Genomic DNA, 72,089 nt, shown 5'->3' on the forward strand with positions numbered 1-72,089 from the left:
AGAGATGTGAAGGTTGCAGTAGCTTAACAAGATGGTTTTAACGCCCCCTGGAAGAGACGTGGAGGTTGCAGTAGCTTAACAAGACGGTTTTAATGCCCCTTGGAAGAGACGTGGAGGTTGCAGTATCTTAACAAGATGGTTTTAATAGCCCTTGGAAGAGACGTGGAGGTTGCAGTAGCTTAACAAGACAGTTTTAATGCCCCTTGGAAGAGACATGGAGTTTGCAGTAGCTTAACAAGACGGATTTAATGCCCCTTGGAAGAGACGTGGAGGTCGCAGTGAAATAAAAAGACAATATCAATGCCCCTAGGAAAAGTGGTCGATGTCGCAGTAGCTTAACAAGACTGTTTTAATGCCCCTTGGAAGAATGGTGGATGTCGCATTGGAATAAAAAGACAATATCAATGCCCTGTGAAAACTGGTAGAGGCCGCAGTAGCTTAACAAGACAGTTTTAATGCCCCTTGGAAGAGACGTGGAGGTTGCAGTAGCTTAACAATACAGCTTTAATGCCCCTTGGAAGAGACGTTGACGTCGCTGTGGAATAAAAAGACAATATCAATGCCCCTGGGAAAAGTGGTGGAGGTCGCAGTAGCTTAACAAGACGGTTTTAGTGCCCCTTGGAAGAGACGTGGAGGTTGCAGTAGCTTAACAAGACGGTTTTAATGCCCTTTGGAAGAATGGTGTAGGTCACAGTGGAATAAAACGACAATATCAATGCTCCTGGGAAAAGTGTTGGAGGTCTCAGTAGCTTAACAAGACGGTTATAATGCCCCTTGGAAGAGACGTGGAGATTGCAGTAGCTTAACAAGACAGTTTTAATGCCCCTTGGAAGAGACGTGGAGTTTGCAGTAAATAGTTAAATAGTTTATAAGGCCGAAAAAAGACAAGCGTCCATCCAGTTCAGCCTATTTCTTGTGCACTGCAGCTATTCCGCAGCATTGATCCAGGGGAAGGCAAAAAAAAACCATGCGGTATAGGCCAATTTACATCACTGAGGAAAAATTCACTTCCCGACACCAATCTGGCAGTCAGATTAAATCCCTGGATTAATTAACTATCACTAAGTATAAGATATAATTTTATTGTTCTCAAGAAAGGCGTCCAGGCCTCTCTTGAACTCATTAAGTGAGTTGGACATCACCACTTCCTCTCCCAGAGGGTTCCAGAGTCTCACGGCTCTGACCGTAAAGAATCCCCTTCTATGCTGGTGCAGGAACCTCCTTTCCTCCAGACGCATAGTGTGCCCCCTCGTCTTTGTCACCATCCTTGGTATAAACAGGTCATGGGAGAGATCTCTGGACTGCCCCCTGATGTATTTATACATGTTTATGAGGTCTCCCCTAAGCCTTCTCTTTTCCAACGTAAATAGGCCTAATTTTGACAACCTCTCTGGGTATTCTAGTCCCTCCATTCCCTTTATTACCTTAGTCGCCCTCCTTTGTACCCTCTCTAGCTCCAATATGTCTTTCCTGAGCACCGGAGCCCAGAACTGTGCACAATATTCTAAGTGCGGCCTTACCAGCGCTTTATACAGAGGAAGAACAATGTTCTCATCATATGCCCCTATTCCTCTTCTGATGCATGCCATGACTCTATTTGCCTTCGCAGCCGCTGCCTGACACTGGGCACTCCAATTTAATTTGCTGTTAACCAAGATGCCCAGGTCCTTCTCCATGTCAGATTTCCCCAACAGTTTCCCATTTAATATGTATGGGTGACTGCTGTTTTTCTTTCCCATGTGCATGACCTTACATTTATCGGCATTGAACCTCATTTGCCATTTTTTGGCCCAACTCCCCAATTTATCTAAATCTTCCTGTAGCTGTGCCCTATCCTCATCTGTATTAACTACTTTACAAAGTTTAGTAACATCTGCAAATATTGCTATTTTACTATGCAACGCTTCCACTAGATCATTAATAAATATATTAAATAATATAGGGCCCAAGACAGACCCTTGAGGCACCCTGCTAGTAACCCTGACACACCCTGAGCTTACTCCATTGATAACCATCCTCTGCTTTCTATCACTCAGCCAGCTATTTACCCACTTGCACACATTATCCCCCAGACCAAGCATTCTCATTTTATATACCAACCTTTTGTGTGGCACGGTATCAAACGCTTTGGAGAAGTCAAGGTATACAACATCCACTGACTCTCCCCGGTCCAGCTGTGAGCTCACCTCCTCGTAGAAGGCGATCAGGTTTGTTTGGCAGGAGCGATCCCTCATGAATCCATGTTGATATGGAGTTAGACAGTTATTATCATTAAGATATTCTACAGTAGCATCTCTAAGAAATCCTTCAAACAATTTACCCACAACAGACGTTAAGCTTACTGGTCTATAGTTCCCAGGGTCACTTTTAGACCCCTTTTTGAATATTGGTACCACATTTGCTTGGCGCCAGTCTAGTGGGACAGTCCCTGTCCATAAAGAGTGCTTGAATATAAGATACAGCGGTCTGTCTATCGCATTACTTAATTCTTTTAGTACCCGGGGGTGTATGCCATCTGGGCCTGGTGACTTGTCTATTTTGATATTATTTAGGCGTTTATGAACTTCCTCCTGGGTTAGGTGGGTGATATTTAGCGGGTTTACTTTATCACTCTGCATTTCCTCCGATAAATTGTTTTCTTTTGTGAAAACAGTGGAGAAGAAGCTATTGAGTAGGTTTGCTTTACCCTCATCGCCCTCTATGATTTTACCCAGGTTATTTTTCAATAGGCCAACTCCATCAGTTTTAATCCTTTTACTGTTTATATAGTTAAAGAACAGTTTGGGATTCGTTTTACTTTCCTTGGCAATTAGTCTTTCTGTCTCCTCTTTTGCTATTCTTATTTGTTTCTTACAGATTTTGTTTTTTTCCCTATAAGATATTAGCGCTTCCTCGCTGCCTTCTTGTTTAAGTTTACCGAAAGACCTTTTTTTGTTTTTCATTGCCCTCTTGACTTCCTTATTTAGCCACATTGGCTTCCTCCTATTCCTAGCCCTTTTATTCCCATAAGGTATGTACCTTCTACAGTGACTATGTAGGACTGTTTTGAAAATTTTCCATTTTCTATCCGTGCTCCTATTACTAAAGATACTATCCCAGTCTATAAGGTGAAGGGCATCTCTTAGCTGATCAAACTTTGCCCTCCTGAAGTTCAGTGTTTTTGTGACTCCCTTGCTGGGCATCATATTGAAGTACATGTGGAATTGTATAATGTTGTGGTCACTATTTCCCAGGTGCCTCCCGACCTGCACCTCAGTTATTCTGTCTGGCCTGTTAATTAATATTAAGTGTAAAAGGGCCGTCCCTCTAGTTGGCTCCTGCACAAGTTGTGACAAATAATTGTCTTTGATAATTGACAGAAACCTGTTTCCTTTCTGAGATCTACAGCTTTCGGTTTCCCAGTCTATATCGGGGTAGTTGAAGTCCCCCATAATAATCACCTAGTTATTTTTTGCTACTTCGTCTATTTGTCTCCTTAATAGACTTTCCGTGGCTTCTGCTATATTTGGTGGTTTATAACAGACTCCTATGATAATTTTATTATTGGTTTTTGCCCCATGTATCTCCACCCATAAGGACTCGACCTCCTCATTTCCCTCCCATACATCCTCCCGTATTGTAGGCTTTAGACAAGTCTTTACATATAGACTCCACCCCCTTTCCGATTTCTTTCGATCCCTTCTAAACAGACTGTAACCCTGTAAGTTAACTGCCCAGTCATAGCTTTCATCTAACCATGTCTCGGTTATTCCCACTATGTCATAGTTACCTGTAGATATTTCTGCTTCCAGTTCATCCATCTTGTTTGTCAGGTTTCTGGCATTTGCTAGCACGCAGTTTACACGATTTTGTTTTGTTCCAGTCTTCTCCCTGTGGATTATATTAGAAATTTTCTTACCTCCCTTCCAAGTATCTTGTCTTGGACCTTCTTTGTCACACTTCATATCTTTCATTAGTATGTTCTCTGGTTGCATGTTCGTGTCCGACGTTTTTCTTCCCATCCCCTCTTCTTCTAGTTTAACGCCCTCCTGATGAGTGTTGCGAGTCTCCTGGGAAATGTGTGTTTCCCGGGTTTGTTGAGGTGTAGTCCGTCTCTGGCAAGGAGTCCGTCATAGAGGTAATTCACACTGTGGTCCAGGAATCCAAATCCTTGTTGTCTGCACCATCGTCTCAGCCAGTTGTTCACATCAAGGATCCTGTTCCATCTCCTGATGCCATGCCCGTCTACTGGAAGGATAGAAGAAAAAACTACCTGCGCATCCAGTTCTTTTACTTTCTTCCCCAATGCTTCAAAGTCCTTGCAGATTGTAGGTAGGTCCTTCATTGCCGTGTCATTGGTGCCAACATGTATCAGAAGAAATGGGTGGACATCCTTGGAACTGATGAGCTTCGGTATCCTATCGGTAACATCCTTGATCTTCGCCCCTGGGAGGCAGCATACTTCTCTTGCAGTTATGTCCGGTCTGCAGATAGCTGCTTCTGTTCCTCTCAGTAGTGAGTCTCCCACCACCACCACTCTTCTTCCCTTCTTGGCTGTCCTTTTTCTTGTCACTTCTTTGTGTTTCTGGGTGCTCTTTTCTTTTTTGCTTGCTGGTAATGCCTCATCCTTAGGTGTGCCATCTTCGTCCTCCACAAGTCTTTGGAATCTGTTTCTCAGTTGTGTGGTTGGTGGTGTCTCCATGGTCTTCTTGCTTCTTTTGGTCACTTGCCTCCACTTGTCTGCCTCTGGAGGTTCTCTGACGCTTCCTTCACTTTCCGTGACCAGTAGTGACGCTTCTGTTCTGTCCAGGAAGTCTTCATTTTCCTTGATGAGTTTTAATGTCGCAATTCTTTCTTCCAGTCCCCGCACCTTTTCTTCTAAAAGAGCCAGTAGTCTACACTTCTGGCAGGTGAAGTTGGTTTCAGCTTCGGGTCGATCTGTGAACATGTAGCACATGTTGCAGCTCACCATGTAGGTTGTCACATCTGCCATGCTGCTCCTTGTCCCTGCTGACTTGATGTCTGTTTTCTTTCTTGTGATACCTTAGGATAAACAAATTAAACAAATTTTGGTGATGCTTTCCAATCAGCTGGTCCCGGCTGTACCCAACGATCTTCTAGCTGAAGGAGACTCTTCGCTTTTCTCAGAAGGCACCTGGAATATGCAAATTGTCCTCTTCAAGCTTCAATCCCTGGTTTGGCAATGCTTTCCAAGCAGCTGGTCCCGGCTGTACCCAACGATCTTCTAGCTGAAGGAGACTCTTCGCTTTTCTCAGAAGGCACCTGGAATATGCAAATTGTCCTCTTCAAGCTTCAATCCCTGGTTTAGTAGCTTAACAAGACGGTTTTAATGCCCCTTAGAAGAATGGTGGAGGTCGCAGTAGCTTAACAAGATGGTTTTTATGCCCCTGGGGAAAGTGGTGGAGGTCGCAGTAGCTTAACAAGAAGGTTTCAATGCCCCTTGGAAGAGACGTGGAGGTTGCAGTAGCTTAACAAGATGATTTAAATGCCCCTTGGAAGAGCCATGCAGTACAGCATCTTAAAAACATTATTCCCATTATCTGGGAGTGTGTCTTCCATCCTCTTTGCCTATGCCTTCCAAGCAAAAGCTGCCAAAAATTAGGACGGAGGAACTTGCAATGCTGGCAAACAAGAGCCATGCAGTACAACATCTTAAAAACATTATTCCCATTATTGGGGAGTGGGTCTCTCATATTCTTTGCCTATGCCTTCCAAGCAAAAGCTGCCAAAAATTAGGACGGAGGAACATGCAATGCTGGCAAACAAGAGCCATGCAGTACAGCATCTTAAAACATTATTCCCAATATTGGGGAGTGGGTCTCCCAAAGTCTTTGCCTATGCCTTCCAAGCAAAAGCTGCCAAAAATTAGGACCGAGCAACTTGCAATGCTGGCAACATGGACCAAGGTCACCCTGGTGGTATAGTGGTGGTGGAGGCTGAGGATAAGGAAAAGAGCAAAATACAGCCGAAATGAGGAAGCGTATACCCATGTGTGGGTGTGAAGCGATGCATGGGAATACACCTCCCGAAATAACACAGTGGATTTGACTTTATGTTACTATGCTGTCATTTGGTGGTGATGAGAAGTCTGGTCCAATCCAGCCCTTGTTCATTTTGATAAGGGTCAGCTTGTCAGCATTGTCAGTTGACAGGCGAGTGTGCTTATCTGTTATAATTCCCACAGTGGCACTAAAAACATGCTCCGATAACACGCTAGCGGCAGGGCAGGCCAGGACCTCCAAGGCATACAGAGCGAGTACATTCCAAGCGTCCAGCTTGGATACCCAATAATTAAAAGGGACAGAGGAATCACGGAGGACGCTGGTACGGTCGGCAAGGTTCTCCCTCACCATCTTTTGAAACTTTCCACTCCTTGTGAGAGTACCCCGCGCCTCAGGGCCTGTAAGCTGGGCGGGTCTCAGAAATCTGTCCCAGAACGTTGACAGTGTTCCCCTGCCTCTGCTGGATTGTAGTTGCGTCTCTCTCGCCTGTACGCCTTGGTTGGGCAGCGAACTGTGACCTCTGCCGCTAGCGTGTTCAGATGGGAATTTTTTTAACAGTTCTGCAGCAAGAGCCTTCTGGTACTGCCCCATTTTTGTAGACCTCTCCACCTCAGGAATAAGAGAGTGGAAGTTCTCCTTGTAGCGGGGGTCTAAAAGTGTCACCAACCAGTAATGACTGTCACCCAACATTTTGACAACGCGAGGGTCACAGTTAAGGCAGCGTAACATAAAGTCAGCCATGCGTGCCAGACTGGTAACGGGCAAGACTTCCGTGTCCTCACCAAGTTGATGACTGACCATGCTCTCCTCCTCCTCCTCCTCCTCCCCCCTGTCCTCAGGCCACCCACGCTGAACCGACGGTATGACAGTTGTACAGGTACTACCGTCTACAGCGCATGATACCAGCTCCTGTTCTTCCTCCTCCTCCTCCTCTCCCTCATTGTCCCCCAATGCACGTTGGGATGAGATGAGGCTGGGCTGTGTGTAATCGCCCGCTATGGCTTCTTGATCCATCTCATCATACTCTGGCTGCAATGCCTCCTCTTTAATTCTCTGCAGAGAGCGTTGCAAAAGACAGACAAGTGGGATGCTGACGCTAATGATGGCGTCATCGCCACTCACCATCTTGGTGGAATCCTCAAAGTTTGTCAGGATGGTACATATGTCAGACATCCAGGTCCACTCCTGAGGTCTTATGTGTGGAGTCTGACCGGAATATCGACTGCCTTGTTGCAGCTGCTACTCCACAACTGCTCTCTTCTGCTCACAAATCCTTTGCAACATGTGGAGGGTAGAGTTCCCATGTGTGGGGACATCACACACCAGTTGGTGTGCTGGAAGCTGCAAACACTGCTGCAACACAGCAAGGGCGGCGGAAGCTGTAGCCGACTTGCGAAAATGAGCTGACAGGCGGCGTACTTTGACGAGCAGATCTGGTAACTCGGGGTACGATTTAAGAAACCGCTGAACCACGAGGTTAAGCACATGAGCCAGGCATAGTACATGTGTGATCTCACCTCGCCTCAGAGCCGCCACCAGCTTACAGCCATTGTCACACACGACCATGCCTGGATGTAGGATCAGCGGTCTCAGCCACAGATCTGCCTTCTCTTTCACAGCTGTCCACAACTCACAAGCAGTGTGAGGTTTATCACCTAAGCTTATGAGTTTCAGCACAGCCTGTTGCCGCTTGGCTGAGGCAGTAATGCAGTGCTTCCAGCTTGAAACTGATGTGGTGATATCTGAGATGGAGGCTGAACATGAGGAGGAGGATGATGCGCAGGAGCTGTACACTCTGGGGGCAACTCTGACTGACATAGCGCCCGCAATCCTCGGTGTGGGGAGAATGTGTTCCGTCCAAAGGTCCGACTGCGTCCCGGCTTCCACTATGTTTACTCAGTGTGCCCTCAGGGAGATGTACCGTCCCTGGCCACAAGCACTTGTCCACGTGTCAGTTGTCAGGTGGACTCTCTCAGTAACTGCGTTGTTGAGGGCACGGCAGATGTTTTGGGACACGTGCTTGTGTAGGATGGCACACCGGGCAAAATAGCGTCGGCTGGGGACCGAGAACCGAGGGACGGCCACCGCCATAAGGTTGTGGAAGGATTCCGTCTCCACCAGCCTAAAAGGCAGCATTTCCAACTCTAGCAGTCGTGAAATGTACGCATTTAGGACTGTGGTCTGTAGGGCGTTGGCTGCGAATTTGCGCTTTCGTTCAAAGCTCTGGGATATGGACAATTGAACGCTGCGGTGGGACGTGGGCATGGACGTTGATGCTGTTTCTTGAGAAACTGCCATAACAAGAGAAGACTGAGAGGAGGATTTATCTTTGCATGCAGTATGGACAGGGTATTGCCTTGCACGCACAACAGGGGTTCTATCACACGCACAACAGTGGAACAAGCAGTGGTGACACCCACTGACACTGGTCGTGGACCCTGGGGTTTGCCCCAAAGAGTAGGGTGCTTTGCTGCCATGTGCCTGATCATGCTGGTGGTGGTCAGGCTGGTAGTTTTATCAACCCTGCTGATGCTGGCATGGCAGGTGGCACAAATGGCCTTTTTGGGGTTATCAGCAGAGTCTTTAAAAAAATTCCAGACTCTGGAAGACCTACCGGTTGTACTGGCAGCATCCCTCGTGTTGGTGTTACGGGGAACTGTTGCCCGCCTTCTGTGTGCGGCCACTACACTGCTTCTTCCTGCCTGTTGGGGTACTCTGCCTCCCTCCCCCTGTGTGCTGCTGGCCTCGCTCTGCATGTCCTCCTGCCACGTTGGGTCAGTTACTAGATCATCCACCACCTCCTCCTCTTCCACTTGCGCACCACGATCCTCCTCCTCACTTTGCGGCAATTGTGTCTCGTCATCGTCTACCTCTTGTGACAAATTGCCAGCAATGACTTCCTGTGGCCGTGGCTGTTCAAATATTTGGGCATATCTACATGGGATCTCCACTTCCACCACTTCAAGTGAAACAGGCGAGGGGCACAAATATGGAAATGGACCAGTGAACAGCTCTTCAGAGTGTCCAAGTGTGGGATCAGTTGCTGTCTGACGACACTCAGCATGGAGGTAGGAAGGAGCATCAGTATGCGGTCGAGACTCATGGCTACTAAATCTTGACCGTGTGAAAGACAGACCGGAGGTGGTGGTGCCCAGGTAAGTGGAAGTATTATCTGCTATCCAATTAATAACCTGTTCACACTGATCAGTTCGCAATACTGGTGTTGTAGTGTGCTTCCCTAGTAATTCGGTCAAGAAGTGGGAGCGATAAGATGTGGCAGTTGGTTGTGGCACATTTTCACCATGGCCACGGCCCCGTCCTCTACACGCACCATCACCAGAACGTCCAATTCCACTTCCCTTGCCATGCGCCTTGCCCTTTGTAAATGAAGTAAAATAGCTTACACTCGCACTATCAATGGAAAAAGGGTAATAAAAAGGAGATTAGAACCAGGGAAGAGGACAACCACAGTTATATTTGTCTGGCCTACACCAGAATCTTTTAAACAGATATATTTGTGACTGAACAGACAGGGAGACACTATTACTGTTTTTTTTTTTGCGTAAAACAGGCCAAAAGCTGGATAATACTGAGATTTGAACCGTGGAACTGCAAAACCACAGTTCTAATTTACTGGCATATACCAGACTTTTTGAAATAGATATATTTGGGGCTGAACAGTCAGCGACACACTCAAACTGTTTTTTTTATGTAAAAAAGACACAAAAGTGGATAATACAGAGATTTGACCTGTGGAACTGCAAAACCACAGTTATAGTTATGTGGCGTACACCAGACTCTTTTAAACAGATATAATGGTGTCTGACCAGTCAGGGAGACACTATTACAGTTATTTTTGCGGCAAAAAATGCCAAAAGCAGGATAATACAGAGATTTGACCCGTGGAACTGCAAAACCACAGTTCTATTTTTCTGGCCTACACCAGACTCTTTTAAACAGATATATTGGTATCTGAACAGTCAGGGAGACAATATTACTGTCTTTTTTTACAGCAAAAAAAGCCAAAAGCAGGATAATACAGAGATTTGACCCGTGGAACTACAAAACCACAGTTATAGTTATGTGGCATACACCAGACTCTTTTAAACAGATATATTGGTATCTGACCAGTCAGGGAGACACTATTATAGTTTTTTTTTTACTGCAAAAAATGCCAAAAGCAGGATAATACAGAGATTTGACCCGTGGAACTGCAAAACCACAATTATAGTTATGTGGCATACACCAGAATCTTTTAAACAGATATATTGGTGTCTGACCAGTCAGGGAGACACTATTACAGTTTTTTTTATGGCAAAAAATGCCAAAAACAGGATAATGCAGAGATTTGACCCGTGGAACTGCAAAACCACAGTTCTATTTTTTGGCCTACACCAGACTCTTTTAAACAGATATATTGGTGTCTGAACAGTCACAGACACACTCAATTTTGTTTTTTTTTGGGGGGGGGGGGAAATACCAAAAGGTTAATAAGACGTGTATTTGGACAGTCTGACTGATAAAAAAAAAAATACAGGATTTAAATGAAAAAAATAATAATTTTTCCTGGCCCCTGAGACCGGGGTGATAAGTCTAGCAATTTGACCAACAGGAACACACAGGACTGTAATGAGCATTTGCTGGTATAACTACTGCGTCACCTATACAGCCTGCCTGCCTGCCTGATATCTGGGATGGATATTAGTCCTGAGAAGGACTGTTTGTTTGATCTGGCAGCCTTTACAGACCCTACACTAACTATTTTGCAGGATATATCTCTCCCTAAATCAGCAGCGCTGTCCCTACACTGTCTGATCCGGAGGGACTGTGTCCAAGATGGCGGCGCCCGGTTTTAAATACTCGAGGTGACGGTGTGCGGCCAGCCAATCACTGTAATGCCCACAAACAGCATGGCTGTGGCATTACAGTGACTGGCTGGCAATCCCTGCATGATAATTGGCTCTGTAAAGAGCACCAAACATGCAGGGCGGAGACCCGAGCTCCCGCCCGAGTAACCCGGAAATGCTCGGTGCTCGCCGAACATCCCGAGTAGTGAGATGCTCGGGCGAGTAACGAGCAGTGTCGAGCATGCTCGCTCAACACTAACTGTCACCTTATACGTTTAGTTTCGGTAAAATGTAAGTTTTTACATTTATGGCAGGATTTATCTGTCGCTGGACATACACAAATTCAGAGTAATAATTTTAATTGTGTTTGCAGTATAGAGTTTTTACTTGTTGGTTATTTTAGTCTGTAAATTAAAACCATTCCTGTTTCTTTGTGATAAAAGAAATGAAAAAAAAATGCTTCTTCGTTTTTAAACTACCGCTGCTTCTTGTCTAATGACCCTTCTTGTCCGTAATGTACGATAAATATCATAATGAGCCAATGTTCATTACAAAGTGACTGGGGGGATGCATTGGAGATAGCTGAGCCTTCTTCAATTTAGATAAATTAATTATATACGTAAAATGTGTGCTAATTGATAATATTCTTAATGTAAGATAATAAAGCTGCATCCTAGTAGGACACAAACGTTGTAAGGAGATTTAATATTTCTTTTAAATGACATAATTGCCGGAATAACCAGGTTCTTTTCAGTGAAATGCAGTCTTCTTGGAAATTACTAACCACCTATATAATAATTGCATGCTGAACATACATTAATTGGATTGCTATTTTTACATTTTCTGATCATAAATCTCCTACGGTTGAAAATATTCAGCACTTTCTTACAGGAAAGAAGATACAATCCTAATTATATGACTACAAAGGACCCACATTTGCAATATATGTGCTACATTTTATTCCCAAAAAGTGTCTTATTTCCTTTGAGACATTTATTAACCATTCGTGCCAAGTTCTTCACTTTGTGAGATAAGTGGATTTGACTTACCGCCTGGCCTAGAAGACTTTTTGTAGAACAACTGATTGATTTTAAGAAGTGATAGCTGCAGTCCACAAGATTGCATTAAACTTAAAGGGTTATTCCTATCTCAGTAAATGATGCTGACACTCAATGATGTTTGGAGGTATGACCTCCAAAGAAAGAAGTGGCTACAACCCTGCAAGAGAGCAATGGCATTCTTGACCACCCAGCTGTGAAAAACTGTGATGAGGATGCTAAAGCTTCATTATTCTCAGGATTAGTGGGGGTTCTTGACGTAGGATCACGGCTATCATTAAAGATGGCCAAACACATTAGATGTCTGTCTGCCGAATAATGCTTCAGCCGATTGTTCATCCAACAGTCATCTCAACCGACTCTCCCATACTCAAGAGCACTAAATTGACCAGCGATTTCTTATTTTTCCAACAAAATGTACAAAACCATCTTTTCAGGGACCACATCACATTTGAAGTGACTTTCAGGGGACTTTATGACAGAAAATACCCAAAAGTGACACCATTCTAAAAACTGCACCCCTCGAGGTGCTCAAAACCACATTCAGGAAGTTTATTAACCCTTCAGGTGCTTCACAGGAATTTTTGGAATGTGGAAGAAAAAAATGAACATTTAACTTTTTTCACAAAAATGTTACTTTAGACCCCAATTTTTTTTTTTTTTTCGCAAGGGTATCAGGAAAAAAAATTTGTTGTGCAGTTCCTCCTGAGCATGCCGATATCCCATATGGAAGGCACGCCATTTGACTTTTTGAATGTAAAATTTGCTTGAATAATTAGCAGACGCCATGTTGTGTTTGGGGAGCCCCTAATGTGCCTAAACAGTGGAAATCCCCCACAAGTGACACCATTTTGGAAACTAGACCCCTCAGGGAACTTATCTAGATGTGTGGTGAGCACCTTGAACCCCCAGGTGCTTCACAGAAGTTTATAACATTGAGTCGTAAAAATAAAATTTTCACATTTTTCCCACAAAAATGTTTATCAACCTCCAATTTTGCATTTTCGTAAGGGTAACAGGAGAAATGGCACCATGAAATTTGTTGTGCAATTTCCTCTGAGTAAGCTGATACCCCATATGTGGGGAAAAAACACTGTTTGGGTGCACAGCAGGGTTCTCAAGGGAAGGAGTGCCATTTGACTTTTTGAATGTAAAATTTGCTTGAATAATTGCACCAAGTATCGCGAGTGCTCAAGTGACAAGCTCGAGTCCCCGCCCCGCATCTTTCACAGTAATTAGACACTCCAAAAAAAACATGCAGGGATCGCTCGTGCATGGCAGGCAATCTCCGTGAGTTTTTTTGGCTGTATAACAGCTGCAAAACATATATGGCGGAGACTCGAGCATGTCACTCGAGAACCAGTGATACTCAGTACATACCCGAGCACCTGATGCAAACTCAAGTAGCGAGCACTTGCGCTCAACACTAGTCGCCATATCATCATCATTTTTTTCTTTACTTTTGAAAAAATCCCAACCCCAACACAACCCTAACCTCAACCCTAATACAACCCCAACCCTACCACTACCCTAACTCTAGCCTAACCCTAACCCTAGCCCAAGCCTAACCCTAACCCAACCCTAACCTTAACACCTGAAACACACTGCTTCTTTGTGTAGCATCATAGGGAAGTCTAAAGAAATCAGCCAAGATATCAGGAAGAGAATTGTGGATTTGCACAAGTCTGGCTCATCCTTGGGTACAATTTCAAGATACCTGAAGGTGCCTCTTTCATCTGTACAAACAATTATATACAAGTACAAACAAGATGGGAATGTCCAGCCATCATACTGCTCAGTAAAGATACGGGTTCTGTGTCCCAGAGATGAATGTGCTTTGGTCCGACAAGTGCATATCAACCAAAGGACAAAAGCAAAAGACCTTCTGAAGATGATGGCGGAAGCTGGTAAGATTGTGTCAATATCCATAGTGAAATGAGTACTGTATCAACATGGGATGAAAGGCCACTCTGCCAGGAAGAAGCCATTACTCCAAAAGAAACATAAAAAAGCCAGATTAATGTTTACAAATGCACACAGGAACAAAGACCTTAATTTTTGGAGACATGTCCTGTGGTCCGATGAAACTAAAATTGAACTTTTTGGGTATAATGACCATCGTTTCGCTTGGAGACAAAAGGGAGAAGCTTGGAAGCCTAAAAACACCAACTGTGAAACATGGGGGGTTGCAGCATCACGTTGTGGGGTTGTTTTGCTGCAGGAGGGACTGGTGCACTTCACAAAATAGATGGCATCATGAGAAAAGAAGATTATCTGGCAATACTGAAGCAACATCTCACGACATCAGCCAGGAAGTTAAAGCTTGAGCGGAAATGGGTCTTCCAAATAGACAATGACTCGAAGCATACTGCCAAGATGGTAACAAAGTGGCTTAAGGATAACAAAATCAATGTTTTGGAGTGGCCATCACAAAGCCCTAATCTCAGCCTTATTGAAAATTTAAAGGCAGGTGAGAGCAAGACGAACTACAAACCTGGATCAGTTACACCAGTTTTGTCAGGAGGAATGGGCCCAAATTCCGACCAACTATTGTGAGAAGCTTGTGGAAGGATATTCCAAATGTTTGAATCAAGTCATTCAGTTTAAGGGCAATGGTACCAAATACTAATGAAATGTATGTAAACTTTTGACTTTGCAGTAACTAATAAAAATGCCTTAAAACATTCTCTCTCTCTAATTATTCTGCCATTTGGCAAATATTAAAAATGATGGTAATCGTAACTGACCTAAAACTGGAAAGGTTTATTCTGATTTCATGTCAGATATTGAAAAAACATGCATATGTGTCTTTTTATATAGAGTATGTAAACTTCTGGTTTTAACTGTATACACCTACATAGCACTTCATGTTTTTGTCCTTTTAGAGAGATGTGTTGATTTTGTTAAAGCAATGTAAAATTGAAAAAAAAACTCTAGACATTTAACTGAATCAATCACTGTTTTTTCACACTTGGTTTATTAGTCCAATTTGACACACATACATATCACACCAACATTGTCACAATGTTCATGATGTGTGCAGTGACCTTGCGTGTGCTTGCATGGAACCATATCATTAGAGCCTAGCCCCTAGTCCTTGCATAGTATGAAGAGGCCTGGGATTTCAGTACTCGTGGATGTAACGAGAAGAGGGGGTATTTTTTACATATTACGTTTATTATGGTCCTTGACCTTAAGATACTCCAAGACAATAATACGGGACATTCAATTCAGAGAGAATAGCTTCTAAGTTGAATCAAATTTTCTGAAAAAAATTGGACTAATCTGGTGGAACAAATTTAGCCAGATCCACTTATACCTATCAGAGAGGGTCTTTAGTGCAGCAGGTGGCTTTGTCAAATCAAAGCAGACCAGATGATCATCGCCAAGTGAGAAAAATATTACATTTGTCAAAATTAATCAAGTATAGGTCAATGCTGATTTTCATTCACATACTGGTTATTCCAATGAGTATATTAACTGTAGCATTTGCCTATCTGTCTTTTGTGTTCTACAAATACTGACCCTACACTGCCGGACATCTCCTTGTCTGTCCCATCATATCATATACTGTGTGTTCGTTGCCACTGTCAATGCCACTGCTGATAGACCACCACACATGTTCTCAATGTCCATTCTGTTCCATAACTATATTGTTCTGAGGTTGGGAAAAACTGTACATGGTAAATGAACCAGAAACAGTTGCCAAAAAAAGGATAATTTCTGCATAACTTTTTTAAGAAGCCATTGCTTCTTCACTTTTCAAACAACAAGCATCCCAAAATAGGGATCATTTTTGATTGGCTTATTAAAAAGTTTTTACTTCTTTTCTTTTCAAACAGTTGCTGCTTCTAAAAAAAAGTATGATTTTGAAAGAGGCTATAGGTTCATCATTTAAAAAACAACAAACTAGTTGCTACTTTTCAAACGGGGATTATGTTTGGACCATGGCCATGGCTTCTTCCTTGTACGCAGTCTGGGAATAAACACCAGCAGGGTAGTCATCTCCCCCAAAAAAGATTTCTACAATTTCAAAAGCATTAAAAATTCTATCAGTACAATGTTTTATTAAACAAACTATTGGTTACCACTACATATTGCCTGTTTAACCATTGCCAGATATTTTGAGGTCATTTAGGCATTAGTAAGATTGTGATTTGCATCAAATCAATTTTTTGATAAAACTTTCATGGAAGCTGGCGAATACAAATTTCAAAAAATTCATTCATCTTTATTATTTACCTTTTGTAGATTACAAATGAAAGAAACACCAACGATGTTTTGGAGTGCTTGTGCAAAATTCATCAGTTATCCTACAAAAAGTTTCCACATAACACGGACCTTTGTCACTTAATGAAATGTAACTTGTTGAAAAAGTTGGAAAACTTGGCCATAAGAAAAGAGTTTTACAAAGACAATTGTAATAAAATGTTGCTTATTACTACCAGATTTTGATTGTGGCGTACATCACATGACTCCACTATCTTGTTGTGGGCAGTCTGGCACTTTTTGTTTAGTAAATCTCAATACACTGTATCCAGTAATTCAAGGTTTTATTATGTATACTTCACTTTATCCATTCTCACGAGAAATAAGCCAAGATCCTAAGCTCCAACGTTCAACACAAATTCCCATCTATTCAGATGTGTTACTGGCTATTGATTCTCTCATTGCCCTTCTTTAGGCTGCTTAAATTCAGACAAATGTAGCTAATAAGTTAAGGCTCATTAATATAAAGTGATTTGTACAATGGACTGATGAGCAACTGAAGATTTAGCAGAATTGCTACTTTTCCTAATACATGAAGAGGTATCTTAAAACTGTTTTGTAATTCTCTGATGGCAGTATATTAATATTAATAATAATGATTAGAATTCTCATTAGTAATAAAATGCGTCCTTCATCAGTGACGTGAAGTTTCAACAAAACTAGGGAACTTCTCACCTTGTGGGAATTACTGCTTTCCAAGTCAACATCTGATGCCTACCAAGGTTCTTTAGTACTTATTATAAAACTTTTTATTGAAATGCAACCTTATGCCATTAGAGTGTCAACCCAGACTTGGAATCTCAATAAGGACTTACTTTTCTTATTATACAAAAACTATACATTTCCCATTGCAACATTGTATCTAATTATTGTATGAAAATGCATCGCAATCCTTAACCAACACTGGCGGCAACATGTCTGTTGGCTTTTTGATTGCAAGTCTCAAGTCATGCGCAACATAGACCCCATGAACTTTAATGCAGGTCTCAAGAAACTTGTCATGTAACCAGTGTAGCTCTAGCTTTTTTTTTTTAATAATCCTGAACAACAGTCCCAAAATATAAACAAACATACTGTTATAATATATACATAAACCCACATACAGTTATAATACATGGATATTTCTTTTAATTCTAATATATACACAGTGCTCAGCATAAATGAGTATATCGCCTTTGAAAAGTTAGATTTTACTCAATATCTCACTGAAGACAAGAACAAATTATGAAATTTTGATAAGACTGGGTGTCATAGAATATGTTTTAAGCCATAACATGAAGGTAAGGTTAATATTATAACTTTCATTACACAATCTGCAGTTTTACTAAAATTAGTTGATGCAAAAATGTATACAGCCCACATCAAAAACTACTACATCTAGTATTTTGTATGACCTCTATGATTTTTAAAGACAGCACCAAGTCTTCTAGGCAAGGAATAAACAAGTTGGTGACATATTGCAACATTTATCTTTTTCCATTCTTCAAGAACGACCTCTTTTAGAGCCTGGATGCTGGATGGAGAGTGATGCTCAACTTGACTCTTCAGAATTCAGCATAGGTGTTTGGTTGGGTTCAGGTCAGGAGACACTTGGTCACTGAATCACTTTCTCCCTGACCTTCTTCATAAATGCAACAGATATTTGTTTTGGATCATTGTCATGTTGGAACAGTGCACGTCTACCAAGGGCACGGAGTGATGGTAGCAACTTCTCTTTCAATATTGAGCAGTACTTCTGTGACTTCATGATATCATCAATGAAATATAGCTCCCCAACACCAGCAGCGCTCTTGCACCCCCACATGAGGACACTGCCACCACCATGTTTCACTGTAGGGCACCATGCATTTTTCTAAATTCATTTTTCTAAATTCATGGCGGTGGCAGTGTCCTTATATGCGGCTGCATGAGTGCTGCTCATTTCTATTCTAAAATTACTTACTGTTCACATGTATAGTCTTTTAAGAATTTTTCCTATTTTGGTTTGGTAGAAAAAAAAAAGAATTGACATTTAACTTCTTTGAAGCATCTCCTTATGGAATCTGCTCCAAGCTAGATACTGTCCAATCACAGGAATGCAAAAAAAAAATCTTAGCAAAATAAGCACTTTAAAAATTCTTTAAAACTGCTTCAGGAAGCATTTTAGAAAAGAAAAACTCCTCTAAAAAACTCCCCAAAAATGAGTTTCTCCTCGATTAGTTTTTCTCTAAAACCATCTGTTTTTGACCATCTTAAAAAATTCTTTCCCATACGGTATGTGCACACAGAATCATTTAGACTCTGGGGCATCCATCAAGATTTCCCAGGCATAGCCACTTCAGAGAAACACCAGTAACCATTTTCCTTAGGCAGCTTCCCTGGCAGCTTTACTACCCTGTTTACGAAGGCTCCATCTCCAGTGGCATTCACTCTAAACCTTCAAATTGTCTCTTCAGAGAGGAAGAGGACTAGAACTCTAGTGCTACCTATAGGAAGTAACGATAGTAAAAGTCAATATTAACTCTCTAACGAGCCTTGTCACATGACTTATGATAAAATCCAGAACACAGAATCTCAATTTACAGCCACTGTGTTTTGGGGTACTGCCCCTCACCAGTGCAAAGTGTGAGATCTTGTTTGGCTGAGTGAGAGGCATCTGACTGGGATCCAAAGGGTAACGTTTCTCCTTGCGGAAAGGGACATGTTAAGCATGTCATGGTGAGGAGACTTTAAAATCACAATGCTCCTCAGGGAAATATGCGAATAGTCTCTTCAGAGATATAGCACCTGAGGAATGAGAGTATCACTTCTTTTTACCGCTTCATGGTTTCCGAACTCTGGAGTGGTTAAAACAAGTGACATAAGATCAGACATGTGGACAGTAATGTTGTTTTGACATTTCTGTGCTCTTTGTTCATTTTCTGGAGCCCTTTTGCAGCACTTTTTCAGGTGGATTCTGAATGTAATCCTCCACAAAAGATGTCTTGTGCACAGACCCTTACTGCTCATTTCTCCTGTAGTAGTCAAACATCTACGGTGATGACCTATCTACCTGAGAACAAGAACAATGGATTAGGCACATGGAAGTCCAACATGCCTAATTCTTGTTTTACCTGACATTTGATACTGTAGTAGTCAGAACACCCTACATACACATTATATGGTTGGTTGATGGCATCAAAATCAATGGGTTCAGCAGACTTTCATCTACAGTTTGGTCACTTTTATTATAAATTGATTGTATAATTTAACCCTTTTCACTTGAGGATAATTTACAGGAGTTTATAGTGTTCTTTAGTTAAACTACAGTGGCAGCGGAGGTTTTCCTGAGTGCCAAATTCAATGGTGGTGCGAAATTTTGGGCTCCACCGCCAAATGATATAGAAGGACTTTCAATGCAGAGTGGCACCATGGCACATGGAGCGCCTGCCAGGCAGCCAGCAAGCACAATGAGTAAATCAGCAAGCAGCAGCTTGATCATCCAGATATCTGCCGACAGTTCCTATGCAGAATGGAGCAATAGACATGAATTTGTTGTTTGCTGGTGCAATCTGCATAGGTGACAAAGGACGAGCGTCCAATGAATTATGTGCACTGCACTGTGCACGCAGCTCTCTCTCTCCTCTCACTTGTAATTTTGTGAAACGAGAGAGCTGTCTCAAATTTGGAAAGAAAAAAGGAAATCTGATAATAAATTTTACATTTTAAGTGGTAGAATGCCGTGCACCACTCCTTAGAGCTCGTGCACATGACCGCAAATCATCTGAAAAAATCGCAGCACGCCCAACTTTGATACGATATTTGGATTGCACTTGACCACTTGCTTAAGTCAATGAGCGCATGGGAAACATCAGTCTGCACTTGGATGACATCTGAGTGCAGTCCAATTTCCACAAATTCACATAATATAGAAGACGGAGAAATTTCTTTTCCATCTTCTACTCATCTGAGAGAATCGGATCACACTAAGAGTGTGATTAGCATAATCAGCCCGATTCCCTTGGATGAGAGAATTTATGCTGGTGTGACCCTAGCCTTCCTGCATGCGCTCTCTTGGTGCAACACTCCATCATATTGCCAGTAACACAGGGTAATGGATGTCCAAGGCAAACAGCCTCAGGGAGTGGTAATGGTCCATGGGTTGGAGGGCATAAAATACTTACTTTGCCACCGGCGATGGCAACTATACTGCTATGAGGCACTAAATCTAGAAACTCAGAAATTTCTGCTTTTTAACAGAAAAAAAAAGACTACACTAATTAAATTTTATTGTATTCACCTTCATTGCAACTATTACCTTTTGCAACCCAGTGGACAAAAATACCACTCTTGGTCTAAATCTAATTGTTCTGTTGTGATGATTTCTGACATTTCTGGATAGCCAGATGGATATTTCTAGATTCAGCATACCAAACAGATTATTGTAAGTATTTCAGCCTTCCCCCTAGAGAGGCTGGCTTAGCTATTGAAATTAGCGGGTTAGCCAGCCCCATTCGCGCAGAGCTCTGATGCCAGACTAGCAACACAGGAAACGCTCTCCTGTGTTTTTTTTTTCTTAACATGCACAACCCCTTTACACATATGCTAGGTTCACAGGAGCATATATTTCCTCATCTGAGAGAATCGGGCTGATTATGCAAAGCACACTGTGATCAAACTCTGATCAGAGTATGATCAGGGTGTGATCATAGATTGATCTGATAGTCTCGGATGAGAAGATGGAGAAAAAAAAATTCTCCATTGTGTCAGTCTGTGTAAGTCAGACAGCACTCAGATGTCATTCGAGTGCAGTCCAATGGATTCCACGGACTCATTGACTTGCAGGTAGTGTGCAGTCTGAAAATCAGATCAAACTCAAACATGGAGTGATTTTTTTCCACGGACAATGGAAAATATTAGATATTGTACATGGCACCAAAGATTAACATTGGTCCAAATGCGATCTGATGTTTGTTGGATCGCACTCGGGCCGAAAATACGGTCATATGCATTACTGTAATTCCTAAAAATGTCCAAACTTTTTACAGATTCTGTGTACAAACAAATGTATTTTAGCAAATGAATGTCACAGTGACAGAACTCTCCATGCTCCCTCATCTACTAAATACATCAGATATTTTCTTACCTCCAATTATTTTGCAATAATCCAGACGTGCGGGCATAATTTTATCTCCACTGCTGAACATGATTGACTCACCTAAAGAACCGCTTCGCTAAGAATACATTATATTATGCAGATTTATCTACATTATTTTATTTTTTTCCAATAATTTTCTATTTTTCTATGTGTCCTGTGCCGTGCTGGTAAAGTCACAACAAATGAATACATAAAGAGCTCCCTTCATGTAAACTTATTGGTTTAATGTCTTGTGCTCTTTTTGATAGTTAGGTCACTGTGGGTGTGTCACAGGAAAGGTTTCTCTGAAAGATATAATTTTGATGCTTTTATTTTTTGATGTTCATGTAAGTGCACTCGGAAAGGTCAAAGCTTTTCTAAAACTACAAATTTAGGTGTTCGGTTGATAAAATGAAATGTGCAGATAAATAAATTCCCCTCGGGAAGTTTTTCCGTTAACTCTAAGTTAGTGATTGGAGTGCAGATGTTTAGTCTTGGACACCACTGATTTTCTTTTAGGCTGAGTACACACTTGGATCATGGCGATTTGTTGGGAAGGCTTTGGCACTGGTATGGCACACACACGTTGGCACACACACGTTCTGTACTAATAGATAGCCAGTCCCAGGATTGGGATTGAAATAGGAAATGCATCCACTTAAGGGCAGCGTTCATAACCCAGGACATCTGTCTGTGCAGCCCAATTGAATTTGCTCACAGAAAAGCAGGTAGAGGCCCAACCCGCTCTTGGAGGCAGGGATGATAGAGGGATTGTCAAATACTCTGACAACCACTTCTCAATTACAGTGTTTCCCCACATAGAGAAAAAACACCTTATACTGTACTTACCCTGTGGTGCTGGGGCTGTTCCAGCAACATCAGTACTGGGTCTCCCGGGGCTTGTATGTCATTGTGTTACCTGAGCCTACAGCCAATCAGCGGCCATGAATGGGCAGCTTCACTTTGGCTTGCTTCGGACAAATCTGACACCCAGAGAAAATGCGAACTGCAGAACTGCTACTCTCTGACTATCTCCAGATGTCAGATACATCCGAAGGAAGTGAGAGTAAATCGGACCATTTGTGGCTGCTTATTGGCTGCAGGGCTCCAGTGACAATGTCACGCAATCTCCGGGAGACCCAGCACCGATGTTCTTGGACTAGCACCTGCACCACAGGTGAGTATAAAGTGTTTTTGCTCTTTACAAGGAAATATTGTAGTTGAGAAGGGGATGTCAGAGCAGTGGACAGCCGCTTTAAAGCAGATAAATAATTTCACTCATCTAGTCTGCCTCATCCCTGCTTTCATCTTGGTCTTCCTCCATGACCTGCTCGTTACAAGAGCTCATTCAAAAGGAGTCTCAGGCCCTTATATTATACAGTTATAATGCTGATCTGTTGCCAGTTCTGCCTCCACATTGCAATACAGCCATTGTAGCAGAACCTCTCACATTATGTTGAACATTCCCATGCAATGCTTCGATGAGTGCAACAGCACAGTTCGGTGTAGCAGGAACCGCTCTTTGGTACACCGCTGAGTGCAGGGCATAGAGTAGTGAGATTGGATAATGCAGCCTTCTTCTCCACCCTCTCTCCCCAAGTGCTTCAATTTATCAGCTGAATGCAGCAGGATCCGCTGGGCAGAGGAGCTACTGATCCTAGAGGCGAGTGTCCACCACTACCCTGACCCCTTGTAATTAGGCAGCAAAAACTGCTTGGCACTGTACTCACTAAGCATTGACACTTTTGCACCTGCTGGCGCCCACATCATGCTGTACATTACTGTACAGCGCTTCAATGTGGACACTGAATGCAGCAGGAATGGTGAGCGCTGCCCACCAACTTCGTATCACCCATATCACACTTTACATGCCTGAACAGCGCTTTGATGTGTGCAGTGAATGCAGCAGGAGCGGCCACAGGTTGGTGAATCAGAAGCATCTGAGCCAAATGCACAGGTTAGTGTAGTGGGAGATGCTATATTGTTGAGTACAGGGCAAAGGGCACAGTGGAGTAAGTTTGGATGAGACGGCAGCCTTCTCCTCCCCACGCTTGGTACTGCCTACATCATGCTCTATATTCCTGTACTATGCATTGATGTGGGCACTGACTGTGAGTGTCGCAGTAGCTGCTCTCCGCTACACTGGTGAGTGGGTGGTGCGGTATACAGTTAGGTCCATATATATTTGGACAGAGGCAACATTTTTCTAATTTTGGTTGTAGATATTACCACAATGAATTTTAAACAAAACAATTCAGATGCAGTTGAAGTTCAGACTTTCAGCTTTCATTTGAGGGTATCCACATTAAAATTGGATGAAGGGTTTAGGAGTTTCAGCTCCTTAACATGTGCCACTTTGTTTTTAAAGGGACCAAAAGTAATTGGACAGATTAAATAAATATAAATAAAATGTTCATTTCTAGTACTTGGTTGAAAACCCTTTGTTGGCAATGACTGCCTGAAGTCTTGAACTCATGGACATCACCAGACGCTGTGTTTCCTCCTTTTTGATGCTCTGCCAGGCCTTCACTGGTGGTTTTCAGTTGCTGTTTGTTTGTGGGCCTTTCTGTCTGAAGTTTAGTCTTTAACAAGTGAAATGCATGCTCAATTGGGTTGGGATCATGTGACTGACTTGGCCATTCAAGAATATTCCACTTCTTTGCTTTAATAAACTCCTGGGTTGCTTTGGCTTTATATTTTGGGTCATTGTGAATCTGTAGTATGAAACGACGACCAATCAGTTTGGCTGCATTTTACTGGATCTGAGCACACAGTATGGCTCTGAATACATCAGAATTCATTCGGCTGCTTCTGTCCTGTGTCATATCAGCAATAAACACTAGTGACCCAGTGCCACTGGCAGCCATGCATGCCCAAGCCATCACACTGCCTCCACCGTGTTTTACAGATGATGTGATATGCTTTGGATCATGAGCTGTACCACGCCTTCGCCATACTTTTCTCTTTCCATCATTCTGGTAGAGGTTGATCTTGGTTTCATCTGTCCAAAGAATGTTCTTCCAGAACTGTGCTGGCCTTTTTAGATGTTTTTTAGCAAAGTCCAGTCTAGCCTTTTTATTCTTGATGCTTATGAGTGGCTTACACCGTGCAGTGAACCCTCTGTATTTACTTTCATGCAGTCTTCTCTTTATGGTAGATTTGGATATTGATACGCCTACCTCCTGGACAGTATTGTTCACTTGGTTGGCTGTTGTGAAGGGGTTTCTCTTCACCATGGAGATTATTCTGCGATCATCCACCACTGTTGTCTTCAGTGGGCGCCCAGGTCTTTTTGCATTGATGAGTTCACCAGTGCTTTCTTTCTTTCTTTCTCAGGATGTACCAAATTGTAGATTTTGCCACTCCTAATTTTGTAGCAATTTCTCGGATGGGTTTTTTCTGTTTTTGCAGCTTAAGGATGGCTTGTTTCACTTGCATGGAGAGCTCTTTTGACCGCATGTTTACTTCACAGCAAAACCTTCCAAATGCAAGCACCACACCGGAAATCAAATCAAGGCCTTTTATCTGCTTAATTGAGAATGACATAACGAAGGGATTGCCCACACCTGTCCATGAAATAGCCTTGGAGTCAATTGTCCCATTACTTTCGGTCCCTTTAAAAACAGGGTGGCACATGTTAAGGAGCGGAAACTCCTAAACCCTTCATCCAATTTTGATGTGGATACCCTCAAATGAAAGCTGAAAGTCTGAACTTCAACTGCATCTGAATTGTTTTGTTTAAAATTCATTGTGGTAATGTCTAGAACCAAAACTAGAAAAATGTTGTCTCTGTCCAAATATATATGGACCTAACTGTAGTTCTCCCTCAACCCCCACATTCCCGGTTGATGAGTACGGAATAAACGATTAGATGTCATGTCCCCCTCTATTAGCCACTATATGTACAGGTTAATCTCACTAAATTAGAATATCATCAAAAAGTTAATTTATTTCAGTTCTTCAATACAAAAAGTGAAACTCATATATTATATAGAGTCATTACAAACAGAGTGATCTATTTCAAGTGTTTATTTCTGTTAATGTTGATGATTATGGCTTACAGCCAATGAAAACACAAAAGTCATTATCTCAGTAAATTAGAATACTTTATAACAACAGCTTGAAAAATGTTTTTAAAATTCAAAATGTTGGCCTACTGAAATGTATGTTCAGTAAATGCACTCAATACTTGGTCGGGGCTCCTTTTGGATCAATTACTGCATCAATGCGGCGTGGCATGGAGGCGATCAGCTGTGGCACTGCTGAGGTGTTATGGAAGCCCATGTTGCTTTGATAGCAGCCTTCAGCTCATCTGCATTGTTGGGTCTGGTGTCTCTCATCTTCCTCTTGACAATGCTCCATAGATTCTCTATGGGGTTAAGGTCAGGCGAGTTTGCTGGCCAATCAAGCACACTGATACTGTTGTTTGTAAACCAGGTATTGGTACTTTTGATGGTGTGGAAAAGTGCCAAGTCCTGCTTGGGAATGACATTTCCATCTCCAAAAAGCTTGCCGGCAGAGGGAAGCATGAAGTGCTCTAAAATTTCCTGGTAGATGGCTGCGCTGACTTTGGTCTTGATAAAACACAGTGGACCTACACCAGCAGATGACATGGCTCCCCAAACCATCACTGATTGTGGAAACTTCACACAAGACCTCAAGCATCTTGGATTGTGGCCTCTCCACTCTTCCTCCAGACTCTGGGACCTTGATTTCCAAATGAAAATTGGACCTCTGGGACCTTATGGAGTGTGTAAATGACTGCCTTCTGGACATGTTTCAAGTCAGCAGTCTTCCCCATGATTGTGGAGCCTACTGAAACAGACTAAGGAACCTTTTTAAATGCTTAGGAAGCCTTTGCAGGTGTTTTTTTGTTAATTATTTTAATTACTAAATACATTTTTTGATGATATTCTAATTTAGTGAGATGCACCTGTAAATACTTTAACTTGTCATGTGGTCATCCAATCACATGGTGCCAGTATTTTGGTTATAAACCAACACAGGACTGGCATTTTTATGATAAATCAGACCATATTCCATTGATTGTAATTAGGTAGTTATTTTGGACCTTCTGTGGCTTGACGAAACTGGACTTATATCAATATTAAAGCTGAAACTCATCTTACCGTGGGTAGTGTCAGTAGGTCCCCATACACATTAGATGGTTGGCCAGTCCCATGAAACCTGGAGGGATTTGCCAACATGGCAGCCTTTAGTCCAGATAAGTGTAAAAATTGGGGATCCAGTTGTTGCACACTAAAATATAATCCTATTATGGCCACCTAAAGCAGCTATGTTGGCAGTCTATTTTGGTCTTTAATAGAGATGAGCGAATTTCCCAAAATTTGATTCAGATTTGATTCCCCTTAGTTACCAGGTTTTTCCCATATAAAGTAGGGTCAGCATCTTTACCCCCTCACATAAGGCATTCTAGAATGCTGTCCAAATATCCCCAATGCACTCTACATAAAACAAAAAATAGCTTTTATTATACTCACCGACAGGGTAATCTGGTCTGATGGACATCGTTGGTCTTCATCCTGCACCTCCTCTCTCCTTGCAACGTGTGGATGATGTGTACTACATCATCCACACAGTTTTTTCGTCATCATGCTCCTCTGCAAGTGCACTTCCCTGCCATGCCGATGGCAGAGTAAAATATCATAGTGGTCATGTGCCGGCGCTTTTTGTCCTTTCCCAGTGCATGCACATTACAATACTTTGCTCTGCCCTTGGCATACCAGTGCAGGAGCTCGATGACAATGACACTTTATGGATGATGAATGGATGACAAATGCATCATCCACACGTAGCAAAAAGAGAGGAGGCACCAGATCTAAGAACAGTAACGCCCAATGGACTGGACAGCCCTATAGGTGAGTATAATAAAAGCTATTTTTTGTTTTATGGAGAGCACATTGGAGACATGTAGATAGCATTCTAGAATGATGTATATGAGGGCGTACAGATGCTTGCCCTACTATAGGAAAAAACAGTTGACAGGTTCCCTTTAATGTGATGCAAATTGATTTAAAGTAAATCAATTTACCAAGAATCAAAAGTACTCCAAAAAGTTGTTTGTAACACTCTGGGGTTTCCTAGGATTATATCCAACCTCTCTCATGCTTTCTAATGTAAAGACAGCCTTACTAAAGTGCAGCAAACTCACACATAGGACAGACTAAGGGGTTTGAATATGCTCGACGAACTGTTCGGCGAACATCGGGAAGTTTGCCAATCCGAACCGAACCGAACCTTGAAAGGTTCGCTCATCTCTAGTGTCATCTTTAACTTCAGGCCTTTTAGAAATCATTTCCTCTTCAACTTACTTAACTGTTCACAATAACAGTAATTTTGACATGGGGTGCCCAAACTTTTGCATGCCTTTGTACTTTATATTATATTGCTTGTCTGATTTTTAACATGAAAAAGAAAGAGATATAAAAGTCGTAAAAAAAAAATTAACACTACAAATATCTACTATTCTCCATTGATCCAACTCCAGTATTTATTGATAAGCTGCAAGCAAATGACCACAGCAGCCGATCACTGGCCCCAGCAGTCATTTGCCGTGATTACTGGAATCATGGGTCAGCACTGATTATGAGTAAAATCCCAAAACACCAATGATGAAATCACATACACCTAATTCTGAAAAAAAAGAATTAGGAAGTTATTATAAAGTCATAATTGTACGATCCAAAATGTTATGATACAAATAAAAAAATGAGATAATAAATTTTGTTCCTTTGTTTTCTTTTTTAAATAGGAGTGGTAACGTTATATTGTCTTTTACGTGAATGTACTTTTTACGTTGTTCCTATACCTCTCTAGGGATGAGATCTCGATCTGCATTCTTCTCTTTACTCTATTCCATTACGCCCTCATTATTGCTTTGGAATATCGTCCTTGCGTCTATAGTTATATTTATGTCTGGCATTTACTCCTTCTGTAAATATAAGAAAGTTACCGGTAGAATGTAAACAGTTGCCCCCTTATCATCACAGCAGATCTGCGCCCTGACATTTACTTTCACATGAAGCCGATACTATGCATTCATATGAGTAAACCACAGAGTCCTACACATTTAAAGGTTTTGTTCATAAACATCCAAACAGATGAAATTTTAATCCTATACAGCAATTCCAGTGAGAGAAACGTCAGGTAGTGTCTATCGGAATAAATGAACCTTACTTGTTATACTATATTACTAATGAAAGCTCATATACACACACATATATATGCAAAGCAGTCATCAAAGCAAAAGGTGGCTACTTTGAAGAACCTAGAATATAAGACATATTTTCAGTTGTTTCACACTTTTTTGTTAAGTATATAATTCCACATGTGTTAATTCATAGTTTTGATGCCTTCAGTGTGAATGTACAATTTTCATAGTCATGAAAATACAGAAAAATCTTTAAACGAGAAGGTGTGTCCAAACTTTTGGTCTGTACTGTATATATATATATATATATTTACACACATATACACAGTGGGTACGAAAAGTATTCCGACCCTTTTAAATTTTTAACTCTTTGTTTCATTGCGGCCATTTGGTAAATTCTAATAAGTTCATTTTTTTCTCATTAAAGTACACTCTGCATCCCTTTTTGACTGAAAAAAAAACAGAAATGTAGAAATTTTTGAAAATTTATTAAAAAAAGAAAAACTGAAATATCACATGGTCATAAGTATTCAGACCCTTTGCTCAGACACTCATATTTAAGTGTTACGCTCGCGCCCGGACTGACTGGAGTGAGCGTGATTAGTGATCACACTGTACCATGAACCGAGGAGTGCCTGGAGGGGCGTAACTAAGTATCAACCCGATCCGACCAAGGTCGCACGGCGGCTCAATCAACTCCGTGAACCAGGGAGGAACCGAGCAGAGGGACCAGGTGCTACTCCAGGTCAGACCCTGGTCACAGCTGTTGACCCACACTGGGGAATGAAGGAACAGGCAGGTTAGACTGGCATGTAGACAGGTGGGTACTGGCAAACACGGCTGGTATGCAGACAGGTGGATATTGACAGGCACAGCTGGTATGCAGAGAGGTGGGCACTGGCAGGCACAGCTGACGTGCAGACAGGTGGGCACAGGCAGGCATGGCTGACATGCAGAGAGGCGGGTACTGGCAGGCAGAAATTCAGGCAGGATAGGGACCAGTACAGACTGGGATACAGGAACGGAGCCGCAGGTCCGGTAGACAAGCAGAGCGGAGCAAAACCCGCAGATGCGGTGAACAAGCAAAGCAGAGCAAAACCCACAGATGCGGTGAACAAGCAAAGAAGAGCAAAACCCGCAGATGCGGTGAACAAGCAAAGCAGAGCAAAACCGCAGATGCGGCGAACAAGCAAAGCAGAGCAAAACCCGCAGATGCGGTGAACAATCAAAGCAGAGCAAAACCACAGGTGCGGTAGACAAGTAAAGCAGAGCAAAACCCGCAGATGTGGTGACCAAGCAAAGCAGAGCAAACCGGCAGATGCGGTGAACAAGCAAAGCAGAGCAAAACCCACAGATGCGGTAGACAGGACAGGGCTCTGTTCACATGGAACAGACTGGAGAACACAAGAAGATAGCTGGAACACAGCAGTTAGATACAGAGGCAGAGGAACAGAATGAGCAGAACCAGGTACACACAAAGTACTTGCAATGAAGTAGCGAGTGGACACAAAACTCACAAACAGAAGTACAGAGACAACGAGTTGGAGTTAGGTGCAGGTTCAAATACTGCAGGAAAAGGGAAAGGTACAGACATACAGACAAACAGGTAACGGACTAGGACACTGTTCAGACAGGATCTGAACCAGGAACAAGATACAGGAACGAGCCTAGGTATACAGCCCCCAGGGTGGCAGAAATAGACTAGATACAGGACAGGACCTGCCAACTCAGTTGCAAAGACAAACTGAGTGAAGGTGTTGCTCAGGCACCATCTACTGGGTGGAGGGGGTTTAAGTATCCAGTGACTCAAAGCAATAGTCTGGGGATGCATTAGGACTGTGCACACAGTAGCTATAAGAAACAAGCAGAAAGCCGCGCCGACGCCCTAAGCAATCAGACAAGAGACATGGACAGAGCAGGTACTGGAGCAAAGAGTGCAGCATGGACTGACAGGTAAGTTTGCTGTCTTGCATGGCGGGAGGTGGTGCACCATGCAAGCACGCCGCCAGGGATGTTACATTAAGTTACATGCTGTCCATTTCCTTGTGATCCTCCTTGAGATGGTTCTACTTCTTCATTGGAGTCCATATGTGTTTAATTAAACTGATAGGACTTGATTTGGAAGGGCACACACCTGTCTATATAAGACCTCACAGCTCACAGTGCATGTCAGACCAAATGAGAATCATGAGCTCAAAGGAACTGTCCAAAGAGCTCATACAGAATTGTGGCCAAGGTTACAAAAGAATTTCTGCATTACTCAAGGTTCCTAAGAGCACAGTGGCCTCCATAATCCTTAAATGTAAGAAGTTTGGGACCACCAGAAATCTTCTTAGACCTGGCCGTCCAGCCAAACTGAGCAATCATGGAAGAAGAGCCTTGGTGAGAGAGGTAAAGAAGAACCCCAAGATCACTGTGGCTGACCTACAGAGATGCAGTAGGGAAATGGGAGAAAGTTCCACAAAGTCAACTATCACTGCAACCCTCCACCAGTCAGGCCTTTATGGCAGAGTGGCCCGACAGAAGCCTCTCCACAGTGCAAGACATATGAAAGCTTGCATAGAGTTTGCTCAAAAACACTTGAAGGACTATTCTCTGGTCTGATGAGACGAAGAAATAACTTTTTGGTGATAATTCTAAGTGGTATGTGTGGAGAAAACCAGGTACTGCTCATCACCTGCCCAATACAATCCCAACAGTGAGACGTGGTAGTAAAAGGGTCTGAATACTTTCTGCACCCACTGTATATATATACAAATACATATATATATATATATACATATATATATATATATATATATATATGTATATATTGTAGGGTGGCTGCTGGACAGGTCGCGGATGGGAGGTACAGTACAGACCAAAAGTTTGGACACACCTTCTCATTTAAAGATTTTTCTGTATTTTCATGTCTATGAAAATTGTACATTCACACTGACGGCATCAAAACTATGAATTAACACATGTGGAATTATATACTTAACAAAAAAGTGTGAAACAACTGGAAATATGTCTTATATTCTAGGTTCTTCAAAGTAGCCACCTTTTGCTTTGATGACTGCTTTGCACACTCTTGGCATTCTCTTGATGAGCTTCAAGAGGTAGTCACCGGAAATGGTTTTCACTTCACAGGTGTGCCCTGTCAGGTTTAATATGTGGGATTTCTTGCCTTATAAATGGGGTTGGGACCATCAGTTGTGTTGTGCAGAAGTCTGGTGGATACACAGCTGATAGTCCTATTGAATAGACTGTTAGAATTTGTATTATGAGGCCGTGCTGCATGGACTTGTTATTTGGAGCTTTGTTCTGTTATTCCTTTTTTTGTGCCAGGAAAAGGCTGTTACTTTTGTTTCCTCACTGGTGTATGGACACTAAATAAACCACCAGTTTGTTTGAGCCCGCGGACTGCATCACTGTGTGAACCTGTGCCTACCTCCAATGTGGCTCAGTGAGTACAAACCCCTACAATATACAGTATATATATACAATATATATATATATATATATATATATATATATATATATATATATATATATAATATATATATATATACAGAAATATTTTTTATTTTTTTGTTTGTTTTTTTAACATATCGTTGGCCTTTTACAATGCACGTTATCCCTGCAGAGCCCACCATATGGAAAATTCTCCATTTCAAATCTGCTTCTCAGGTGAGTGATTGAGCTTTTAAGATATGGACAGTAGAGATGAGAAAAAAAAAGTTATGCTTCACTTTTGTATCCCGTATCCTTGATCATGCATCCAGGGTGCCTCTTGTGTTTATTGTGCCCCATGATGTCATGACCTTGTATCATGAGAGGTCATGCTGGTCTTGATGTGGAAGTGTTCTCAGAGTCAGACTTACCTGATTTATTAAGAGGTGAATGCCTCATAATGAATCAAGAGCATCGTAAATGCAGCATTTTCCTCTGTGTGAGCCTTACCACAAATCCTGCTCCAGGCCATACTGGAGTAAGATTTTTGGTTTAGAGAACAACGCTGCTTGTCATGAATTTGATGATTGGTGGTCACTGCCCCCTATCCCGGCCAAGCTCTGCTTATTTTGCTGGATCTGGGCAAAAATAGAGTATGAATGTTAAAAGCTACAAAATATTGTGCTAAAATATTGTGACTTTTCAGAGCTTTTTATGCCAAATTAATGTTGTGAAAGCTTTAATGAATCAGCCCCATAGTGTCTAGGCTTTACATGACCTCATGACAACGCAGGTCCTAGAAAAGGCAAGAGAAGTCCAGGATGCCAAGCGAAGTAGTGAAGACTACTCTGGAGGTCAAGAGTGTACCATGACCAGAGCAATGTGAACCTTTTTTGTTCAACTCTATTGGATATTATATGACATTGTGTTCTTACAAATGCTCATTTTGCCCTTCTTCCCAGCTAATTCTTCTCTTCTCTCTTTTGTGTGCTCTATGTAGAAACATGACATCTCTTTTCACTGCATTTATCATTTCCCCTCTTCAACTCCTGACTCAGCTGCTCCTCTCCTCCTCCTTGCCATAGACTTTAGCAGTGACTCATGACTTGTGCAGAGAAAATTGACCTCCTGTTTCTACATAGAACTTAGAAGGATTCAGCTAGTCAGTTTTTAATCACGTGATGTCATAGACCTAATGGAAAAGAGAAGAATTAGCTGGATAGAAAGGCAAAATGAGCAATTGTAAGTACACAGTGCTGTATAATATGATGAGTGCAATATATTAAGAGGATAACAATTTTGATGGGAGGAGGAGTGCTTCTTTAATTTTGGCTCTTAGAGTGATTCCCAAACAAGAGACCCATCTTTATGCCCTGATAAGACAGGTGGATGTGTTGTCTTCCTGAGTCCTTTAAGTGACTAATATCATTTTCAATACCTAAAAGCACGTAAAGTCTTAGTGCTAGAATAAAATATGATCATAATCATGGTTCTTTTTGTATCAGAAAGGTGATGTCTGTGAAAGCTATTAAACCCAATAGTGAAGTGTTGATGTATTGACACATTCATAGAAAAACAAGTATCTCCGAAAGCCGAAAGTAGAAAATACAAACCCTTCCAAATGTTTATTTGATGAAACAAGGGATATCTTTGTGTTGTCAGAGCGATGTCTTTTATTCCACAGACTAGCAATTATTTTGTATCCATTTGACATTGTTTATAAACATTGCCAAAGCGATTCTCTTACTTCTGAGTGCATTATGGGTTATATTACACAAAATCATGGCGAGAGACTAAACAAAATGAGTGGTTGGGAACATGACCGAGCTGAACGCAAATAACCTAAGAAAATACCATCAGGTAAATTAACAAGAACAGTAATATGCTCAGTCCCTGTCGCTCTCTACAATTCTGGCAATTAGAAGTCTTGGGTCTGAAATAATCAATTTTTGATACTTTGCATAGATATGAAGATGGTTACATATAAAGAAGAATGATCTCTGAGAGAATTACAACTTTTAAGAGTCTAATTTCATTCCTTAATAAAAAAAATGTGTTTTGTAAATAAAAACTATTTTTTTCCTAAAAAAACAGTACCACTTTTGCCCATGGACTGTGTCTGATATTGCAACTCAGCTCCATTTACTTGAACATGTCAAAGCTGTAATACAAGACACAACCAAAAGGGATACTACAGGGGTAAGTTATTGAGACTGCTTATTTAAACACCCACCCTAAAGGGGTCATCTGGGAAGGGGTATTTTTTTCTAAAATGCTAGAAAAGAATTATTATTATTATTATTATTATTAATAATAATAATAATAAAAATAATATATTGTTTTAACTATGTATTATTATATTGTTATAACAATTATTATTATTTTGTTTAACTGATTATTATTATTATTATTATTATTATTATTATTATTATTAAATTGTTTTAACTGATTGTTTTCCAAACCACAAACTTTAAAGTAAATACTGATTCTGACGTTTAAAGATTTGTTTAAGGATTAATATATTTCAGCTCTGGAAGCTATAGGTAGCATAAAAGGAACCTGTCACAGGTTTCTGTCACCTAATCAAAGAGCAGTATAATGAGACAGAAACCCTGATTTCCATGATATCACCTGCTGGGCTGTTTGCTGCAGTTTTGATAAAAAACACTGTTTTAGATTAGCACTAGAAGGCTAGTAAACCTACTGACATGTAGTCTTCGATATTCCTGAGCTCTGTATAACCCCGCCCCCACCAGTGATTGACAACTTTCTGCCTATGCACAGTGTATACAGAAATCTGCCAATCAGTGGAGTGGGCAGGGTTATTCAGAGATCAGCTTTCTGGGAAGTGGTAGATCAGCAGCACATAAAGCAGGGATTTTATCAAAACTACAGCAGGCAGCTAAGTAACTGATACATCGCTGGAACCGGGGTCTCTGCACCTATGAGATGTTTCTCTCAGACGAGGTAGAAAAAACCTGGTGACAGATTCCCTTTAAGGATTTGTAGTAAATATTTCTGATGTTATGAGATATGTTAGGAGTTTTAAAAACATCTTTAGTGGTCTAGGGTAAACATTAATTATAATACATCTAGTTTAGACGACGGTCAATATTAGTGAAGAGGATAATGGTAGCAGCGTGCTAAGTGTTCTAAAGTAGTAAAAGGGCACTTATAGGGTTTATGATAGCTTCATTGACGGTCTACAATACCATAGGGGTAATTCATAGACTGTGTCCAGTGATGTCACTTCCCCAGGCTCCAGTGATGAAGCTTCAGAATGAAAGCTTCATTGGATGTCCTCATTGAGTTTAGCTCCTCTTCGTCCTCTTTTACTGATTATAGGGATCATAGCAGATAAGGGAATAAAGAGGACTGCATGATGGTCATTTAATAGCTGTACATTTATCTCAAGATAGGACAAAATGAAGCCATAATTGGGAAATGTCCTTTTAATTACTTTGGAATGGGGCAACACAGCTAAAGTCAACCTGTAAGCAAACATGAGATGGTAATGTCAACCATTATAGTCTGTAAATGTCTATTAAAAAAGTTGGCACATAGGTTGCAAATGTTGCAGTAGGATCCGGGCATTGGTTCCTGCCACAATGGAATACACGAGCATTCAGAACTGGATTATAAAGTGGTCATCAACGTTTACTACCTTTGATGGCCAGCGGCCCTTCACCATTAATCTATTTCTGCTATTTAACTTCATGTCAATTTAATAATCCTAAAAGTGAGCATTTATGATCAAAGGGACCTACGCAAACAAGAGAAAACAGGGATGCTCTAACGGCTGTTTGGCAATCCTAGTCAGCCAAGTAGTAGTAGAAAAGTAGACTTCGTAGAGAACAATAAACTTTCTGGGCCATGACTCCAATATGTACAGTAGTCTCTAGGAGGGATCAGGTGGGCTTAAGGTTTTGGAGCAGACATAGGGGCCACCAGAAAATGTTCTGCTCATTGGCACCCACCAATGTTTATTTGGCCCCTCTCTATATTTCTTCATTGGGGCACAGGATTTCTACATTATACCTCTTATATATTGGGTAGATGCAGAGGCACTTTCCTGAATCCAAAGACATCATCAAGGTCAGGGCACAAAGAATTTCAAAACCTAATACATTTTTGCTCCTTGGCAGTTGTCATCATAATAATGAACCCAACCATTATCTCATTGAAAGGATCAAAATCGGTGACTAATAATTCAAAAGAGAAGAATTATACTGAACATGACTATTTTATAGCTTTATAATTGACCTTCCAGTCAGCATAGCAGGCCACTCTTCTAGTAGTGGATATCATGTACAAGCAGACAAAGTACTTATTTTCATTTTTCCTTACCCTTGGAGCTTTATAAAGGTCACATGGTGACTAAAAAAAGCCACTGTCATTGTGACTGGCAAGTGCTCATATAATAGCTCGTAATGTGTTCTTGTCACCCGTCTAAAGGAAAGAATGTTTCTTATTAAAAATTTGTTAAAAAAAAAATCAGCAAGTTAGCAAAATGAAAAACCTCCACATAAAGTAGATTTAAAATATATTGAAGTGCTGTAAAAAATCTGTTCTGATTTCTTCTGTTTTGTTAATATAAAAGAGGTTTTCTAAGACAATGAAAAATTTAACAAAGTGGCGGAAAGGGGAAAATGAGTGGGATAAAATAATAAAAGCACAAGTTCATACAGTTGATATAAAAAATATTCAACCTCCATTCAAAATTAAGTTTAATACCAAAATGTACAAATGTTCTGCTATTTGCAATAAACCACTGAAACAAAAATAATTTAATTAACTCAACACAATTAATACAACAATTACAATATGCCAAATCAGTGGTACAGTTGGTGTAGATATACACTGCTCAAAAAAAAAGGGAACACTCAAATAACACATCCCAGATCTGAATGAATGAAATATTCTCATTCAATACTTTGTTCTGTACAAAGTTGAATGTGCTGACAACAAAATCACACAAAAATCATCAATGGAAATCAAATTTATTAACCAATGGAGGCCTGGATTTGGAGTCACCCCCAAAATTAAAGTGGAAAAACACACTACAGGCTGATCCAACTTTGATGTAATGTCCTTAAAACAAGTCAAAATGAGGCTCAGAATTGTGTGTGGCCTCCACGTGCCTGTATGACCTCCCTACAACGCCTGGGCATGCTCCTGATGAGGTTGCGGATGGTCTCCTGTGGGATCTCCTCCCAGACCTGGACTAAGGCATCCGCCAATTCCTGGACAGTCTGTGGTGGAACGTGACGTTGGTGGATGGAGCAAGACATGATGTCCCAGATGTGCTCAATCGGATTCAGGTCTGGGGAACGGGCGGGCCTGTCCATAGCTTCAATGCCTTCATCTTGCAGGAACTGCTGACACACTCCAGCCACATGAGGTCTGGCATTGTCCGGCATTAGGAGGAACCCAGGGCCAACCACACCAGCATATGGTCTCACAAGGGGTCTGAGGATCTCATCTCGGTACCTAATGGCAGTCAGGCTACCTCTGGCGAGCACATGGAGGGCTGTGCGACCCTCCAAAGAAATGCCACCCCACACCATTACTGACCCACTGCCAAACCCGTCATGCTGAAGGATGTTGCAGTCAGCAGACTGCTCTCCACGGCATCTCCAGACTCTGTCCTGTCTGTCACATGTTCTCAGTGTGAACCTGCTTTCATCTGTGAAGAGCACAGAGCGTCAGTGGCGACTTTGTCAATCCTGGTGTTCTGTGGCAAATGCCAAGAGTCCTGCACGGTGTTGGGCTGTGAGCACAACCACCATCTGTGGATGTCGCACCCTCATACCACCCTCATGGAGTCGGTTTCTAACCGTTTCTGCAGACACATGCACATTTGTTGCCTGCTGGAGGTCAGTTTGCAGGGCTCTGGCAGTGCTCCTCCTGTTCCTCCTTGCACAAAAGAGGAGATAACGGTCCTGCTGCTGGGTTGTTGCCCTCCTATGGCACCTTCCACATCTCCTGGTATCGGCTCCATGCTCTGGACACTGTGCTGACAGACACAGCTACCCTTCTTGCCACAGCTCGCACTGCTGTGCCATCCTGGATGAACTGCACTACCGGAGCAACTTCGGTGGGTTGTACTGTAGACAACGCATCATGCTACTGTACCTGTAGGGGTGAGAGCAATGGCAAATGAAAAAGTGACAAAAACAACACCCAAAATGGATGACAACAGAGAAATGGCCTGTGGTCACCATCTGCAGAACCACTCCTTTATAGGGGGTATCTTGCTAATTGCCTATCATTTCTACCAGTTGTATGTTCCATTTGCACAACAGCAGGAGAAATTGATTCACAATCAGTGTTGCATCATAACTGGACAGGTAGATTTCACAGAAGTGTTATTGACTTGGAGTTACATTGTGTTGTTTAAGTGTTCCCTTTATTTTTTTGAGCAGTGTATATAAGTTTTCAATTTCTGCACACAGAATATAAAAGTGGTTGCACAAATGCAAAGCGGGGCAAGAGGAGATCGCATGTAGAAATGCCCAAATATTTGAGCAGCCACGGTCACATGAAGTCGACGGTGGGAAAGTGTCACAAGAGGTGGACGATGATGAGACACAATTGCCAGATCAGGAGGAGGAGAAGGTTGCGGAATTGGAAGACGAGGAGGTGGATGATATAGTAACTGACCCAAACTGGCAGGAGGACATTCAGAGCGAGGACAGCAGCACACCGGGGGAAGGAAGGCAGAGCACCCCAACAGGCAAGAAGAAGCAGTGTGGTGGCCGCAGACAGAAAGCAGGCAACCGTTCCCTGTAACATCAACACGAAGGAAGTCTGTTAGGTCTTCCCGAGTCTGGTTGTTTTTTAAAGTCTCTGCCGATAACCCCAAAAAGGCCATTTGTACCACCTGCCAGGCCAGCATCAGCAGGGGTGGCAAAACTACCAGCCTGACTATCACCAGCATGATCAGGAACATGGCAGCAAAGCACCCGACTTTGTGGGCCAAACCCCAGGGTCCAGGAACAATGTCTGCGGGTGGCACCACTGCTTCTTCCGCTGTTGTGCATACAAGCCAATCCCCTGTCCATGGTGCAAGCGAAGATGCCTCACGCCCTGCACCTGTCATTGCACACTCTCAAGTGGCAGCATCAGGAAGCACGTCCACGTCCTTGTCCCAGCGCAGTGTTCAGTTGTCTATATCCCAGTCCTTGGAATGCATGCGCAAATACGCAGCCAACGCCCCACAGGCCACACTACTAAATTCCCACATTTCCCATGTGCTTGCGCTCAAAATGTTGCCTTTTAGGCAAGTGGAGATGGAAGCATTCCTCAACCTGAAGGCGGCGGCCGTCCCTCGGTACTTGGTCCCCAGCCGCCACTATTTCTCCTGATGTGTCGTCCCCGCATTACACAAGCGCGTGTCCCAAAACATTAGCCGTGCCCTCAACAACGCAGTTACCGGGAAAGTCCACCTAACCATGGACATGTGGACAAGTGCTTGTGGGCAGGGACGGTACATCTCGCTGACTGGGTTAACATTGAGGAAGCCGGGACCCAGTTGGACCTTGGGACGAACACATCCTCCCGATAGTAACATAGTTTGTAAAGCCGAATAAAGACTTGCGTCCATCAAGTTCGACCTGTTAGTTCTGTAATTGCTAAAGTTGATACAGAGGAGGGCAAAAACCCCAAATGATTTGGCCAATCTTCACCTAAGGAAAAATTCCCTCCCGACTCTGAAACCAGCAGTCAGAATAAATCCCTGTATCAACCTACTATTTTATTTTATTTTTAAGTATATGCTGAAATCTGCCTGGTATCTAGAAAAGCATCCAGTCCCCGCTTGAACTGGTGTAGTGAATCCGACATTACCGTCTCCTCACTCAGTGAATTCCATATTCTCACTGCTCTTACCTTAAAGAACCCCTTCCTATGCTGGTGCTGAAACCTTTTCTCTTCCAGTCTAAGTGAGTGCCCTCTTGTTACCGTAATATCCCTCCTTTTGAACAAATCCCGGGCAAGATCTCTATACTGTCCCCTAACATATTTGTACACATTTATTATGTCCCCCCTCAACCTTCTCTTTTCCAGGCTGAATAGTCCTAGTTTTGCCAACCTCTCTGGGTATTGCAGTCCCTCCATTCCCTTTATTAATTTTGTTGCCCTCCTTTGTAACTTTTCAAGCTCATTTATATCCTTTCTATATATTGGGGCCCATAACAGAGCACAGTATTCCAAGTGTGGTCTGACCAGTGCTTTGTACAGTGGAAGAACAATGTTCTCATCCTTTGCAGCTATATCTCTTCTGATACATCACATTACCCTGTTTGCCCTTACAGCAGCGGCCTGACTTTGGGCACTCCAATTTAGTTTGCTATCAATCAAGATGCCCAAGTCCTTCTCCATCTCTGAATTCCCCAATGATTTCCCATTCAGTGAGTACTGGTGACTTCCATTTTTCCTTCCCATATGTATGACCTTACATTTCTCCTCGTTAAACCTCATTTGCCATTTAATGCTTCACCTACCCAGCTTATCCAAATCCCTCTGTAGGTCTGCACTGTCCTCTTTTGTATTAATTGTTTTACATAACTTTGTGTCATCTGCAAATATTGATATTTTACTATTTATCCCGTTGACTATGTCGTTAATAAAGATATTAAATAACATTGGGCCTAGTACAGACCCCTGTGGTACCCCACTAGTGACGCTTACCCAATCTGAGTATATTCCATTTATAACCACCCTCTGCCTTCTATCCTTTAGCCAGTTAGCTACCCACTTGCAGACATTTTCCCCCAGCCCCATCATTCTCATTTTGTATACCAACCTATTATGTGGCACGCTATCGAACGCTTTTGAGAAGTCGAGATACACGACATCCACTGGTTCCCCCTGATCTACTCGAGAGCTAACCTCCTCGTAGAAGTCAATCAGGTTTGTTTGGCAGGAGCGATTCCTCATGAATCCATGTTGGTTCGGGATTAAAAGATTATTAGCATCAAGATGCTCCGTAATTGCCTCTTTAATGAAGCTTTCAAAAATTTTGCCCACAACGGACGTCAGACTCACCGGCCGATAGTTTCCGGCATCACTTTTCGCTCCCTTTTTGAATATTGGCACTACATTCGCCTGTCGCCAATCAAGTGGCACAGACCCAGTCTCAACAGAGTCCTTAAATATAAGATATAACGGTCTGTCTATCACATTACTTAGTTCCCTTAGTACCCGTGGGTGTATGCCATCAGGTCCTGGTGATTTGTTTATTTTAATGTTACTGAGGCGTTTCTGTACCCCAGCTTGGGTTAGATTAGTCATACTTAGTGGAGGATTAAGTTTGTCACTGCTCATTTCTCCTGTTATTTCGATTTCCTTTGTGAAAGTTGTCGAAAAAAAATTATTTAATAGATTAGCTTTATCCTCATCTTTCTCTATGATTTTGCCTTCCTCACTTTTTATCGGTCCAATATTATCCGATTTAATCCTTTTACTATTTATATACGTAAAGAACAGTTTGGGATTTGATCTACTTTCCCTAGCAATACGTCTCTCTGTTTCCTCCTTCGCTATTTTTATTTGTTTCTTACAGGTTCTCGTTTTTTCCTTGTAACACATTAGTGCCTCCTTACTGTTTTCCTGTTTTAATCTCTTGAATGCCTCTTTTTTGCTATTTAACGCCCCTTTTACGTTCTTGTTCAACCATATTGGTTTCCTCTTATTTCTGGCCCTTTTATTCCCATACGGTATATATCTCTCACACTGAGTATTCAGAATTCTTTTGAAGGTTTCCCATTTACTATTCGTATTCCTTTGATTAAGAACTTTGTCCCAGTCAATAAGTTGAAGGCTTTCTTTCAGCTGATCAAACTTCGCCCTCCTAAAGTTTAATGTTTTTGTTGTTCCCTTATTGATAACCCTACTGAAGGGCAATTTGAAGTCGATAATATTATGGTCGCTATTACCTAGGTGCCCCCCTATCTGTACCTCAGTTATTCTATCAGGCCTATTAGTCAATATTAAGTCCAACACGGCCTTCCCTCTCGTTGGTTCCTGCACTAGTTGGGAGAGATAATTATCCTTAATATTTGTCAAGAACCTTTTTCCTTTCTTAGATCTACAGGTTTCTGTTTCCCAGTCAATATCTGGGTAGTTGAAATCCCCCATTACAATCACTTCATTATGTTTTGCTACTTTGTCTATTTGTCCTAATAGCAGATTCTCATTCTCCTCTGTTATATTTGGTGGCTTATAGCAGACCCCCAGTAATATTTTATTATTATTTTTAGTTCCCTCTATCTCTACCCACATGGACTCGACCCCCTCTTCTCCCTCTCCTATATCTTCCCTTAGTCTGGGTTTTAGACATGACTTTACATATAAGCAGACTCCTCCGCCTTTCCCCTGTTTCCGGTCCCTTCTAAATAAACTATAATCTAATAAATTTACCGCCCAGTCGTAGCTATCGTCTAGCCAAGTCTCTGTTATACCTACGATGTCATACCTCTCCTCCGATATAAGCGCCTGCAGCTCATCCGCCTTATTGGTCAGGCTTCTTGCGTTGGTCAGCATGCAAGATAAAACTTTGGGGTTATTTAGCATCCTATTCTTCTCTAACGATCTAACTGTACTATCCCCACCCCCCTCTCCACCCTCATTATATTCACTTCTCCCCTTCCCCCTTGCTTGCCTCACATCCCACCTATTTCCTTGGTTCCCCCCCCCCGTCTCTAGTTTAAAAACTCCTCCAACCTGTAAGCCATCTTCTTCCCCAGCACCGCTGCACCCTCCCCATTGAGGTGCAGCCCGTCCCTACGGTAGAGCCTGTAGCCGACCGCGAAGTCGGCCCAGTTCTCCATGAACCCAAACCCTTCTGCCTTGCACCAACTCTTTAGCCACTTATTCACCTCCCTAACTTCCCGTTGGCGCTCCTGTGTGGCTCGCGGGATTGGTAGTATTTCTGAGAAAACTACCTTGGAGGTCCTTGCCCTAAGCTTCCTACCTAGGTCCCTGAAATCATTTTTAAGGACCCTCCATCTACCACTCACTTTGTCATTGGTGCCGATGTGGACCATGACCGCTGGGTCTTCGCCAGCCCCACCCAGTAACCTGTCAACCCGATCCGCGATGTGCCGGACTCGAGCGCCAGGGAGGCAGCACACCGTTCGGCGATCCCGGTCTTTGTGACAGATTGCCCTGTCTGTCCCCCTAATAATAGAGTCACCCACTACCAGAACCTCTCTTGCCTGCCCTACACTTCCCCCCTCCCTCTCATTACTGGAGCATACACTCCCCCGGCGGTCAGAGGATCTGTCGTGCTCCAATAATGCCGGTTCTGAACCAGCCTTCCTATACTTCTTCCCTCTATCCCTCCTAACTGTTATCCAGCTCCCTGCCTGTTCAGCCTGCACTTCCCCTCTATGCTCCACCCCCAGTATTGACCCATTGAGTGTCTGCTCGGTGAGCAGCAAACTCCGTTCCATGTTGTCGATGCTCCTCAGTATCGCTATCTGAGCACTTAGATCCAGAATTTGGGCTTCCAAGTGCACGATATGCTCACATCTCTCGCAGCAGTATGGATCCTCGAGCGGTTGCTCACGGAATGCATACATTGCGCAAGATGTACACTGCACGGCTCCGGCCAACATGGACGTCATTCTAAATATGGGGATACAGTCAGTATATATATACAAGTACAAAACACAATTATTTATATATAGGTGTATGGACGGGGATCAATTAGGGATGTGCAAGTGTATCAATTAGATATCGGCGGGGGATCAGTTAAGTATCAAGTATGGACGGGGGAATCAGATAAGTAGGTCAGGTGGATTAATTAAGTAAAAAGTAAAGTAAAGAAAGAATGAAATACAGTCAGCAATTCAGTCCTAAGTCCTCCCTTCCAAACTCCCTGAATCCAAAGTCACTGAAAAACAAGTCACACACTTACTTTTACTTTCGTTCGCACTTACGCTCCGGACACACGCAGCTCGTTCACACTCGCAAACTAAGAGATTTAAAGAGGTTTTTTTTTTTTTTTTTTCTTCCTTTTCCAGCAATGTACCCTTCACCTCAATGCACTTCCAAAGGACTTGATGTCCAACCAGCTGCCCCTTATAAACCCTTAATTATGACCCCTTCCCCTTAATTAACCCCTTGTGAGTAAATCTACACCTCAGGATTTTAGTGCAATGTAGTTAACCCTTAAATACACAGGTAGTAAACTAAGAAACTAAAACTGTAGTGAGAAAATAGGTTTTAAAAAGCCCAATAAATCTAAACAGGTAGAAAAGCACTCAGCAGGTCACAATGCAGCACTCACCGCAATTCACACAGGTATTTTCTGCAGGATTCCCAAATACCTCTTCACTGAAAAACAAGTCACACACTTACTTTCGTTCGCACTTACGCTCCGGACACACGCAGCTCGTTCACACTCGCAAACTAAGAGATTTAAAGAGGTTTTTTTTTTTTTTTCTTCCTTTTCCAGCAATGTACCCTTCACCTCAATGCACTTCCAAAGGACGCCAAGCATTGCGGGCCCTAGGTCAATCAAGGTTGCCCCCACCGTCTACAGCTACTGCACCTAATCCTCCTCAGCCTCCTCTTCCTCTTCAGCCTCCATCTCCAAAATGACCACATCACTCACAAGCTCAAAGCACTGCAGCACTGCCTCGGCCAAGCAGCAACAGGCTGTGCTGAAGATAATATGCTTAAGTGACAAACCGCACAATGCTGAAGAGTTGTGGACAGCTCTGAAAGAGCAGGCAGATCTGTGGCTCACATCACTGAACCTACAGCCAGGCATGGTCGTGTGTTACTATGGCCGGAACCTGGTGGCGGCTCTGAGACGAGGCGAGCTCACACACGTACCATGCCTGGCCCATGTGCTTAACCTCGTGGTTCAGCGGTTTCTCAAATCCTACCCGTAGCTTCCGGATCAGCTTGTTAAAGTACTTCACCTGTGTGCCCATTTTAGCAAGTCACCTACAGCTTCCGCCGCCCTTGCCGTGTTTCAGCAGCGTTTGCAGCTTCTGGCTCACAGACTGGTGTGTAATGTGCCCACACATTGAAACTCTACACTGCAGATGTTGGGAAGGATTTGTGAGCAGAAGAGGGCAGTTGTTGAATACCAGCATCAACAAGGCCATTGGCATTCAGTTCAGACTCCACACATAAGACCTCAGGAGTGGACATGGATGTCAGACATATGTACCATCCTCCAAAACTTTGAGGACTCCATCAAGATGGTTAGCGGCGATGACGCCATAATTAGCGTCACCATCCTGCTTCTCTGTCTTCTAAAACGCTCTCTGCTCACAATCAAAGAGGATGCATTGCAGGCGGAGCATGAGGAGATGGAGCTAGGAACCATACAGAATGATTACACACAGCCCAGCCTCATCTCATCCCAATGTGGATTGGGTGACAATGAGGAAGAGGAGGAGCAGGAGGAAGAACAGGAGCTATTTTCATGCGCTAAAGACGGTACTACCTGCACAGTTGTCATACTGTCTGTTCAGCGTGGATGGCCTGAGGACAGAGAGGAGGAGGAGGAGAGCATGGTCACTCGTCCTCTTGGTGAGTACACTGAAGTCTTGCCTGTTAGCAGTCTGGCACGCATGGCTGAGTTTATGTTACGCTGCCTTTCCCATGACCCTCGTGTTCTCAAAATTTTGGGTGACAGTCATTACTGGTTGGTGACACTTCTAGACCCATGCTACAAGGAGGACTTTATTTCTCTTATTCCTGAGGCGGACAGGTCTACAAAAATGGGGCAATTACAGAAGGTCCTTGTTGCGGAACTATTAAAAAAATTCCCATCTGAAAACGGTGGTGGCAGAGGTCACAATTCGTTGAACAACCAAGGACTACAGGAGAGAGAGACGCAACTCCAATCCATCAGAGGCAGGGGAACACTGTCAAAATTCTGGGAGAATTTTCTCAGCCCCTCCCATCGCACAGGCCCTGAGGCACGGGGTACTCTCACAAGGAGTGCAAAGTTTGGGAAGATGCTGTGGGAGTGTCTTACCAACCGTATGTACCGTGATTCCTCTGTGTCTTATAATTATTGAGAAAAACCAAAGACAAGCAAAATACCCAAATAACTGGAAGTAAATTTAATATTTACTTACAGTTATTTGGGTATTTTGCTTGTCTTTGGTTTTTCTCTGTCTAGTGGCCTTATGTGAACATGCATTTACATTTTGCATGCACATCAATTTACCTTTCAGTTCAGACTCCCAGGTTTTTTCCTTATAATTATTGGGTATCCAAGATGGAAACATGGAATGAACTGGCTCTCTACGCCTTGGAGGTCCTGGCCTGCCCTGCCGCTAGCGTTTTATCAGAGCGGGTTTTTAGAGCACCAGGTGGAATTATAACTGATAAGCGCATCCGCCTGTCAACTGAAAATGCTGACAGGCTGACTCTTATAAAAATGAACAAGGGCTGCATTGGGCCAGACTTCTCAACACCACCGAATGATAGCAGCGTATTATAAACTCAAATCCAGTGGTTTTTTTTTTGCGAGGTGTATTCCCGTGCACCTTTTCACACCCACACATTGGTATACGGTTCCTGATTTTGGCTATTTGCTCTTGTCCTCCTCCTTCTCATCATCCTCTTCCTCCACCACCATATCACCATGGTGACTGTGGTCCGTAATGCAACACCCACATAATTTTTTTAAAGGGTGTTTATGATGCCCGTAAATTTTTTTTTTTATACAGTATGCTCATGTATACCCCCCAGGGAGTAAATATTTGCCAGCCCATACACTTAGTGCATGGGCATTACAAGTATAGGAGACCCACTCCTTTCTAATGGGAACATTTTTTTATGAGGCCCTCCTCCACGTCTCTTCCAAGCGGCATAGGAGTGCCTCCCAATTTTTGGCAGCCGTTTCTTCACTGCATAGGCAAACAGTATGGGAGACCCTCTCCTTTCTACTGGGAATTTGTCGTTACTGTGGCCCTGCTCTATGTGTCTTTAAATTGTTAGTGGGGTTTTTCCTAAATTTTGTCAGCCGCTGGACTCACTGCATATCCTATAACTTGCATTCACTGCATAGGCCAACACTATGGGAGACCCACTTCCTAATAATGGAAACATTGTTTTTAGGAGGCTCTCCGACCTCTATGTCTCCTCCAAGGGGAATTGGAGTGCCTCCAAATTTTTGACAGCTTAAGCATTAACTGCATAGGCAAACACTAAGGGGGACAAACTTCTTAATAATGGGAACATTGTTTTTAGGAGGCTCTCCGACCTCTATGTCTCTTGCAAAGGGCATTGGAGTTCCTCCAAATTTTTGGCAGCCGTTTCTTCACTGCATAGGCAAACAGTATGGGAGACCCTCTCCTTTCTACTGGGAATTTGTCAATACTGTGGCCCTGCTCTATGTGTCTTTAAATTGTTAGTGGGGCTTTTCCTAATTTTGTCAGCCGCTGGACTCACTGCATATCCTATAACTGTATATCACACCCGCTCCTTTGCAATGGAAACATGTCATTACTGTGGCCCTGCTCTATGTGTCTTTAAATTGTTAGTGGGGTTTTTTCCAAATTCTGGCAGTCCTTGCAATCACAGCATGGGCATTATCACTATAGGAGACCCGCTACTTTATAATGGAAACATTTTTTTTACTGAGACCCTCCTCTATGTCTCTTCAAAGGGGTATGGGGTTGCGTCCGAATTTTTGGCAGCTCTTGCAGTCACTGGATATGCAATAACAGTATAGGAGATCCACTTGTTAATAATGGGAACAACAAAGCATAGCCGGCTAATGGCTCTCTAACAATAGCGATGGCTGACTGCTGGTCCTTTAAGAATAGTAAGGGCTGCCTGATGGCCCTATAAAAATAGGCTTTGTGACTTTCAGAGTCGCCCCATCATAAATGAAACAGGATGTGTCTGATGATGTGTCACACACCACCTGGCAAGATAAGGTTGTAAAATGTTAAAATGACATTTCCCGGTGAATGCTTTTGTCTTACAAAATAACGTAAAAAAAAAAAAAACAGTAGGATCTTTCTTTAGTATAAAAAACAGAGTCGCCAATGTAACTTCAATGTAATCACATTGTTTAGCTCCTGCACCTCCTCCTCCATCTCCGAAATTACCACATCAGTCACAAGCTGAAAGCACTGCAGAACTGCCTTGGCCAAGCAGCAACAGGCTGTGCTGAAGATAACATGCTTAATGCTTAATTGACAAACCACCCAGCGCTGCAGAGTTGTTGAAAGCTGTAACACAGCAGCCTGATCTGTGTCTCTCACCGCTGAACATACAGCCAGGCATGGTCATGTGTGACAATGGGAGGAACCTGGTGATGGAGAAATGACAGCCGGAATAGATATGGTTTCCCTCTATGCCAGTCATTTCACCGAGCTAAAGAATATGGCTGTGGTGAAATACAACTCCCACTGAGAAGCAGTTTCAAACTGAAAATCATTGGGCCCACCAGAGGATTTGATTCTGAGGGCTAACCTTTCTCCCCCGCTGAAGAGCCCCATAGCTGCTGCAAAGTTTGCGCTATCATGAACTCTCCTGATGGAGAAACCAGGGCCCACCCAAGGTCTCAGGTGGAACTGTCCAACCCTGCTAAGAAAAGTGTGTGGGAAGGTTCCCGGACACGCTATGGCTCCATTTTAACTAAGGTGGAAACCCACGCAAACATGGGGATAACATACAAAATCCTTTCAGATGTTGTCCATGCTGGGATTTGAAACCAGCATCCCAGCGCTGCAAGGCTTCAGTTCTAACCACTGAGCCAATGTGCTGCCGTTCACTCTGTGATATCCAACAGGCTGGAGAAACTTGCACCTATTGCCACTCTATCTTCAGCTCCTTTGTGACAAACTAATGTATTTGGGCAGACACTCAGTCTACCAAATAGAATTCCTGAGAAAGAAATTGGGGATGGCTTCGCTACTGGTACTGGGGGCAGTGCTAATAACATGGCATCGTACCATAGTTCACTGGAAATAATACAGGCTGGTTGGGGGAAAGCAGATTACCACAGAAACGTACCAGCAGTAATGTTCAAGGACCCTTGCTTGTGGAAGGCGGCGACGATACTGGGAGAAATAGTGGGAGCTGGGGACCGAGTATGGACACCCAGCCGCCGCCAGGTTGTGAAAAGCTTCCGCCTCCACAAGCCTAAAAGACCACATTTCTATTGCAAGCAGATTTAGAGGACTTCCTGGGAGAAATGACGGCTGGAGTAGATACTGTTTCCCTAGTCCTTTCACCAAGCTAAAAAATATGGCTGTGGTGAAATACAACTCACCGACAAGCTGTGGACTGGCTCCGTACTGTCCCCTCCCATATTCACTTGACCACGTGTTTGTAGTTAGGCGGTCCTTCCCAGTAAGTGCACTGGGGAGGGCACGGGTAATGTTGAGGGACCCGTGCTTGTGGAAGGCGGAGATGATACCGGGAGAAATAGTGGCGGCTGGGGACCGAGTATGGACACCCGGCCGCCGCCGGCATGAGGTTGTGAAAAGCTTCCGCCTCCACAAGCCTAAAAGGCCACATATATATATATATATAAATATATATATATATATATATATATACTGTAATACATACTGTGCAAGGCCTGAAGTTAAAGATAACTCATTCACTTTGTATTTTAGAAAAAATTTAAATGTAAAAATTGCAAAAAGGAAAATGGGCAGATGCAAAACTTTAGGCACCCTGCATGGTTAGTACCTAGTAGCACCCCCTTTTGCAAGTATTACAGCTTGTAAATGCTTTCTGTAGCCAGCCAAGAGTCTTCAATTCTTTTCATCAATTCTTCTTTGGAAAATTCTTCCAGTTCTGTGAGATTCCTGGGTCGTCTTACATGCACTGCTATTTTGAGGTCTAGTCACAGATTTTCAATGATGTTCAGATCGTACTGTGAGAGCCATTGTAGGTAGTCTATTGTGGATTTTGATATGTGTTTAGTATCATTATTCATTTGTAGAAGCCATCCTCTTTTGAACTTCAGCTTTTTTACAGATGGTGTTATGTTTGCAAAAAGAATTTGTTGAAATTTCATTGAATCCATTCTTCCCTTTACCCGTAAAATGTTCTCCGTGCCATTGGCTGCAACATAACCCCAAAGAAAGATTGTTCCACCACAATGCTTAATGGTTGGTGATATGTTCTTTTCCTAAAATTCGGTGCCTTTTTTTTCCCCAAACATACCTTTGATCATGGCTAAGAGTTCTATTTTAAACCTCAACGGTCCACAGGACTTGTTTCCAAAATCCATCAGACTTGTTTAGATGTTCTTTTGCACACTTCTGATGCTGAATTTTATGGTGAGGATGCAGGAGAGGTTTTCTTCTGATGACTCTTCCATGAAGGCCATGCAGTTGTCTCTAAACAGTAGAGCAATAGGGATGAGAGATAACTAAAATGTTTGGATGCTCGTTACTCAAACCGAGCAATTTCTAGTACTCGGATGCTCGTTTTGAGTAACGAGTATATTGGGAGTCAATAGGAAATCCGAGCATTTTTCCAGCAGACCCTATAAGTAGAGATGAGCGAACATTTCAATGTTCGGTTCAGAAATGTTAGCCGAATATTTAGACATTTGCCGAATTTATTTGTCGAATGTTTGTCGAACATTTCTGAACGCCATAGGACTCAATGGGGGGACAAAAAATGCATATACAACACCTTCAAACGGGCCCAAAAGCTGCCAAAACACATCAAATTAGGGGTAGACACAAGGAACGTGCCATCAATTGACCCAGAGTACAAGTACTATAATTATTATTACTATTACAGCTACATTTATTCCGTGGTGCATTACATGTGAAAAGTGGTCACCGACTGGTACAAGAGGAGAGAGGACCCTGCCTATGAGGGCGCACAAACAATCTACAAGGGATGGGTGAGGATACAGTAGGTTAGGGTACAGCTAGTCATGCAGCGGTATGCTGGAGCGAGGGTTACCGCGGATTGTACGCTTGTCACAAGAAGTGGATCTTCAGCTTCCTTTTCAAGGTTTACAGGGTAGGTGACAGTCTGATGTGTTGGGGTACAGCGTTATCACAGTAGGGGAGTTGCACGGGACAAATCTGCTGAGAGCCTAAATTACGGTAAGCTTCCAAGAGCTCACAACTGAGCAGATTAACCCCTGCACAGATTAATATGAAGGCGAAAAGCTTCTAATGACTGCATGAGTGGGAGGAATCAGACGCTGTTGTCTTCTGGTTCCTCTCTGTCACAGTAAACCTGTGACACCTTGCAAGCTTCAACACAATGTCCACAAGGTAGACAGCAGCGGTGGTCAGACTTCTAGACAGCGAGCTAACTCCTTTATGATGATAGAGGACAACATCTGCAAGAAGTTTGTATGTCTCACCATGTTTGAAGTGGGGGGGGGGTTTCTCCCAGGTTCTCCGGTTACCTCCTCAGTAAAAAAGCAGCCATACAGGAGTGTTCACAGTTCAAAAGATTTGGGCCTGACACCACCATTTCCGTGGCCAACAGATTGGAGATGATGGAGTTCCGCCTCTTAACTTTGTCATGTGTGGGAGGAGACAATCTATTACATGCCCACAACTGTGGGACCGAGGGCTGGCTGCCATGCTGAGAGAGGGCGGAGTACGGTGAAACGGACACACTGCTGGACCGTGAGTGAGGTGCAGGTGCAGATGATACGGTGGATTGAGAAACATGTGGTGTGCTCGGTGAGACAAACACAGCAGGCATGTCCGCTTCTGTTACAGCTGATGGGCTCTCACTCAGCCTGATTGGAGCGGGTAGAAAACCAGAAGTTCTGCGGTGGGAGACCTGCATGACAACACTTGGCATGGTAACAGAGGAGAAGGAAGAAGCAGCAGATGTGGTTGATGGGGCGGCTGATGGCTGTTGAGGTCCGCATTTTATCGCAGTCAGATTGCCAGAGTAATGCATGTTGATTGCACATGTGAAGGTTCATGCATGTAGTAGCCAAATTATTGCACTTTTTCCTTCTACTGAGTTTTTTATCTCAAAGTTTGCAGATAACGTCAGCTGGCTCATCCTTTGCATTCTCAAAAAAGGCCCAGGCTAGGCAACCCTTGCTGCCCTGGCGAGCTGCAGACCCGCGACCGCTGTTGGTCACTGCTACGGTTGTTGCTAAGGATGCAGTGCTTCTCGTGCTTGCCTCACTCCGTGTCTGTGCCATAGGACGCAACGTAACCTCCTTGTCTTACTCCTCCTCCCTCTCCTCAGATGAGCTCCTCAGCTGCTTGCCTCCGGGCTCACATCAAGTTCACAAGCAATTTTAAGCTGAGATGTAGTCTGCTTTATATACCGATTTTGAGTTAATCAGGTCTGTGTACCCCTGTGTGGAGAAAAATATCTGCCCCAAACAATTTTAAGTGGAGATGTAGTCTGTTTTATATACCAATTTTGAGTTTATCAGGTCTGTGTACCCCTGTGTAGAGAACAATATCTGCACCAAAAAATGAATTTCAGTAGAGTATAACTATTGTAGAGGAGACCAAAATATCTTCCATTACAGCCAACCCAGCACATGGAGACCCAATTAGGAGTGCTCACATTTCCCTAAATTGGGGCTCAACACAACAGAAGTGGCATCTATTTCACTAAAGTAGAAATTATTATAATTAGGACCGACACTTCTTCCCCTACAGCCAACCCAGTACAATTTCAGTACAGTACAAATTGTAAAATTAGGAATGATGCCTCTTCCACTACAGCCAACCCAGGAGATGGAGACCTAACCTGGAGTGTTCACGTTTACCTAAATTAGGGCCTAACACCAGCAAAGTGGTATTAATTTGAGTACAGTAGAAATTGTAAAATTAGGAACGACACCTTATCCACAACAGCCATACCAATTGATTGAGAGACCAAATCTGTATTCTCCACATTTCAAAAAATTAGGGTCTAAAACCTGCAGCAGCAGCAAGAGCAGGCACACAAGCCATATCACAGACTGCAATTCTGCAAGATCAAGGCAGCACACTAAAAACTACAACATCACCTAGTTTGTACAGTCTGCAGTTGGGGTACAAAAGTCCTTTGAGATACATGACTTGTTCATTTTGATGAAAGTTAGGCGATCAACACTTTCATGAGACAGCTAGCTGTGCTTATCCTTCAGGACACCACCAGCAGCACTGTAGACATGTTCTGAGAGAACGCTGGCTGCCGGTCATGATAAAACCTCCAAGGCATGACAGGCGAGCTCAGGCCATTTATCCATTTTTGAAGACCGAAATGTAAAAGGGTCAAAATCCTCCCTGATGATATTCATATTGAGCTGTAGATACTCGTCCACCATCCTCTCCAGTCATTCACCATGTGTCAGACTTGTACTCTGTTGTGCTGGTGCACGAGCTGGTCTAAATAATGTGTGAAAGGACTCCCAGAAATTGCTTCTGCCACTTACTCTGCTGCTGCTGCTAATGTTTTGGCATTGACGAACTGACATGCCGGAGGTTGAAAGACTAAAGCTGCAATGCACACTATCTGCCTCACTCCTATCTTGGGGAAAAGCTCTATTAAGGTTGCTTAAAAGCTTGTTTCGATACTCCAACATTAGCAGGTCCCTTTCCAGGGCGGAAAGCATCTGGCAAAATTTACTCTTATAACATGGATCTAGCAACCAGTAGTCAGCATTTTTAGAATCCTAACTAAACAGGGATCATGTTGCAGATAGTGCAGCAAGAAGGGCTGTCACATTGTAGAAGGATCATCTTTATTCTCATTTGCACAAGGAAAGACTAGAAGCAATGGGATGAAACTGAATGGGAGGAGACACAGATTAGATATTAGAAAAAACTTTTTGACAGTTAGGGTGATCAATGAGTGGAACAGGCTGCCACGAGAGGTGGTGAGTTCCCCTTCAATGGACGTCTTCAAACAGAGGCTGGACAGATATCTTTCTGAGATGATCTAGTGAATCCTGCTTTGAGCAGGGGGTTGGACCAGATGACCCAGGAGGTCCCTTCCAACTCTACCATTCTATGATTCTATGATTCTAAGGCACTCATATGTCGGGCTCTTCCAGGTGGTCCAAAGCCAGGCTCTATTGTTGGCTGCATAACAGTGATGCTTTTTTCCTCCGTCCCCTGGTGCCAACCACATTCAACAGATAGCGGATGATTATCCTCTTCATCTTCTGACTGTTGCTCGCCCATCACCTCTTCCTCCTCCATTTGTTCCTTGGCTCTTGCACCTTCACTAACAGTATGTCTGGTGTCACCAAACCCCCTTGATCGCAGGAATCCACCGTCACCTGACATCCGCTTGTGTGACGACACTCTGGAACTTTGAGACATTCTTATCCCTTCCGCATCCTTCTCTTCTTCTGGGACAACCACCTCATGCTGCATGCTATTCAAAGTCTGCTCCAGCATGTAGATGACCGGAATAATAATGCTGATGATGGCATCGTCAGCCCTAACTATTTTAGTAGCCACAGTCGCTGCAAAATCTGCAGCGTGGAATTCCATCAAGTCGGCACATTGCATATCAATCTGTTAACTGGCATGGAGAAAGACCTCTGCATCAATGCAAGTCGATAACATGATTGGAGCGAATGGCAGAAGTGAGCACACAGTTTCCGTACTTTCTCAAGCAGCTCATCCAGGCCGGGATAGTGACGGAAAAATCGCTATACCACAAGGTTGAGGATGTGAGCCAAGCAAGGCAACTGTGTGAGCTCGGCTTGGTGTAGGGCCACCAACAGGTTCACACTGTTATCGCACAGGGCCTTCCCTGGCTCCAGGTTCAGCGGAGACAGCCATTGCTCAAACTGAGCGTGGAGAGCTGTCCACAACTCTTCAGCTGTATGACTGCGATCTCTAAAGCATATTAATTTGAAGACTGCCTAATTGCGCTGAGCCCTGGCTGCCCAGTAAGGAGGTGCTGTGGATTCGCTCTGCACTGTTGGTGTTAGGGGGACGGTTGCAAACAACTTTATTAAATAATGGAACGCAATTGAACCCAGGGTCCGCGATGCTGCCTGGAGGACTGCGACCAAACACCTTCCGGGTGAGAAGGTAAAGCAACCAACTTAAATAACAATCCCTTTCGTGTTACTGCACACCGGAATGGGAATAGGGATTCTCCGTTAACTGCACAAGAGATGTGCAATAAATAATGTATATATAGCCCTGTTTACAGCACAGGGAACACACAGCAGGCGCTAGGATGCGTGTGTGATACACGCCGGCGTATACAAGCTCCCAGCCGGAGTGCTACCGGACTGAGGATTATCTCTCCACGTGACTTACAGGCGGTGTCGGGAATATGGCATCTGCAGACTTCTCGGGGTGTATGGTGACCCCTTTGTCAGAGCCAGACTGTCAGACGAAGCTACCTGCCTCCCTCCATCTAAGGCTGCCTATCCCCCGCTAAACCTTCCTGACCAAAGCTAAAGCACACGTGGAGCCCAAACGACCAAGCGTCCACACAACAACACCATCACAGTTCAATGATCAGAGCGCACCGCCATGTTTGTGGGCGGGCTATTTAAAGATTAAGCCCTGCCCACCGTCACACTATTGGTGACCAATCAGGCGGTGCCAGGTCACCGGATCAGCTGACTCCCAAACCACCAATCACGGTGCGCCATGTCACGGGCATGCTCAGTGCAGTGAATCCTGGACTTAGGCTGTAGCAGCCTTGTTTCCGTCCGCAACCTATGCTTCATGTTGCTAGGAACAAAGACACAAGAGACAACTTGTACATCTTGTGCAGCAGCTAGGCATTGGGACTGATGATGATGTTGAGCAGCATCAGCCCTGGCTGGACCAGAATGGGAGACCACAGAATTCACTGATTGTTCTGAACCCATTTCAAATCCAGCAAATGCCCAACACCTAACAGTTGGAACACATGTCTTGTTAAGGCAGAGGTTGATTGTGCAGGAGGAGGCCCAAGTATTGGAGGAAGAGGGAAATACAGAGGTTTCTTCTGCAACCATTGGGGATTCCAAGATTTGTAGAGCAGCCAACTTCCCCACCTGCCACCACAGTCACTCAGTGCCAAGTCAGCAAGATGTAACACCCTTAGTGATGCTTACTCATCCAGTTGTCTATGGTGAAAAGCACCCTGGGAGACATAGATTTAGTCAAGGAACAGGTGATGTTGCCTGCAACATGCTGGTGTAGCACAGCTTTCTTAGAGAAGTAATGGCAGCTGGTACTGGGGGACTGCGACAGCCACCAGCTTTCAGAAACTGTCTTTATCTACCAGACAGAAAGGCAGCATTTCCATGGCCAACAGATTGGAGATGGTGGAGTTCAATCTCTTAGCTTTGTCATGTGTAGGATGAAACAATCTTTTACGTGATCACAACTGTGGGACCGAGAGCTGGTTTCAGTGCTGAGAGAGGTCGGAGTACAGTGAAACGGACACACTGCTGGATCGTGAGTGAGGTGCAGGCGCAGATGTAACGGTGGATTGAGAAACATGTGGTGTGCTTGATGAAACAAACACAGCAGGTATATCAACTTCCGTTATAGCTGACGGGTTCTCACTCAGCCTGACTGGAGCGGGTTGAGAACCAGAAGTTCTGCGGTGGGAGACCTGCGTGCCAATACTTGGCACGGTAACCCAGGAGGAGGAAGAAGCAGCAAATGCGGTTGATGGGGCGGCTGATGGTTGTTGAGGTCTGCTAGTCTGCATTTCAGCGTGGTGAGATTCCAGCAACATGCATGTTGTTTGCGCATGTGAACGTTCATGCATGTAGTAGTCAAATTATTGCAGTTTCTTTTCTCTCTACTGAGTTTTTTTTATCACAAAGTTTGCAGATAACGTAAGTTAGCTCATCCTTTGCGGTGACAAAAAAGGCCCAGACTAGGCAACCTTTGCCGCCCCTGCAAGCTACAGACACATGACCACTGCTGGCCACAGCTATAGTTGTGGCTAAGGATGCAGTGGTCCTCATGCTTGCATCACTCTGTGTCTGTGCTGTAGGGTGAAAGGCAACCTCCTTTTCTTCCTCTTCCACCTCCTCAGATGAGCTACTCGGCTGCGTGACTCTGGGTTCACACCAAGTAGGATCTTCAACCTCGTCATCATCCAATGTGTTATCCCATTCCTCGCCCTCAGAGTGACCCTTCTCCTCTTGTTGCCCTGACAGTACAGTACAGTCCGCATGAGCCTTAGGCAACTGAGTCTCATCAGGATAACCTCCCTCCTCGGTGGTTATTGTCTCGTGATGAGGGTCAGGAACCTGCTCTGACCCTACTCCGTCCTGCCCCAAATCCAGCCTAAAAAAATTTTGGGCATCGGTGCAGATGCTTTCCTCATCTTCTTGACTATGTGAATATTTGTAGTACACTTCTGATGCCCATGGTATAGAATGGGTGAACAGTTCTACAGACTCACTGATCTGTGGTTCGCTACAGTCAGTTGGGCACTTGGACAGTTGCAATGGTAATTGCGGTGTCACCTCTGTGGACTGTACTATGTGTGATGTTGAGGTGGAGAAAGAAGAGGAGAAGCCACTTGAAGAAGTGCTAGCCATTCAATGGAGCACCTGCTCTCTCTGACTCTTATCAACAAGGCGTATCACTGTGCGGCTGCCAAAGAAAGGAAGTGGAGTAGCCCGTCCAGTAAAAGAAGTTGTCAGTTGTCTTCGGATAGGACATGATGGTGTTGGTTCACTATTGCTTTCACTAACATTACCATCTACCCCACGTATACCTTGAACACCAAGCCTATTCCCCCTTCCACCACAACCTCTCTTTTTCCCACTCATGTTGCTCAGATACTGTGGTTGGAGCATGCTATTAGCAAAACAAAATTAGATTTTTTGTGTGTCACGTTTGCGACACAAAAAAATCTTTTGTGGACTCTGCCTAGTAAGACAAAAAAAATCAATTTTTTTACTCTGAAAACAGCTGAGGTTCACCGTCACTAAGATAGTAGGTGGCTTTTAGCAGAGAGTATCATGTTTGCGACACAAAAAAATCTTTTGTGGACTCTGCCTAGCAAGACAAAAAAAAATTTTTTTCACTCTGAAAACAGCAGAGGTTCACCGTCACTAAGATAGTAGGTGGCTTTTAGCAGAGAGTATCATGTTTGCGACACAAAAAAATCTTTTGTGGACTCTGCCTAGCAAGACAAAAAAAAATTTTTTTCACTCTGAAAACAGCAGAGGTTCACCGTCACTAAGATAGTTGGTGGCTTTTAGCAGAGTGTATCATGTTTGCGACACAAAAAAATCTTTTGTTGACTCTGCCTGCCAACAGAAAAAATATATATGTTTTACTGTACATACAGCTGAAATTCACCCACCAACCCAAAAAATAACAAACTGGGCTAACACAACTTGCACTATCACATTAGCAAATGAAAAAAAAAAAGGTTTTTGTCCTCTGCACTCAGAAGCTCTGCACTGACAAGTTCTGCAGATAGCCGAATTTCAACCCCACAAAATCAAAAAGTGGCCTACAAGGGCTTGCTTCCTTTATCACATTAGCAAGTACAAAAAAAGATTGAAGGTATACTCGTGCATGGAGCATAATACAACCGAATGTGCCATATTCGTGTCGAATTTAAGTTAAGTTTGGATTTCTAACAAATTCGCTCATCACTACCTACAAGAAGGTCTGGGGGGCAGTGAAAATGTTGAAATGGATAGAAAAAGTGCTAAATGGAAGGATAACAGCATGGTGAAGACCCTGGGAAGCATCTCTGACTACCATCTCTGCTGAGAACAATGATGTCACACTTTTACTCGACTTTAAGGACTGACAATAAAACATTCAAATTCGTCGAGAAATTGGAGTTTATAGGAAAAAAATGTTAAGAAGCATTCTTCCCTTTATAATGACATATATAAGGCAACATTTATAAATTATTTAAAAATATATATATTTAAGTAAACCAAAATTGAAATTGTTATTAAAACATTGGAAAATTCTGTGTAATTTATGAAGGCAGCCAAAACTGTCAAAAATTTGATGGAAGAGGGACTCAGATACACCATCTATTAGACATAAAGGAGGACCCAATACACATTCTGTTCAAATTGTCATATAGTGGTACTTCTACACTCATATAAGCTTAAAAGCTCTGCACACAGTGCACAGCCTGCCAGAAATGACAAGCAGGGTTATCCATACACCATTGAAGGCACCAACTGGAGTGCCTAATAACATAAATTAAATAAGTGTAGTGTGACACTTCTACACTCATATAGGCTCTACACACAGTGCAAAGCCAGGAAAAAATGATAACTAGGGTAATACAGTCATCCATAGACCCTTTAAGGCAACAACTTGCGAGCCTCATTAAAATATTTTGAAAGTGTAGTTGATGTACTCCTATACTCATAAAGGCTTTGCACAAAGTGCAAAGCCAAGAAAAGATTATAAGAAGGGTCAGCCAGTCATCCATAGACTCTTGAAGTCAACAACTGGCATTCCTCATTCAAATATTAAAGATTTAAAACACTTTATGTACTTCTGTCATCTGGTGGTGAGGAAAAGACGGGCTAATCCAAATTATAAGGTGGGTCATCCAGTCATCCATTGACCCCTGAAAGGCAACAACTGGCGAGCCTCATTCAAATATTTGAAAGTGTAGTTGCAGTAAAGCTCATAAAGGATTTGCACAAAGTGCTAAGCCAGGACAAACTATAAGGAGGGTCATCCAGTCATCCATAGACCCCTGAAAGGCAACAACTGTTAGGTTCATTCAAATATTTTGAAAGTTCAGTTGTTGTACATCTATACTCATAAAGGCTTTGCACAAAGTGCAAAGCCAGGAAAAAATTCTAAGGAGGGTAATACAATAATGATTTTGAGGTCTCCGCTTCTTCTTTTACTTCCTCAAGAGGCTATGGGAACTGCCTCCACCTGCTTCCTGGAGCCATATTTCCAGGTGTCTGGGCTGTAAGTGGCCCAGCGACAACCCCCTGTGTCACTAGCACCATCGCCTGCTCCCACATTGGAGGTGGGGAACCCCAAGTCCGATCTCTCAGGGGGACATCGTAGGAATAGGATCGAGGCTGAGGACCTGGAAGGATGGATGGATGCATGGCATATGGAGTGTTGGAGATCAGTTACCGACTGGACTGGATAAACGTGCTACAGGTGTGGGATTTTTCATTTGGATTTAAACTTCCTTAAAGGATTGTTTCTACTATATACCTGAGCTTCCATTGTTTTACCTGTCGTCTGGAGGATCGGGAACTGTGACTACAGACTATACTGGAACAAAGGCAGTGGAACTACTGTTCGGGGAAGGGGATCTTGTGGACTGAGACAATTGTATTTTGGACATTTACCTGGAATTGCTGTATTACCATGGATGTGCGGAATAAAATATTGTCGCTTCGTTAACCTGGGTTGGTGATTATTAAAACCCACAATCTCAGATCTTTACAGAACGTGAACCTGGTTTCAGCCGTCAGCTCTTGCAGACTTCATGGCAAGTGTTCCGTCTCTACAGACTGCTGGTTGAATGAGATGTGATGATGGGTCCCAAAGTCTTCGATGGACCTTTTTCTCCGCTGTCAGTCATAGGTAACGACCTCCCCCTGGGATGTCAACTGTCGGTACCTTGTGGTTAGCGGGCCCGCTAGCATTTCTCCAGCCTTGGTCCTGGTTTGCCTCCTTCTCTCTTCTGACCAGCCTAGCCCCCACAGTCTGCTCACCAGTTCCTGGATCCTTGCTATCCCATCCATAGTCTCTAAGAACCCCAGTGGTGAATAGAGATGAACGGTGTTCGCATCGAACTGTTCGCCAATCTCAAGTTCGAGATGTTTTGGGCGGTGTTCGAGCCATTCGACGAACCCGAACGATTTGAAAAAAATCCGTCTGTTCGAGGTTATGTTCGATAACAGTTCGTGCACCAAAATCGTAACTGGATTTTTTCACCGTAATGCTGATAATCAATGTTAATACACAGTTTGAGTGTACAGGGGGCGGGGGGAGGGGCTTGGGATGGATCTCTGCAGAAATAATGAAGATCTCCATTTTTTTTTCTCTTTCTCGCATTTACAGTGGGGAGGTGCAGTCTGTCAGCCTATCAGCAGCGCACACACGGAGCGAAGTGCTTTTTTTCCCACAAGCAAGGGCATGTGTCATTGGCTGTGTATGTCACATGTCCTTGCCCTATAGGACCCAGCCATTTTCCCCATCGCCACCATTTTCTCACTGCTGCAGCTGAGTGTTAGACGGCACCGCTGCTGCTGTGTGCGCGCTATACAGTATAACTGTGTGAATTGCAAGCGAATTTTATCTGAAATAGACAGATAGCTTGGGAGTAGGGACTAGTTCTAATTGCAGCCCTTTTGAGGGCTAGGTTACAGCATTTCCTACGACTTTTAGCAGGCAGGTCTGTGCTCTTAAATAGACAGATAAGTTGGGAGTAGTGACTAGTTGTAATTGCAGCCCTTTTGAGGGCTAGGTTACATCAGTTCCTATCACTTTTTGCCAGGCAGGTCTGTTTTAGTGCTGTGCAAGTGTTTTTCACAGCATTTGGCTAAAACGAGCTAAGCAAATCCTTTTGGGCCTCTTGCAGTGTGTGTTAGTCAGTGGAGTAGCCTATCTGGGTTGCAAGCTACACCACCTGTGTATGTAATACAATTTTTTTACTGCACCTAGCCAAGTAAAACCTTTTGGACATATTAGCAGTGTGTGGCACTCATTCTATTAGGCCATCTATACTAAGCTCCACCAGCTTTCAAATTACTAATAATTTTTAGCTGCATCTTGCCTGTAAAATAATTTTGGGCATATTAGCAGTGTGTGGTACTCATTCTATTAGGCCATCTATACTAAGCTCCACCAGCTTGCAAATGACTAATAATTTTTAGCTGCATCTTGCCTGGAAAATAATTTTGGGCATAGTAGCAGTGTGTGGTACTCATTCTCTTAGACCATCTATACTAAGCTCCACCAGCTTTCAAATTACTAATAATTTTTACCTGCATCTTGCCTGGAAAATAATTTTGGGCATAGTAGCAAAGTGTGGTACTCATTCTATTAGGCCATCTATACTAAGCTCCACCAGCTTTCAAATTACTAATAATTTTTAGCTGCATCTTACCTGGAAAATAATTTTGGGCCTGTAGCAGTGTGTAGTACTCATTGTATTAGGCCATCTATACTAAGCTCCACAAGCTTTCAAATTAATAATAATTTTTAGCTGCATCTTGCCTGGAAAATAATTTTGGGCCTGTAGCAGTGTGTGGTACTTATTGTATTAGGCCATCTATAAAAAGCTCCAGCAGCTTTGAAATTAATAATAATTTTTAGCTGCATCTAGCCCGGAATATAATTTTGCGCATAGTAGCAGTGTGTGGTACTCATTGTATTAGGCCATCTATACTAAGCTCCACCAGCATTGAAATTAATAATAAATTTTAGCTGCATCTAGCCCGGAAAATAATTTGGGCATAGTAGCAGTTTGTGGTACTCATTGTATTAGGCCATCTATACCAAGCTCCACCAGCTTTGAAATTAATAATAATTTTTAGATGCATCTAGCCCGGAAAATAATTTTGGGCATAGTAGCAGTGTGTGGTACTTATTGTATTAGGCCATCTATAAAAAGCTCCAGCAGCTTTGAAATTAATAATAATTTTTAGCTGCATCTAGCCCGGAATATAATTTTGCGCATAGTAGCAGTGTGTGGTACTCATTGTATTAGGCCTTCTATACCAAGCTCCACCAGCTTTGAAATTAATAATAATTTTTAGCTGCATTTAGCCCGGAAAATAATTTTGGGCATAGTAGCAGTGTCTGGTACTCATTGTATTAGGCCATCTATACCAAGCTCCAGCAGCTTTGAAATTAAAAATAATTTTTAGTTGCATCTAGCCCAGAAAATAATTTTGGGCATAGTATCAGTGTGTGGTACTCATTGTATTAGGCCATCTATACCAAGCTCCACCAGCTTTGAAATTAATAATAATTTTTAGCTGCATCTAGCCCGGAAAATAATTTTGGGCATAGTAGCAATGTGTGGTACTCATTGTATTAGGCCATCTATACCAAGCTCCACCAGCTTTGAAATTAATAATAATTTTTTGCTGCATCTAGCCCGGAAAATAATTTTTGGCATAGTAGCAGTGTGTGGTACTCATTGTATTAGGCCATCTATACCAAGCTCCAGCAGCTTTGAAATTAATAATTACTTTTAGCTGCATCAAGCCCAGAATATAATTTTGGGCATAGTAGCAGCGTGTGGTACTCATTGTATTAGGCCATCTACACCAAGCTCCACCAGCTTTGAAATGAATAATAATTTTTCGCTGCATCTAGCCCGGAAAATAATTTTGGGCATAGTAGCAGTGTGTGGTACTCATTGTATTAGGCCATCTATACCAAGCTCCAACAGCTTTGAAATTAATAATAATTTTTAGCTGTATTTAGCCCGGAAAATAATTTTGGGCATAGTAGCAGTGTCTGGTCTCATTGTATTAGGCCATCTATACCAAGCTCCACCAGCTTTGAAATTAATAATAATTTTTAGCTGCATTTTGACTGGAAAATAGTTTTGGGCATAGTAGCAGTGTGTGGTACTCATTCTATTAGGCCATCTATACTAAGCTCCACCAGCTTTCAAATTACTAATAATTTTTAGCTGCATCTTGCCTGGAAAATAATTTTGGGCCTGTAGCAGTGTGTGGTATTCATTCTATTAGGCCATCTATACTAAGCTCCACCAGCTTTCAAAATAATAATAATTTTCAGCTGCATCTTGCCTGGAAAATAATTTTGGGCCTGTAGCAGTGTGTGGTACTCATTCTATTATGCCATCAATAATAAGCTCCATCAGCTTTGAAATTACTAATAATTTTTAGCTTCTTGTAGCCCGGAAAATAATTTTGGGCATAGTAGCAGTGTGGGGTACTCATTGTATTAGGCCATCTATACCAAGCTCCACCAGCTTTGAAATTAATAATAATTTTTAGCTGCATCTAGCCCGGAATATAATGTTGGACATAGTAGCAGTGTGTGGTACTCATTGTATTAGGCCATCTATACCACGCTCCACCAGCTTTGAAATTAATAATAATTTTTAGCTGCATCTTGCCCGGAATATAATGTTGGACATAGTAGCAGTGTGTGGTACTCATTGTATTAGGCCATCTATACCAAGCTCCACCAGCTTTGAAATTAATAATAATTTTTAGCTGCATCTAGCCCGGAAAATAATTTTGCGCATAGTAGCAGTGTGTGGTACTCATTGTATTAGGCCATCTATACCAAGCTCCACCAGCTTTGAAATTAATAATAATTTTTAGCTGCATTTAGCCTGGAAAATAATTTTGGGCATAGTAGCAGTGTCTGGTACTCATTGTATTAGGCCATCTATACCAAGCTCCAGCAGCTTTGAAATTAATAATAATTTTTAGCTGCATCTAGCCTGGAAAATAATTTTGGGCATAGTATCAGTGTGTGGTACTCATTGTATTAGGCTATCTATACCAAGCTCCACCAGCTGTGAAATTAATAATAATTTTTAGATGCATCTAGCCCGGAAAATAATTTTGGGCATTGTAGCAGTGTGTGGTACTCATTGTATTAGGCCATCTATACCAAGCTCCTCCAGCTTTGAAATTAATAATAATTTTTAGCTGCATCTAGCCCGGAAAACAATTTTGGGCATAGTAGCAGTGTGTGGTAATCATTGTATTAGGCCATCTATACTAAGCTCCACCGGCTTTCAAATTACTAATAATTTTTAGCTGCATCTTGCCTGGAAAATAATTGTGGGCCTGTAGCAGTGTGTGGTACTCATTCTATTAGGCCATCTATACTGAGCTCCACCAGCTTTCAAATTAATAATAATTTTTAGCTGCATCTTGCCTGGAAAATAATTTTGGGACTGTAGCTGTGTGTGGTACTCATTCTATTATGCCATCTATACTAAGCTCCACCAGCTTTGAAATTAATAATAATTTTTAGCTGCATCTTGCCTGGAAAATAATTTTGGGCATAGTAGCAGTGTGTGGTACTCATTGTATTAGGCCATCTATACCAAGCTCCACCAGCTTTGAAATTAATAATAATTTTTAGCTGCATCTAGCCCAGAAAAAAATTTTGGGCATAGTAGCAGTGTGTGGTACTCATTGTATTAGGCCATCTATACCAAGCTCCACCAGCTTTGAAATTAATAATAATTTTTAGCTGCATCTAGCCCGGAAAATAATTTTGGGCATAGTAGCAGTGTGTAGTTCTCATTGTATTAGGCCATCTATACCAATCTCCACCAGCTTTGAAATTAATAATAATTTTTAGCTGCATCTAGCCCGGAAAATAATTTTTCTTCCCAATAGTGGTAGCAATAGAAATATGGGGCGCGCGCCTGGCTAGCAAAAATATACGCTTCATAACAAAAAACACCAGCCTAGCGCACTGTATTAATAAGATGGCATCATCGTCTCTCCCATTGCTAGGCCTACTACGCTGGCTAGCATTCCTGTGCCTAAAACACAATGTATGGGTCTGCGCTAGCCACGATGCTGAGGGGTCTAACGCTGCTGCTAACGCTTTATCACAATTCAATAGGCAGATTTTCACAGAGCTCCTCCGCAACGCCCACCCATCGGGCAACAGTTGCCCACCCTCCCTATGGGATCTAGTGGCGAATAGTTGATGCCATTAATCAGAGCGTCAGTTGCCCCGTCGACGTGGCAAGCATACGGTAAGGCATGGGAAGAGTGGACACGACTAGTAGCAGGCAGACGGGTTGACCAATGTGAACAAGCCAGATTACAAGTCACCATAGAATTTCTCCACCAGCTAATGATGAGGGGCATATCAGGGGCGTCAGCTCAGCGGTGTCTGACCGGACTAGCATTTCACTTCCAACTACTGAATTGGGGAGATGTGACAAAGAGATTCATCATCAGACAATCCATAAATGGTGGAAAAGGGGTCAGCCAAGTCAGGACTGTAGACGTCGCGTCCCGTGTCACTAAAACTGATTTCTCGCATCATATCCCTAACACCATTAACATGACACTCACAATTTGAAGCAACGCTACTGTCTACTGCATTTGCCATCGCCTTCTTTGGGGCGCTATGCATAAGCGAATTAGTCCCTCAATCCAAAATTACCACCAGTGGAGGCTTATTACACCAGGACGTAGTCATAGCCAATAATGCAATACGTCTACACATACACAAATCGAAAACGGTTCCAGCGGGCAGGGGCAGTTGGGTACTTCTACAACCCACAAACGGTACACTGAGTCGGGTAACAATAGTAAAAACATATATAACCATCAGATCACAAAGTAATTTCTTCCTATCACACATTGATGGAATGCCATTATCAAGATACCAGTTCCAAGCTATATTTAATAAATGCATAACATCGGCAGGGAACCACCCCAAAGATTACGGGACACACTCATTCCACATAGGCGCGGCCACGGAAGCAGCAAGAGCAGGACTGTTTGAAACGGAAATTAAGAGAATAGGGAGATGGCGATCCACGTGTTTGGCGAAATACATAAGACCGGACTTGTTATCCTAACATGGTTTGTTTCTTTTACAGGTGACGCTAAGCCAACAGTGTGGGTGATAGGCCACTCGTATGTATATTGGGCAGAAAAAAGGGCGAAAGTCCACCCAGGCGGGAGGAAATTACAGTTTCATAACACATATTTCAAATGGAGAGGTATTAGAGGCCTGCAATGGCCACAGGTACTAATGGAGGTAATCAAGGTAGGGAGAGAGGCAAGAGGTCCAGTCATCTTAGTTATACAGGCCGGGGGAAACAACCTAGGTCATCACAAGAGCGCATAACTAATGGCAATAATGAAACTAGACACTGAGCGCTTCAGAGAATTTTTTACAAAACTGACTATAGTATGGTCAGAGATTGTGCCGATAGTGGTATTGCAAGGTGCGCGAGACATCAAGGCCATCGAAAGGACAAGGCGGGTAATAAATATTCGGATGGCAAAATTTAGAAGAGACAGAGGCGGTATAGTGATACGACATCGACAACTGGAAGGAGATAAAGCAGGCCTCATATGGCCCGACGGTGTTCACTTAATGGATATTGGACAGGACATAATCCTGTCAGGACTCCAGGACGGAGTGGAACAAGCGTTAAGAGTGATGGATGGGGGTCAGATTCCTGCATAAGAGTACGCAGGATCCTCTGTGGCCTGGAAATAGAAAGGACATGTTGGAGAGTTACACTTGTTGGCCAACTTGCCGGTGTGGAGACACAGGGCATGCTGCAACAAGCTGAATTATTTTAGAAATAAAATGTCTTTCTAATGGAATGAGTATAAAGAGTTAATAAAGCTGTGACCGATCCTCACCCATCCAGTTGTAAGAGTTACATTATTGTATTGTCAAGGAAAGGGGGGCGGTAGGGGGGCTGAGCGTCTGGGTTTGGTTGGGGGTCCCCACAGTCTGCCTAGGCTAGATGCAGTTAAAAATTCTTATTAGATACACAGGCGGTGTAGCTTGCTTCAGAGCTGGGCTACTACACTGACTAGCAGACACTGAAGTTTGGAGCAGACCTCTGAGTAAGCAGCTCTTCAGACTCAACCATCTGTGTTACCCCAAGCCATAGTGTATGTGGTTTCTTACGGTTAAAAGGGGGGGCGGGGAGCGACCCAACCCACCTGGAATTGAGGATGCCAACATCACGTAAAACACAGCAAGGGGACTCCAAAAAGCGTCTCCATTTTTTCTAAAAATTGTGGCACAGACACCACTTAAGTGGCATCAATTGCCCCAGAGTTGCTTAAAATGGTTGGTGAGGTGATTTTACCAAATCCTCAAGCTTTTAGTCTCCCTAGGATGACACAGGGGTAGAAAAGTCCTTGCGGATCCATGATTTGTTCATCTTTATGAACGTGAGTCTGTCTACATTCTCAGTGGACAGCCGCGTGCGCTTATCTGTCAGCACACCACCAGCAGCGCTGAACACACGTTCAGAGAGAACGCTGGCTGCAGGGCATGACAAGATCTCCAAGGCGTGAGTGGTGAGCTCCGGACATTTTTCCAGATTGGAAGCCCAAAATGAGCAAGGGTCCAGTGACACAGTCATGGCTTCGATGTTCACTTGGAGATACTACTGTACCATCCTCTCTAGGTGTTGACTATGTGTCAGATTTCTTGTCTCCTGTGGCCTTGCAAAGGATGGTCTAAAAAAGTGGTGAAACGATTCCACAAAATTGCTGTTACCAGCAGATACTGTGTTACTGTTACGGTTTGAGTGATGAAGACTCGACAGTCCCACGGTTGGCAAGTTAGAACTGTGAGATTCATTACGTGCACCACTGGTGTTTTGTGGATAAACACATGAAAGATTCTGCAACAGCCTCTGCTGATACTCCTGCATGCGTGAATCCCTTTCTATGGCAGGAATTATTTCGGCAAATTTACTTTTGTACAGGGGATCTATGAGTGTGGCAACCCAGTAGTCGGGATTACTTCGAATTCTGACAATCCGAGGGTCATGTTGCAGGTAGTGCAGCAAGAAGGCACTCATGTGTCTTGCGCATCCAGGAGGACCAAGTCCTTGTTGTGTTGGTAGCGAGGTAAGAATCATGCTTCCTTCCTCTGCCCTCTCCCCCCAACCTCGCACAACAGAAATGTGATCAAGGTCTCCCTCATCTGATGAGTCTTCCATGCCCATCGACAGTTCATCCTCCACTTCTTCCGCGGCTCCTGCACCTTCCTCAACAGTTTGGCTGCTACCATGCGCCCTGGTTAATCCCTCTCCCCCACCCTCCCATGCCTGCCGCCTTGGTGCTACAGACCGTCTGGACCTTGGAGATGTTATCCCTTCCGAATGCGACTCCTCCTCTACTTCCTCCACCTCCTCTTGTCCCACCACCTGACTCCGAATTCTGTTTAATGTGTGCTCCAGCATGTAAATCACCGGAATAGTCATGCTGATAATGGCATCTTCAGCACTAAACATCTTCGTCGCCATTTCAATACTGTGCAGAAGGGTGCATAGGTCCCTGATCTGAGACCACTCCTGCAGCGTGATTTGCCCCACCTCTGGATCTCGTTGGCCCAGGCTATACGTCAGAACGTATTGCTTCAGGGCTTGTCCGTGCTGCCACAGTCACTGCAACATGTGCAGAGTTGAATTCCACCGTGTCGGCACATCGCATTTCAGCCGGTGAACTGGCAGGCCCAATGACTTTTGTAGAGATGTAAGTCATTGAGCTGCGGGATGCGAACAGTGGAAGTGAGCACACAGCGACCGGTCCCTCTGCAGAAGGCCATCTAGTCTGGGATAGTGGGCTAAAAATTGTTAGACAACCAGGTTCAACACGTGAGCCATACAAGGCACGTGTGTGACATTGCCCCGGCGAAGGGCCGCACCCAGGTTTGCAGCATTGTCGCACACGGCCTTCCCTGGTTGCAGGTCCAGTGGAGACAACCATTCATGAGCAGACCACAACTCCTCAGCTGTGTGACTCACATTTCCCAGACATTTCAAAGTAAACACCGCCTGATGCCGTTGAGCCCTGCTGCCAGCATAGTAAGGAGGTGTGCAGGATACCTTCTGCACAGTTAAAAAGCGGGTGGCATTACCAGAAAGGCTTTGGGTGCAGGTGGAGGACCGAGAGGAGGCAGAAGCAGTGGAGAAACTTCTAGATAAAGAGGATTGACGCACAACTTGTGGGGATGGCAAGACTTGGACAGCAGGCTTGTCCTGCTGTCACCATAGTTACCCAGTGCCCTGTCAGCGACATGTAACGCCCCTGTCCATGCCTACTCGTCCAAGTGTCTGTGGTGAAATGCACCCTGTCACATACAGAGTTTCTCAAAGAAGCGGTGATGTTGTGTGCGACATGCTAGTGTAGCGCAGGCACACCTTTCTTTGAGAAGTAGTGCTGACTGGGCATCTGGTTCTGGGGCACTGCGACGAACATAAGGTCTCGAAAATCCTCTGTGTCCACCAGGCGGAAAGGCAGCATTTCTGTAGCCAAGAGCTTGCAGATGGTGAAATTCAACCTCTTAGCTTTGTCATGGCTAGGAGGAAATGGTCTTTTACTTGTCCACATCTGAGGGACCAAGGGCTGGCTGTTGTGCTTAGACGGGGTTGAGTAGGGTGTCCCCGGCAAACTGCCTGTCTGTGAGGAAGATGCAGGCGGAAAAGTTAGGTTGCCTTGATTCAAAGGTGGTGCTCTCGATGTCGGAGAGCGCTCAACACCAGCTGGTTTTCCACTTCCAAATGAAATGATCACCTGCCAATAACACTGGCTGTTGCGGGTAAAGAGGTGGCAGGTCTGCATCCAAAAACATGTGTGACTGCTGTCCCCCCAGTCACAGAGGATGAAGTGGCCGTGGATGCAAAAGATGGGGCAGACGGTGGTTGGCCCGGCCCGCTAGGCCGCATTGTAGCACAGTGAGCTTCCCACTGGAACTTATGCTTCATATCCATGTGACGGTTCATGCATGAGATACTTAAACTATGGATTTTTTGGCCTCTACTTAGCTTTTAGTGACAAATATTACAGATAACACGAGTTGGGTCTTCCTTATCGATCTGAAAAAATGCCCAGGTTATGCAAGGCTTAGAGCCCATGCAACCTGAAGAGCCACCACGACTTGTGGTCAGAGGCAGAGTTGTGGTTGAGGATGCAGTTGTTGACGTGCTTCCAGTACTCCATCTCTATCCAAGAAGGCGCAACCTGACCTCGTCGCCAATAGCATCCTCCTCCACCTCCTCTGCTGACCTCATCGACTGGCTGACTGTGGGTTGACAGTAAGTGGGATCTCCAACCTCGTCATCATCACCCTGTGTGTTCTCACACCCGTCGTCCTCAGAGCCAACATCTTCCTGTCCTGACCGAAAATTCAAGTTGTCGCTCCAATCAGGTATTTGAGTCTCATCATCATCTTCATCATTGTCTCCACCAACAGGAGTTACAGTTTGGGAACGAGGGTCTACATTATGCTCAGAACCTTCTGCATCGGGTCCTGGATCTGACTCATAAAGATTCTGGGCATCAGTGCAGATCATTTCCTCGTCAGGATTAGCAGAAGCTCTGGAGCAGACCTCCATTTCCCAGGCTATAGTATGAGTAAACAGCTGTGCAGACTCAACCATCTGTGTTACCCCATACTCAGACGGGCAGCTGGAGACTTGGGAGCTGTGAGGAAGCAAGTGCGATTGGGGTGACACCTCTGAGGACTGGAGTATTTGTGATGTTGAAGTTGAGGTGGAGGAGAGCCCACTTGAAGGAGCACTTGATATTCGTTGAAGCACCTGCTGTTTTTGTGCCTCATCTGGAATTTGTAGCAATGGGCGTGTCCGTAAGAAAGGGATCGTATCACATTGTCCACGAAAAGAAGTAGACATCTTAGTTTGGCTGGAAGATGGTCTTTCTTCTGCAGATGTTACCCCCCCCACCGCGGGGGGGCTCGACCCACCAGCGGACAGGCACCAGTATTGGGAGAGGGGGGCTGGCCGTCAGGGTCCACCGCGGCTCTGGCACAAACCCGGCGATACGGAGGTCGCACGAGCAGGAACGGACTGGCCGTTTCGGCTTCGCACTCTAGCGTAGTCCCTCTGCCCGCTCGCGCCCGTAACCTCAAAGGGATGCGCAAGCGGCTTTTCTTCCCAGGGCTGTTCCCCGCCCAGCAGGAACGTGGGGGAGCTCAGGTCGGCCTTCCACTGTACTCCCTTACCTCCCTCGCCCCCTTTCATCCTTCCGTTCTCCATCTAACCGTTCGCCTCTGTGGTGTCCGCTCTCCCTCCAGCTCTCTCCTTCTCACAGGTGGACTACTGCATGTATTCACACTGTGGCAAATCTTTTGGGCCCAGGCATAAGAAGTTGTCGAGGTAATGGATAATATGTGCCACCTTAGAAATGTCCATTACAACCCATTCGAGGAAGCAAGTAATCGCCTTGAATAGTGAGCAGGATCTGGACCATCCCATGGGCAAACAGCGATCTATATAGTATGCTCCTTCCCAGAAGCAGCCCAATAGGTGGACACTATTCTGAGGCACAGGTAGTAAGTAACCGGAATGCCACATCAATGTCTGTTTTGGCCATTAGGGTGGCACTTCCCAACTTCTTGATCCGCCTGATTGCCTTGTCAAAGGATGTACAGTATATACTACTGTACTTGGTTCCGCGTCGATGTTGTCATTTACTGACCTGCCCTTGGATATGACAAATGGTGGATTAGTCCGAATGTATTGGGTTCCGTTTTTGGCACAACTCACAACGGGGATACCACTACGTCTTGTAAGGAAAGTGTTCTGAATGGAACCGCCATTCTACCTAAAGATATTTCTTTTTTTAAT

Source organism: Phyllobates terribilis, unplaced genomic scaffold (genome assembly GCF_046119375.1).
Source record: "Phyllobates terribilis strain yellow unplaced genomic scaffold, ASM4611937v1 Scaffold_3__8_contigs__length_932513732, whole genome shotgun sequence".
In the NCBI taxonomy this organism is placed as follows: Eukaryota; Metazoa; Chordata; class Amphibia; order Anura; family Dendrobatidae; genus Phyllobates; species Phyllobates terribilis.